This window comes from Polypterus senegalus, chromosome 2 (genome assembly GCF_016835505.1).
Source record: "Polypterus senegalus isolate Bchr_013 chromosome 2, ASM1683550v1, whole genome shotgun sequence".
Taxonomy (NCBI): domain Eukaryota; kingdom Metazoa; phylum Chordata; class Cladistia; order Polypteriformes; family Polypteridae; genus Polypterus; species Polypterus senegalus.
This window is the reverse complement of record NC_053155.1, coordinates 291,396,393-291,468,481: the sequence shown is the minus strand read 5'-3', so window position 1 is coordinate 291,468,481 and position 72,089 is coordinate 291,396,393. Positions and strand designations below refer to the sequence as shown.

At 41.0% G+C, this 72,089-nt stretch overlaps 1 long non-coding RNA gene across 2 annotated transcripts; it reads right to left on the bottom strand.

Annotated features, from left to right (window-relative positions):
• Window positions 1–29,279: 29,279 nt before the first annotated feature.
• Window positions 29,280–66,970, bottom strand: LOC120524696. Of its 2 annotated transcripts, none has more exons than XR_005632825.1 (4): window positions 66,932–66,970; window positions 43,204–43,320; window positions 40,350–40,414; window positions 29,280–29,931 (listed from the first exon to the last, which is right to left on the bottom strand). It is a non-coding gene; the product is annotated as an uncharacterized LOC120524696 (long non-coding RNA). The 2 variants fall into 2 exon arrangements; XR_005632826.1 differs by lacking the exon at window positions 66,932–66,970 and adding an exon at window positions 44,320–44,503.
• Window positions 66,971–72,089: the final 5,119 nt, after the last annotated feature.

Here is a 72,089-nt window from a genome sequence, read left to right as displayed (position 1 = left end):
CGTCACACAAAACTTCCCGATGTGATTTCATGAACAGTAAAATCTATGACTTAGCGTCACTCCTGTCTTCAAGGGAAACTTTCCCCATTTGATGAGCTTTGTGACCTCTTTATGTGGAGTTCCTTTAGCTCCTACCCGATGCCCGTCAGCATGAAACTGCATCCCGATTTAGCATTTCAATTATTTGCTTACTCACAGATGAAATTCAGTTGTTATATTTCTTGAATATGCCCTGCGTGCAAAAGCCTGTTACCTCAAAGTGGGACCCTACTGCAGGGATGGACAGCTGACTCTTAGTAGTACACCATGATATTGATCAGGAAATGCTGTGGTTGAAATTGTTGGGTGCGATTGAGATTACTGATCAAGAGTTTAAAATGCTGACAGTCACCAAATCCTGCAGAGTTTCTATTGTTTGGAGAACTGAGCTGCTCAGGGAAGTTCTAGCCTGTAGATAAAACTGGTCAACTGTATGGAGTAAAAGCTAGAGTCTGCACATGCTTGATTCATATGACAGGCTAAATACGTGCCTATCACCAAAAAATGGAATGGAATGATTGGGAGAATCATGCTGGGTTTGTTAGGAACCATAAGTTGTGTAAAAGAAGCACAAGACAAACAAAAAGAGGTTTGGGGGATCCACTCTTTATATTGTAAACTTCCATCCATCCATTATCCAACCCGCCACATCCCTACAGGGTCACGGGGGTCTGCTGGAGCCAATCCCAGCCAACACAGGGCGCAAGGCAGGAAATAAACCCTGGGCAGGGTGCACACTAACACACACCCACACACAAAGCACAATTTAGAATCGCCAATGCACCTAACCTGCATGTCTTTGGTACCGGGAGGAAACCCATGCAGACACGGGGAGAACATGCAAACTCCACGCAGGGAGGACCCGGGGAGCAAACCCGGGTATCCTAAATGCGAGGCAGCAGCACTACCCACTGCGCCACCACGCCTCCCATATTGAAAGCTTGCTATTGCAAAGTAGTGGGTTTGCCACTGAGTAGAAGACTGAGTCCAAAACGGGACTAGGTCTGTGAAGCGAGGTGGTTGGTTTTTATAGGTAGTGGAAAGGAAGAAGAGGGTCCAAGAAATAGGCAGAAATAAGGTCAGTAAGTGGGCGTGATCTGGAAGTGGAACCTGGCTGGCTTCTGCTGGTTTTCCCATCAGATGATCTGCAGAAGGGGGGAAGAAAAGATGTTAGTGCACTTTGTCAACCCCTCATGCAGCTTTCCATCCCTAGTTAAGCCCCTTGACTTCCTCTCACTCACACGTGTGTGAGAGATGTCAGCAGGATTCAAAACTATAATTTGTAAAGCACATTGTAGAATAGCTTTGTAAAGAATATGGCACAGAATTTTTGCTTTTATATGTTGGCTGGAGTCACAAGGTAAGTAAGAGTAAAAAATGAGTGTGTGATGGAGCGCTCAGCAGAAACTGTAGCTACAGGACACTTGAGTTGGGTTATAGGGAGCACTGCTAATGGTCACTGCTGTGGGGGAAACAGAAAAATTAGAAAACTAAGCTATGGAAAGAGTTGTGAAGTTCATTGCACTGGAAACAGTTAACCTGTAGAATGATAATGAGGGATGCTGGGAAGCACAGTAGGAGTCCTCTAGACTAACAGTTGGCCAAAGGGAGAAGCATTCTATTTTAGATGGCTTCCCGGTGCCAGTTATAATGGACAAGTGACTCTTTAGAAACTGGGGTACATCTGGGGTCACTATAGAGAAATCTAAGAGGATGGCACCAAGAGTTCTAAAGACTATCCCCGATCTCGAAACTGATCCCTGCTCTAATTTGGGGTCTAAAGTCTACTTCCAGCAACAACAAAAACATTTATTTGTGTAGCACATTTTCATATAAAAGATGTAGCTCAAAGTGCTTTACAGGATGAAGGAAGAGGAAAAAAGAGAAAAAATCTAAAAGTAAAATTAGGCAATACCAATTAACATAGAATAAAAGTAAGGTCCGATGGCCAAGGAAGGCAGAAAAAAACAAAAAGCACTCTAGACGGTTAGATCCAAGGCCACGACACTACCCAGACCCCTCTAGGCATTCTACCTAACATAATTGATCTGAATGAGTCCTCATGGTTTTCAGGCTTCACATGGAAGAACTTGATGATGATAGTTATGTGGCGTCAGGGATGCCAGGGGTGACGACCCGGCCGGGACGCCTGGAGGGACCGGAAGAGGGCGTGTGCCCACCTTAAATCACGTTGGGGCCGCCACCCTGGTTGCTTTGGGGGCCACGGGTGGAGGGCTTGGAAGCCCAGCCCTGTAGGAAGTGCTAGGGGGAAGAGAAGCAGGGACACCTGGAATGTTCTCCGGGAGTACAGCCAGCACTTCCGCCACACGGGGGCGTGTCGGTGGGTGATTGCCGGGGAGCACCTGGAGCATATCCGGGTGAAGATAAAAATGGCCGCCTCCCTGACGAAGCACGAGGAGCGAGAGTGGAGGCGGCCAGAAGAAAGGCAACTTGTGTGAAAGGCCTGGATTTTGGGGACTTGGGGTTTGTGTGCACTGAACTTTATTGTAAATAGTATTGTAAATAAACGTGTGGTGGTGGAAAACAACATGTCTGCCTGTCTGTGCCCAGGTTCCGTTCACAGTGGACCTCTGGCCTTCAATCCATCAATGTAGGGACATCACGGTGCTTTGATTAGGTGGTGGTGGCACAGATTGCCACCACAGAAAACCGGTTCAAAGAACAGTAGAGAAAGTAGGGGTTAGTAAGGATTGCCATCATAGAAATGATAATGATAATTAAATGCATATACAGCAGCGTTTCTCAACCTTTAAGTATTGGCGACCCGAGCTTTCATAACAATTTTAACATTTTTTTGAAATGTAGATGCATATTTCATTATACCTACTTAACTTTTATCGCCATTTATCTAACTCTATATTTATTGTTCTAGAATCAGAATGTATGTAGTTTAAGTTAATTTGTTTTGGTTTCAACAGATCTTTTTTCATATTTTTGATTCTTGTTTTCTTTTTTTCACATCTTCGCGCCCTCATTTTTGTTACTTCGTGCCCTCCTAGGGGGGCCCGCCCCACAGGTTGAGAACTACTGATATACAGAATGTCAGGGTTACACTAAAATGAAGCTATGAGAAAGCCATGTTAAAGTCATGTGTTTTTAGCAGGTTTTTAAAGTGCTCCACTGTATTAGCCTGGCGAATTCCTATTGGCAGGCTATTCCAGAATTTAGGTGCATAACAGCAGAAGGCCGCCTCACCACTTCTTTTAAGTTTAGCAATTGGAATTCTAAGCAGACACTCATTTGAAGATCTAAGGTTACGATTTGGAGTGTAAATTGAAAGGCATTCTGAAATATAGGATAGAGCGAGATTATTTAAGGCTTTGTAAACCATAAGCAGAATTTTAAAGTCAATTCTGAAGGACACAGGTAACCAGTGTAGTGACATCAAAACTGGAGAGATGTGCTCAGATTTTCTTTTACTAGTTAAGATTTTAGCAGCTCCATTCTGCACTCATTGCAACCGATTGATATCTTTATTGATTGATTGATTGATGTCCAGCCACCAGACAGATGAATTTGGAGTTGGGAGTGGAATAGTGGAAACAATTCAACTGACAGAAGGAGGAAAGAGCAACAGAAAGGCAAGAAAAGTGCAAGATTTGAGCAGGAGGAGTCCTACAATAGGTACACAGAGGACCAGCCATTCTAGCATATTGATAGATCACAGGCCCATGTCTATCTATTTAGGACCAGTGTAGCTGTAAATTTTATTGTTTATGTTTTCCAACATTTCAAATCTTCTGCACACATCTGTATTTACTCTCTTTTTTTATAATCAATCCTTTCTTTTTATATACTTTTGGCCTCCTTGGCATCATATGGACAGGGACTGCTCGTGCACCTCCAATCACCCACAACTGTCACATATTATCACTGCAGGAAATTCACAAAACACCATTAGAGAAATGTGTAGCAGTACCTGCTAATATTTAAAAAAAAAAAAAGACATCAGGGACATTTTAAAGTTGTCAGAGGGTCTTTAAAATTTAAAAGACAGCTATTGCCTGTACGTGGAACATAGCGAAGCAGCACTTTCTATCATGGTAGTTCAATTAAATCTGATTTAGATGCAGGGTTCCTATTCATATTTGTTGCATAAGTGACACTAAAGACCAATGAAATTATTAGTGAATATAGCCCTACTCAGATGGAATTTAATTAATTATTACCTGTGTACTTTCAGTCCCATTCTGAATCGCTCATGTCAGAAACTATTAACAGGCTGTGTGTTCACATCTCAGTAAAGATTACAGAGCCCTTTACCTTCTATGAAATGTTGGTTAAAAGTAACCCCAGGTTGAACTAGTCCTGTGTGAATAGACATGTCATTTCAGTGATTCAGGCAAGTATAAAGATACAGAGGTCCTCCAGTAATAATTATTTTAAACAGTGGAAAAATAGAAATCCCAGTACTCCATCCTTTCTGTGCAGAATAACAGAGTAATGGAGGTCTGAAAGCATCCTGATAGGCACGATTTGTATCAAAATGTTTGGGGGGGGTGTCCCTTTGTAGGTGTGACATAAACATTAACTACCAACGCTCCCCCCCACCCCCCGCTCTCCCAATCCGTCTACTGACTTCACAGGAAGAGTCAGAGACGTGAATGTCACTGCCATAGTAAGTAAACCTCTCAACAAGGTCAACACTCTCTCCGCAAACAGACACACTGCTGATGGCTGTGCCCAAGAGGTCATTAAAGGCCTGGATTGTGGTTTTTATCCAGGACACTCGCAAGCCCAGATACTCAGACTCCTCACTCAGTCTCTCAAGCACCCTGATCACAGCATCATCAGCAAAGTCAAGATCAATGAATCTTTCTTCACCAACAGATGTCCCACAGCCACTGGACCCCACGACCTTGCCCAACCCCCAGTTCATACCAGCATTAAACAGAGTAAGAGCAAGAACACACCCCTGACGAACCCCAGAATCAACTGGGAAAAATGCAGAGGTCCTGCCTCCACACCGCACAGTACTCACAGTACCAGTATAAACGGGCTGGCCATGATATCCAGCAACCTCGAGGGGATCCCACGAACCCTCAGGATGTCCCACAGGGCAGCTCAGTTGAACGCTTTGCGAAAATCGACAAAGCCTGCAAAGAACTTTGCTGATATTCGCATTTGTGCACCATGAGAACCGTCAGTGCCAGGATGCGGTCGATAGTAGACTTCTTAGGTGTAAAACCAGACTGTTCCAGTTGCTAGTAGGTGAGCAAGTGATCACAAATCCTATTGAGGACAACCTTAAAAAGTCCTTTTCCTTAAAATGTTTGCTTTACTTTAAATTTTTTAAGTCTAAATATTCTTGATTGTAATAGAAATGTGGCAGTTTTCACCCACTGATAGAGGTCCATAGAGGGTTGGACTCAGGATCGAGAATCAAAAATAACATATTGATAATCACTGATCTTCAAATAGCCTAAAATGATACGTCATATGCTTATGTTTGTCATTTTTTTATGGGAGTGGCTCTTAAAAGGCTATGACAACCTATAAAGAAAATAAAAATATCAGAAAAGATTCATGATCAGCAAACCTGCAACAGCAATAAACAACAGTGCATATGTCTACAGTATATTACTGATCCGCATTTATTCAAAGTTTAATGAAAAGAAGTAACTTTGACCACTTGTATTAGGGAGTGAACCCCCAGTGTCAGTTGCTGTTGTATGCACTGCTTCAATTCATTCTGATACTTTTTGCTGAAGACTCCTATTGGTCTACACTTTATCATAAGTGTGTACTTTCATGTGCAAAATATGGCCTAAAAATGGCCTAAAATTAGGGTTTGTTTGGGTTTAGATAGGCAGAAATGGCGGGAAGGCCCCATAAAGGTTGAGGTCTTGCATAACTGGACACAAAGACGTGTTGAATGGTATATCAAATGTTTTCTTATACCTGTGAATTAGGAGGCACCAGTCAAAAAAAAAAAACGGACGTAGTTTCAAAGCGTTCATAAGTAATCCCACACAGTCACTCAGTGGCAGAGGATGCTCTAATGATAGATAGATAGATAGATAGATAGATAGATAGATAGATAGATAGATAGATAGATAGATAGATAGATAGATAGATAGATAGATAGATGGGGTCTGTTGCAGTTTTCCAAGGAAGCTGGGCCGTATTCCCCATTTAATACTAAGGAACTATGTTGTCTTTTTTATATGTAGACTCCAAGGAACTTCATTCCGCTAATTTTCCATAAATATGCAGCAGGAGATACGTCGTCTGTTTTCTTAGTTCTTCTGAGGTCTATGATGATCTCCTTTGTTTTTGTGGTGGTTAGGACCAGTTTGTTGCCCTTATACTACACAGCCAGGTGTTCCAACTCGTTCCTGTAGGTCACTTCCTCTCGGACTGATATTAGTCCAAATAATGATGTGTTATCAGTGAATGTATTTATGGTTTTGGAAAGGTGAATGGGAGTGCACTCATAGGTAAAGAGATTGAAAAGAATTGGGTCCACACGAAGCTCTGCTGGTTTTCTGTGTTCAGTATGAGAGCAGAAGAAATAGTGTTGCCAGTTTTGATGCACTGTAATCTATCAATGAGGAAACCCTTCACCCAGGAACAGAGAGGGGTGTCCAGACCCAGGTTGTTTAATTTTTTTGACACATTTTTGGTAGATTATGGTATTAAATTAGGAGCTAAAGTCCACAAATAGTATCCTAACTTAGGTATTTGGCTGTTCTAAGTGTGCCAAAAGTGCACAGAGTGCAATTGAGACTTTGTCTTCTGCAAAGTGATGCAAAGGTTATTGATTAAATTTACTAAACACCGATGGTGCAGACCCTTTTCAGTTCCCAGCTGGCATGCCTTCTATTATAAAGAAATATTGATTGCATAATTTATAGTACTGGTTTAGTAACCCCATCCCTTCATTCAGTGTAATCCCACAACAATTCTTCTGTCACAATGCTGAGTTGTTCTTGTCTCTCTAGACCAGTGGTCTCAAACTCTGGTCCTGGAGAGCTGCAGTGGCTGCAGGTTTTCATCTGAACCCTTTTCTTAACTAGTGACCTGTTTTTGTTCCTATTGAATTTCTTTTGAATTCATTTGAATTGACTTGCTCTGGAAGACTCAGACCCCTTAATTGTTTGCTTTTCCTTAATTAGCTGCCAAACAATAATGAGATACAAAATGAGCCAAAACAACTGGTGTCTATCATACAATATCTGAAAATAACGAAAGATGAAGGTCTCAGGAATGTCGATCTGCTCAGGTCCCCAAAACATTTGAACAGTGCTGTTAGAAAAGAGAAAAGCGACAATTTCGGAAATGTCTGCTATTGCACAATGAGAGCAACAACAAGCCATGGAATTAAAGAACGGGTTTAATAGATAATAAGAATCAGCACCTGTTTAAGCAATCGGTGGGAGTGAAATTGGTTGGAGTTTGAAGCCCTGACTTAGATGATCTCTTGTTGGCTTGCTCACTTCACATTTCATTTCTATTTGGGTGCTATTTAATGAAACGAATGAAGCAATTTAGAGGAACTAATCTTAATAAACAAGTTGATTAAAATGAAAGGAAAAGGAGTTAACTAGCAGCTAAAACTGGTGAAAAAGAATTAGAATGAAAACCTGCTGCCACGGAGGCCCTCCAGGACCGCAATTTGAGACCACTGGTCTAGACTAAACTAAATAAAAGACATATAAATATGAATATGCTTTAAAGAGAGAAGAAAGAGTTAATGTGGGACATAACTCACACAATATAAATATAAGCAACCATGAAACATCAAGAAATGCAGAAAAATTGTAATTAAAGCTGCTAGACACAGATCAACTTCAATCACTCGATACTGTAGCAGTAATAAATAGCAGAAGAAGTCATTAATCTTGCTTGATCAGACAAAAGTAAATGAATTAAATTTAAAATCATAATGAGCTTCTCTTCAAAGCTTTTGCTTGTCAAAATCCCCTTCCTTAGGGTACGGTTTAACAACGTTTAAACAGTAAATCTTAGTTTATTAAGAAAGTGAGAATTCTCAGTAGAGTGAGGTCACTTTGGATGTTTTGCAGATCAAGTCCTCATTTTACTGTCACGTTCTAATGGTTCTGACAGTTGGCAGCAATTTTTCCAAAATGAATACCAGACACCTTCAGGTAAGCAGCTAGACCACCCGTGACTGTCTCAATCAGGGCTCGGGATTAGTGAAAGGGATAAATTACCAGCTGAAGCAACGTCACTCTTGAGCACTAACGTTACGCCTCCTGTTTTCAGGGCCATGTTCTAAGTATGAGGACACAGTTCAGAAATGGCTGATCTCTGATGTTAGGATTAAATCAAATCAGGAGAAACAAGTCAAGACTAAAACTTAATTACAAAGAGCAATGTTTTAGAGTACAAAGTTGAACATTTTAAGCATACCTAGAAGAGGTTAAAGCACAAACCTAATGGATTATACATATCTTTCATAGATGACAATAAGCAATTTTTCTGTAAATCCATTACATGTTTTCCTAATGAATGTGTTTTTTAGTAGACTTGAAGCCATAACTCAGCACCATTGCAAAGGCAAAGGCAGGAACAAACCTTAGACAGGGTGATCATCCAGCAGGGAACACTTGTTCACACAGGAGTGACTGAGACTTGTCATTTTGTAAATTCATGTCATTGGTGAATGAATGGGAAAAGTAAAGTCTGGGGTGAGTAGCTTGTCTTTGAAAACTGATAAATCGTTGAGAACAAAATGATATAAAAATGGTCACTGGAAGCCAAAATCGCCCACCCATTGAGAGCTGACTTCAATATTACACCAAAAATCAAAATCAAAAATTGAATCACAACTATTGTGAATTTCATCACAACTCATAATTTGATTCAGTAGTGTGTATGGCCCCTTTGTGTCTGTAAGCACTCCCGACAATGTGTAGGCATGCTCCTGATGAGCTGGAGAATGATGTCCCAGGGGACCTGCCCACACTCTCAGGCCACGTGGTTGGGTTGGCATTATCCTGCACCAGGAGGAACCCAGGGCCCACTGCACCAGCGTAAGGTCTGACAATAACTCTGGGGATTTCATCACAGTACCTTACAACAGTCAGGGTATTGTTGCCTAGCATTTGGAGGTCTTGCGACCCTCCAGGGATATGCCTCCCCAGACCATCACTGTCCCACTGCCAAACCGGTCATGCTGAATGATGTTGCAGGTTATGTCCTGTTCACCATAGCATCTCCAGACTTTTTTACGTCTGTCACATGTGCTCAGTGTGAACCTGCACTCATCAGTGGTGGAGCTGCCAATTGAGGTATTCTCTGGCAAGTGCCAAATGTGCTACATGGTGATGAACTGTGAGCAAAGTTCCACAAGAGGACGCAGGGTCCTCATGCCACACTCATGGAGTCTGTTTTTGACAGTTTGGCCAGAAACATTGAGGTCATTTTGTAGGGCTCTAGAAATATTCCTCCTGTTTCTCCTCGCACAACGAAGATACCAGTCCTGCTGCTGGGTTGATGCCCCTCTAAGGTCCTGTCCAGCTCTCCTTGTGTAACGTGTAATGTCACTTCCCACGTTAAGGAGGTATATTCTCCTAAGAAAAAAGAGCATACTCTGCTCTTTCTTATGTAGTTCCTTTGTGTTCCAAGAGCAGTCCAACCTGTCATTAATGTGGACCCTCAAGTACTTGCAGGTGTAGACCACCTCTACATTCACTCCTTAAATAGTGACTAGACATAGAGGCTCTTTAGTGCAGTGAAAGCTAATAGCCAGTTTCTTGGTTTTGTGGATGTTAAGATGTAGATGATCCTGTTTGCACCAAGAAACAAACTTCTCTACCTGACTCGTCTTCTCTGTCATATCCCCGTTACCAATACACTCATAAGTGCAGAATCAAATATGAATTTCTGAAAGTGACATGACCAAGCACTTTGAGCTACATTATTTGTATGAAAATGTGCTACATAAATAAATGTTGTTCTTGTTGTTGTTATAGTTATAGTTTGAGATGTATAGACTGAAGAGAAAAGGAGACAAGACAGTTCTTGTAGTGCTCCAGTGTTGCTATCATTCGTATCAGAAATACGATCCTTGAGTCTCACAAACTGTGGTCTGCCTGATAGATAGTCCATTATCCAGGACACTGTAGACTCATCCACTTGCATATCTCTGAGGTTACCCTTTAACAGGGATGGCTGGATGGTATTAACAGCAATGGAGAAATCAAAAACATAATCCTTACAGTGCTGCCATCTTTGTCCAGTTGAGAATAAGCCTTGTGGAGCAGAAGGATAACTGCATCTTTAAGTCCTATCTTTGTCGATAAGTAAACTATAATGGGTCCAGGTGGTCCACCACAAGAGGACTGCTATAGTCCAGGACCAGCATCTGAAAGGTCTTCAGGATGTGGGATGTAAGGATCACTGGGCTCTGGTCATTAGGCGAAAAGGCGCCTGCCTTCTTTGGAACAGGAACAATGCAGGATGTTTTCCACAGAAGCGGCACTTTCTGGAGCCTTAGGGTCAGACTGAATACGTGACCATTCCTTGGCTAACCTGATTCCAAAAGAGTACAGAGCTCCAAGAGATGTGAACAGAAAAGCCTTGGAAGAAAGGCAGCACTAGATGAGTAACAACTGCAATTGCTTTTCATTGTTTGGACTTTTTATTTATATATGCTTTGCCTGTTGTTTTCTTATTATTACGCTACATATGTACGTATATATCTCCATATATATAAAATCCAATATCTGTCTCTCTGCTTAACGGATTTAGATCAGGTTTATTTCTATAATTTGCTTTGTGACTTCTCTCATCGCGCTAAGTATCTTAGTTCTCTTGCAGGAGCGATTTATTCGCGGTAATCCAAAATAGAAGTTGCAGGCCGAGGAGAGGGGGAAGTCTGATGTCAGGAGTGGGGAGCTGGGCAGGTCCCTCCTCATTTACGTGCCAGCCTCCGTTTGAATCGGTCTAACTCTGGCCACGTTTTGGAACAGACCTTGCCTCTGCTTAGCTGGCAATACCTGTTTGTTTATTGATTTTTAAGGTCTGTCCTCTTACTACTACGCGAGCGGAGCCACAGAGGATGGCTCATACAGTATATACAGTATATATATATATATATACCGGGCTATTCAAAATGAAATAGCAGATTTCAAAAATTTATTTCAAACAAACTGTGTAAGATAGAAACACATTCCCGGTGCTTCCAGGTACCCTTGCACACACCAGGAAATGCTGCAGGAAAATCGTCAGAGTGCACCAGGGGGCAATATAAAAGGGGCTGCCTCACTCCATTCGGGGAGCTGGAGTTGAGAGGCAGAGGACAGAGCTTGCGGGAGAGGAGTGGAGGCAGTGAAAGAATAGAGAAGAAGAAAGAAAGGAAAAGAAAAGGACTGCGCTGTATTGTGGCTGTTGGTGTACTGTGCTGTATGAAGAAAAAGCAAATTAAACATGCGTGTATTTGGGACTTGTGAGTCTGCATGTCTGTTTGTGGCCAGGCATCTTACACAATTTATATTTTTGTATATATATGTATTGTCACACATGTGCGCATGGGAGGCAGCTAAAGGGCTTGAGTAAGGACACTTCCGAGACATACCGGGATGTGCACTGATTCTTTTTCTCCTTTGCCTGCAGACCATTCACTAGAGATTCCACCTGGTCCTCTTGACGTCACTTCCGGGACCGAGCCAATGGAAGGAGACCTTGCCGGCTCCGCCCCCTGTGATGTCACATCCGGGCTCGCACCAATGACAGAAGACCTCCATGAGCCTGACCCCTTTGACTTCACTTCCTGTCTTCCCCTTTAAAAGCCTCCACCTTTTCCCTATCCCCTCAGTTCTGTATTGGACTCGGTTTTGAGCACAGCAGTGCTATCATTTAAAAGACGATTTGCGGCCAGGATACCAAATTATACGGGTGGCTGCCCCAAACCTTGCTATGTCTCATTGTGAGTTTTGTGACAATATATACCAGTAACGGCGTACTGCACAATAACATGCAGTGAATACACTTGACTTGATCATTCCTAGTTTTCCTGCTCTTTCTCTGTACATTTACCATTCATTTGCTGAGAGGATGATGCACTTGTTGCTTCCTGAGCAGCCTGTCTTTTTCTATTATGTTTCCCCCAGCTAGTACCCATGAGACAATCCCCAGGCTCATGTTTATCACACGATATTTATCATATACTAGGGGACTTCACTCGAGCAAGGGGGTGCTCCGCGCCAGCCACTTTGTGTCTCTGCTGCTCGCGTTGTGAAGAGGGGACTGAACGCACCCCAAGGAGACACGGTCGCTCCTCTGAAACCCTCTCTTAAACGATGATACAATGGGAAACAAATAGTTTGGTTTTTTTACCTCCTCTGCTGCTGCTGCTGCTGCTTGTGCTGTGCTGCCTGATCTGTTTGTCACACAGCACTTCGAACATTTAAAAGGCTGTACAGCAGCTATCCTCCTTGTCTTGCGGGATGTCTCCGAGAAAATCATGTCTCTACCCATGATTATTTTTATATAATAGAGAGATGTAAAAGAAAGTTTTCGCCATGCAACAAGAACCTAACAAGGGCCTTACTTGATTTACAAAGCACCAATAAAGTGGTTATTGATCTGCTCTTGAGAATATTTGCTTCAAAAGAGAACTTGGAAAAAAGTGCCAACTCCTCACATACATAGATGAGAATCCAAGAACACTGAGGCTACCCTTGAGTATTTCATTTCTGTCACATAAAGGCTTAAAATTCATTTTCTGTGGCCTCTAGGACACAATACATTAATGCTCTTAAAATATTCATTGGCCATACAGTTTCTGAACTTACTTTTCCACACATGTTTAAGGTGAGTCAGAGTCTGTCCCTGAAAACAACAGGCTTACTGTAAGTAAAGGGCGGCTTGTGGACAGGATGCCAGTCACGTTGGGTGAGATCAGCATCAGCAGGTCTGTGGGCTGGAAAAGGAACGAGCAACTTCAGTGGAAGTGCAACTGGGGAGAACATTTGAACTCCACAATGACCAGGCCTTCAAGAACTACGATACAATGACACCTGCTATTGCTTCACTCTGTCACACATATGCTTAATTTGTTTATTTTTATTTTACACCTCTTTAAATTCTCTCTCGTTCATTTACATTCAGTTGCTTGGGCCACATAGTTTTATGTGAATTAAATGAATGCTAGTAAGTAACATATAAAGTGTAATTAAAAAATGATCAAACCTACTCAATCCAATTCAGGGTTACAAGGGTGCTGAGCTTATCCTGGCAGCCTTGGGCAACGGTAGGGGCCAACCCTGTACTGGGTGCCACTCCATTCTAGGGGACATGAAATGGGGTCAATTTACAAGTTGCCAGGTCACCTCATACATATTTTATGGGAAGTGAAAGGAAGACCAACAGAGACACATCCAGACAACACATGGGCCAGACCCCCAAGCCTCTGAATCTATGAGGAGTGAGCACCACCCACTCTTCCACCATGATACCCATCTGTAGTGATGTGAATCAAATAAAAATGCCTCTTAATGATACCATGCATTTGTTTTAGTATCTACAGAATAATAAGACTTTTAAAATTGGTGTCAGAGATCTACTACAATGGTTATCTGTTGAGTACATCATTCACAAATTGTTTTAGCTAATAAATGTATTTTGCTTCTTGTTATCAATTTGTTGTCGTTCATCATAAAACTATAAATGTGAAATTCCAATGGTAGCTCGCGTTTCATTTTCCATTCAAAAAAATGAATTCTGTGAAAGGCTGCTAATCTTTTGCTGCTTTTAAAGGAGTGCTTATTTACAAAGTATTTACTCTATTATGTAGGCTGTCATCACTGGTGATGGAATTAAGTAAATTGTCTGATTTCAGCGTACTGTGCAAAAACTGACACTTAGAAGTCTCTGCCTGGTTTTGATGAATTGTTGAGAAGCTGAAGTGGTTCAAGAAAGAATTGAGGAGGAATGCAGAACATGATGGTACCTGCCTCTGTCTACTATTTATAAACTAAATACATATATAAATGTGTGTGTGTGTGTGTGTGTTGGTGATTATGGAGGTGCAGTATTTACCCCTGCAGCCTCATGGCTCCAGACTGTTGGGTTTTAATCTTGATCACTCTCTGTGTGGAGTCCTCCTTGTGTTTATGTGGACAGCCCCATAGATAAATTGTATGGAAGTGTGTGTGTGTGTGAGTGTGTGATGAGGTGGACTGGCATCCCTTCCTGAATTGAATCCCTCCTTCCACTCTGTGGTTGGATTGGCACCTGCTGCTGCGATCCTAAACTGGATAAGGTGGGTGTCTTCATTTAATTCAGACATTTGGTATTCCTGAGCCCACCAGCAGTACTATCTGCAAGGCAGTTTCCTGGTCATTGTAGGCCCCATTCATGCACACATGCAAACTTGCAGTTACAAAAAGTCAATATATGTTGTGACTGCTAGGGGGCGTTACAGAACCCCAAACCCCAGACACAACTAAACAGACACGAGTCCTGTGTCTTAATAAAAGGTTTATTACAACAAGATGGTGCAGAGTGGTGGCTCTGAGACTAGGGATCTGCACTGACAATCGGAAGGCTGCTGGTTCGAATCCCGTAAACGCCAAAAGTGACTCTACTTCGTTGGGCCCTTAAGCAAGACTCTTAATCTGCAATTGCCCCGTCCTGTCAATCTTCATCCAGCCGTGCAAGCAGGTTCTCCAACCTCACAAACCTCACATTGTTTCATTCCATCTGAACTAGTGTGGTGCTGAGGTGTCACTTTGGGTCCTAATCTGGCATCCTGAGTTTGTTTGTCATGCACTGGGTGCAGCAATGTGTTGTATCAGCTTGTGCTCCTAACCTCTCCTCTCCACAACAAGATACCTTTAGAAGGCTTCTTCTCTTAGTAGCACAAACAAAATACAACTCTCGGTTCTCTTTCTCTCTTCCACCACTCCTCCCAGACGAGCTTTGCCTGTCCTCCACTGCCACCTCCAACTCTCCTGGGTAAGGCAAAGGTGTTCCCTTAATGCAGGACCTGGGAGTGTTTCATTGATAGGGCATAACTTGTAGGAAGCACTTGCAGGTCAAACAAAAATCCCTAAAAGTAGGGATTGCAATCTCTGGCAGCTCCCCATAGTGGCACCATGGAACTCAACAGGGCTGCCCCAGAATGCCCTATGACTGTTCAAATAGGTACACTGCCATCTAGCATATTGAGGAGAAAGTACTCTTGATATATCATCTCCCCTGGACTCTCCATTATTTAGGCCTCCGGGTCCTTGCCTTATCCCTGCCAGGACACCAGCATATCCACATTGGCATCTCCCGGTTAAAGGAATACTCCAACAAGCACAGTGGTAGCGCTGCTGCCTTGCAGTTAGGAGACCTGGGTTCGCTTCCCAGGTCCTCCCTACATGGAGTTTGCATGTTCTCCCCGTGTCTGTGTGGGTTTCCCCCCACAATCCAAAGACATGCAGGTTGGGTGGATTGGCGATTCTAAATTAGCCCAAGTGTGTGCTGGGTGTGTTTGTGTGTGTCCTGTGGTGGATTGGCACCCTGCCCAGGATTGGTTCCTGCCTTGTGCCCTGTGTTGGCTGGGATTGGCTCCAGCAGACCCCCATGACCCTGTGTTCAGATTCAGTGGGTTAGAAAATGGATGGATGGATGGTTAAATAGCACATGTGCTTTATATTGACGGCTGAGAAAAAAACTTTCAGGTAAGAAAGTTTAGGATTCCATTGTCACAGTAGGGAGCCAATGCAGTACAACAGCAAACAATCAATCAATCAAAACGTCTATGAAAGAAACCTCACAATACTCATGTCACATAATTCATATGCAAAGTCACCCAGTTGCTTACTCACAATGTCCAAACCATATATTTTAACAAAAATATTTTTAAGTAAACCACTTCTGGAAAGTACTCTCATGAGTGACCTCAAGACCCTCCTACCGCCCTCTTTCATAGATAAAGAGTATAACACAGTAAAAGCCGATTCATTGGCTAACATTGTGCTTTACATGATATTAACATTGCACGGTGAGTACTGTGAGACATTTGATGACTTTTACTTGGACAGAAAAAGGAGCAGAAAACTCAGATGTAAAACTGCGTAAGACGATAAAAACATCAGAATGTGTAGTTTGAGAAACAAACACCTTCCTTAAACTGTACATGTCAAATACCATCTGCACCAATGAAAAAGATAACTCTGCCCTTAGAAGTACAATTTCAAGTAAAAGCATAATAAGAAACGATAAAAGAGGCAAAAGTTTGGAGTCACCCAGAAATCCACCATCCAATTTATACATATTGTCACAAAAATCGACAAAACACCACAGAAAGATTTGGGGCAGTCTCCCGTATATTATTTCCTGGCTGCAAATGGAGTAAATAATAACAGTTGAAGTCTATAGATCAAAGACCAGAACAGAACTGACTTGCTGGCATCAAAATGGCGGTTTTAAGGTAGAGCGAAGGAAGTGACGTCATCTATGGGGCCAGAACCAGAAGTAATGTCATTGTTCCCGTGACTGGAAGTGATGTCATCTCTGGGGGCTGGAACAGGCAGTGGAGTCATTGAGGCCAGAACCAGAAGTGACGTCATGTGGAATTTCCCGTAACTGGTCTGCAGAGGAGTGAAAGAGTTAGTGCACTCCGCCACCCCCTGGTTTGGCATAGAATTACTCTCATTCAGTCCTTTTAGCTGCCTTACATATGCACGTGTGTGACAGTATATATACAGTGAATTCAGATAGATAGATAGATAGATAGATAGATAGATAGATAGATAGATAGATAGATAGATAGATAGATAGATAGATAGATAGATAGATTTATTAATCCCAAGGGAAATTCACATAATCCAGCAGCAGTATACTGATACAAAAAACAATATTAAATTAAATAGTAATAAAAATACATGTAAAAGCAGACAATACCTTTGAGTAATGTTAGCATTTACTCCCCCGGATGGAGTTGAAGAGTCGCATAGTGTGGGGGAGGAACGATCTCCTCAGTCTGTCAGTGGAGCAGGACAGTGACAAAAGTCTGTCACTGAAGCTACTCCTCTGCCTGGAGATGACACTGTTCAGTGGATGCAGTGGATTATTCATGATTGACAGGAGTTTGCTTAATGCCCGTCACTCTGCCACAGATGTTAAACTGTCCAACTTTACTGCTACAATAGAAACCTGCCTTCTTAACAGGTTTTTTCCAGGCGTGAGGCGTCTTTAATCTTTACACTGCCTCCCCAGCACACCACCACGTAGAAGAGGGCACTCGCCACAACCGTCTGGTAGAACATCTGCAGCATCTTATTGCAGATGTTGAAGGATGCCAACCTTCTAAGAAAGTATAGTCGGCTCTGACCTTTCTTACATAGAGCATCAGTATTGGCAGTCCAGTCCAATTTGTCATCTAGCTGCACTCCCAGATATTTATAGATCTGCACCCTCTGCACACAGTCACCTCTGATGATCACGGGGTCCATGAGGGGCCTGGGTCTCCTAAAATCTACCACCAGCTCCTTGGTCTTGCTGGTGTTAAGGTGTAAATGGTTTGAGTCGCACCATTTAACAAAGTCCTTGATTAGCTTCCCGTACTCCTCCTCCTGCCCACTCCTGATGCAGCCCACAATAGCAGTGTCATCAGCGAACTTTTGCACATGGCAGGACTCCGAGTCATACTGGAAGTCTGATGTATATAGATTGAACAGGACCGGAGAAAGTACAGTCCCCTGCGGCGCCCCTGTATTGCTGACCGCAATGTCAGACCTGCAGTTCCCAAGACGCACATATTGAGGTCTGTCTGTAAGATAGTCCACGATCCATGCCACCAGGTGTGAGTCTACTCCCATCTCAGTCATCTTGTCTCTAAGGACCAGAGGTTGGATGGTGTTGAAGGAACTAGAGAAGTCCAGAAACATAATTCTTACAGCACCACTGCCTCTGTCCAAGTGGGAGAGGGATCGGTGTAGCATATAGATGATGGCATCCTCCGCTCCCACCTTCTCCTGGTATGCGAACTGCAGAGGGTCGAGGGCGTGGCGGACCTGTGACCTCAGGTGGTGAAGAAGCAGCCGCTCCATGGTCTTCATCAGATGTGACGTCAGAGCAACAGGCCGGAAGTCATTCAGCTCACTAGGACTTGATAACCTTTGGGACAGGGGTGATACAAGATTTGTTTTCCAAAGCCTTGGGACTTCTCCCTGTTCCAGGCTCAGGATGAAGATGCGCTGTAGAGGACTCCCCAGTTCCAGGCTCAGGATGAAGATGCGCTGTAGAGGACTCCCCAGTTCCAACGCACAGGCCTTCAGCAGTCGTGGCGATACACCATCTGGACCCGCTGCTTTGCTGGCACGAAGTCTTTTCAGCTCTCTGCTTAATTGGGCTGCTGTAATTGTGGGTGGGGATGTCTCACCTATGCTGGTATCAGCAGAAGGATGGTTGGAGGGTGCAGTACTCCGAGGTGAGAATGGGTTAGGGTGATCAAACCTATTAAAGAAGTTGTTCATTTGGTTTGCTCTCTCCACATCTGTCTCGATGGTGGCACTCCGCTTCGAGCTGCAGCCAGTGACAATCTTTATCCCATCCCACACTTCCTTCATGCTGTTGTTCTGCAACTTCTGCTCCAACTTTCTCCTGTACTGCTCTTTCGCTGCCCTGAGCTGGACTCAGAGTTCCTTCTGCACGCGCTTGAGCTCATGCTTATATGTTGATTGATTGATTGATTGACCTTTAAAAGCTTTTTTCTTCTGGTTCAAAAAGCCTTTGATGTCACTTGTAATCCATGGCTTGTTGTTAGCATAACAGCATACTGTTCTTACTGGAACTACAATGTCCATACAGAAGTTGATGTAATCAGTTGTGCATTCAACAGTGTCTTCAATGTTCTCGCTATATGACCCCAGCAGGATATCCCAGTCCGTTGTTCCAAAGCAGTCTCTCAGAGATTGCTCTGCCTCAGGGGACCACTTCCTGAATGAGAATTCAGAAAGTTTTCAGACCCTGTCACCTTCTGCACACTTTATTGTGTTGTCGATTTCATTTTAAATGAATATGTTTGTCATTTTTTGCCCTCAACGTATACTCGATAACTCATAATACCAAAGTTAAAACATATTTTCGGAAGGGCTTGCAAATTTATTAAAAATCCAAAACTGACTCTCTCATTCATATAAGTATTCGCACCATTTGCTACGGCACTCCAAATTGCGTTTAAGAAACGACATGTGTAGAAAATGATATGAGAAATGAATAAGCAAATTCATCCTCTATCATGACAACACTCTGTGTCACAAACTGCGTCTTGTATGGCAATTTCTGTCAAATAAAAACATTTATGGTGTGTCCTTATCCATCCTATTCACCAGATCTGGCACTGTAGGACTTCTGGCTCTTCCCCAAAGTCAAAATGACCGTGAAATGTAAATGTTTTGAATCGATTCATGACATCGAGGCAGCCATGACAAAGACACTCATGAGAGAGAACTTCTAGAACTGCTTCGGGAAGTGGTAAGAACGATGGGATAAGTCTGTTTGAAGCGAGGGGGAGTGTTTTGAGGGCGATTAATGGCAATGTGTCTTTAACTGTAACAATTTTTTATTTAATTTAAACATTCACTATATTTTTTGCTCACCCCAGTCACATATGCATGACATGAGTCTAATGTGACACTTATTAAAGAACTTAACCTTTTGATTTCCTCATCCTTGTATTGATTTAGCGGTGGGTCATGTGTGGTGCATTGCTTAGCACTGATGCCTTGACATCATAAGAGCAGTTTCATCATGGACTTGCCATTCAATCAAATCCAGCTTTTCATACCCTTTCCACTTACATCTTGGAGAATATCGAGTTGAGAACTGAAGGTCCCTAAGGTATTATTCTTTTCCACAATGATCGACATCTTATCCCGAAAGGCATCTGAATCCAGCAGCACGAAATTGGGCCTGATGCTGTAGCGCAAAAAAGGCCTATTTTTTCTCGCCATTGGTGCATGTGCATTCGACACTCACCGTACATGTGCAGTCAGACCGACCAAGGAGCCTTAGCTTGCGACACAACCAGCCAGCCTATATTGAAAATGAATAATAATAACGACGTAGTATCGTGACAACTTGAGATTAACATCAAACTATGTAACATCAACATTCAATACCAATTGTCTGAAAAGTGCACTTAATGCAGAAAACCTAACAATGAAATAAAAAAAATTTCACAATTCTTTTACGAAACAGAGTAAGAAAAAATGAATTTACAGAGACATTGGGTCAAAGTGACTCAGTTCAGGCTCTTGAGGGTAAAAATTTGGCCATGATTTACATTTCATAATAGACCAGAATCCTGTAGAGGATTAAAAAATTCTAAACATCCATGCGAGGCCTACAGGCCGGCTTTTAGTTTTATCTTTACAGATAACCATTTAAATAGCCATCGATTTTTACTGTACAACTAACTTTCAAGGTGAAAAATTTACTACGTGGCGCTTACCGAACAATAATAAAGTGGCAAGAATCCCCAAGATATTGCAAAAAACGCAGCCAAATTACTAAGTAAACTGTTTAACGCAAAATTGATAGCATTAACTTGAAATCTTCGGTTAACAATAAACAAAACGACGTTATAGTTACGTCACAGCGCAAAGAACAATAATAACTGTATAATAAGTATTATTACTTAGTCGGACTCCAAATTTCATTCTAAGAATTATTTTGATGTTAATATAGCAACGGAAAACTGTTCAGCTTCCAGAAAATTCTCGTCTGTTTTCATCTGGGCCTATTTCAGGATTGGACCTAATGCTGCAGCATCAATAGCACCCACCTTAATCTGGCCCTGTCCAGCAGGAGGTGGTAGCTCCCAGGTTGGAATAAGTTCTTTTGGAATTGCGGCATGTTGCATAACCCAAAACCATATAGATATAATATTAAAAGGTGATATCCCTCCCTTAGTGATATGGCGGTAAGAAATCACATAGGAGAAATAACTTAGCTTTCTTTAATGACAGTTTATGTGGCATAACAGACGAGGAAGCCATGACAAGACTCTTACTGAAGTGGGAGCTCGATGTATGCAGTCTGCCATTTTCATCACTGCAGTGGAAGGATTTTCCGGTTCGGATGACGTTATCTCCCATCCGTCTGTCGGCTTCAAAGGTGTGCCGGTTAATGTTCCAAGGTTTTATACTCTTTCTCCATGTTCAGGCCCCCACTTTGGTAAATCATGGTAAAAGAAGATCCAATGTCATGCTGACTGTAACACACAGAAATAGTGCGTGTTGTCCATTTCGCAGTTGTCCTTAACTTGTCTTGTCTTAAGTGGCTTGTAGCAGTTCTAAATGCTGGGCCCCTGTACTAAATCTGGCTTTGTGTTAGATGTACATGTGAGAAGAAAAGAAAAGCATATTTAAAATATTTGCACAGAGCACAGTGTCATATTAAACTTATATTCTGATTACAGCATCATGATAAGGAATCGGAATCCAACCATACATTTAAGATGTCTCACTTAAAGGTTTTCCAATGTTGTATCTGTCCTGGTGTCTATATAAACACAGGGAACTTCAGTTTCTGTATTACATCTTGCCTGAAGAAGGGGCCTGAGTTGCCTCGAAATCTTGCATATTGTAATATTTTTAGTTAGCCAATAAAAGGTGTCATTTTACGTGACTTCTCATTACATTCATAATGGCTAACACGGTACAACATCGTAGTACCACAATGATTAGTAACTTATTCTTTGTATCTATGGCGGACGGCCGTTAACCCCAAAAAATGGAAGGTCCAGGTTGAGAGAGTCTATCCAGAACATTAGCTCCCCCGGAATGCTAGAGGGCAGCACCCCCTGGCATGAAACAGTGCCACGGGTTTGGAACATGGAAGCTCAATGCTGTTGGGGCACTTGGCCACCACCTGAGGGCACCAGGAGAGTTTCTGAGCCCTTAATTGCAGCACTTCCGGGTGTGCTGTCAGAACTGGGTCAACAAGCACCTGGAGCACTTCCAGGTGCCTTATAAAAGGTGGCAGCAGCCACTACTCAGGGAGCCAGAGTCGGGAGGAGGTAGACGAAGCTTGCCCAGAGGAGTGGGGGAAAGAAAAAGAGAGAAAGAGGAAATTTGTATTGTGCTGTGGATTGTGCTGTACCAGTGGGAAAATGGGGGAAGGCATTTCCCAAGAGTGAAAAAGAATAAAATAAAAACGTGTTCCTTAAACTTGTGTCCAATGTCTGACTGTGTCAGGTTAGGGTGGTGGTGTGCCCCTGGTGGTCCACAGTCTGTATTTTTCAACGTGAAGAGATACTTTCTAACATTTGTGCAAAAATGTACCCTTAATAAACTGCCCTCCTTGCTCCCGTGTTCTAGTTAAACTGGCCCAGCATGACTGATGGTTAAAGCGTTAGTGACGCTACATTCAGGGTTGGATGGCATGTATGAAGCTGCCATGATAGGTTTTGACAGGAGTAATGAGTCTGTAAATGGATGCATGGTTTAGTAATTCTGCAGGTGAAATATGATTTTTCATAAATTGCCTTTAACATTTAGCGTCACTGTGGCTCTGGGGACCTGATTTGGATTCCCAGTCTCTGAGTTTGCATGTTCTTTCATCACACGTTCCTTTCTTTCCAAGTCCCATGATTGTATAGATGTAGTCATTCCAAAGTGACGTGCTAGTAAAAACAGATCATGGATTAATTTAAAGAAAGCTGTGCATGCATTATGCCGTATTTAGATACCATCGGGTCTCTTGAAACATTTTAATGTGTAGGGCTTAAATTTCTTCAATCTGTTTAGTTGAGGAAAGACACAGTAGCTGAAGGGAGCCAGCATCCTTGTGAGGGAATTGAGAAGAACAAAAGAAAGACATTTACCCAACCCGCTGCTATAACAGAGCCAGTAACGTTGTGAAAGACCATTCCCACACATTACAAGGATTCTCTTCTACAGTCTGGCAAGTGATATCGAAGTTTCCGCTCTGTTTCTGCAAGACTGAGTAACAGATTCATACCGCAGGCCATCAGAATTCTGAATGCACAAAAATGTCTAGTTCCTGTTTAACCCGTGTCATTACTAACTCACTTTATGTTTTATATACTTATCATATTACACTTTGGACTTTTTCAACAGCACCTGCACTTCATCTTGTGTTTACTATTACAACAGGCACACTTATGTCCTGCTATGTGCTTTGATAACCTTATACTTCTTATCACTAACTTATCACTAACTCAATGTGGTTCAATGTTGTAAACTGCCTCTGTACAATATCTTACTTATAATGTGAAAGCACTTTATTCTGTAAGGTTTAAATCCTTTTCAGTCTATACTGTTACAGTGGGGGAAATAAGTATTGGATCCCCTGCTGAATTTGTAAGTGTGCTCACTTACAAAGAAATGAGCCGTATCTGAATGTTCACTGGCAAACTTCAAGTGGGCCTGTACATGTGCCTTCTTGAGCAGGGGGACCTTGCTGGCGATGCAAGATTTCAATCCATTACAGCGTAGTGCACGGGTGTCAAACTCCAGTCCTGGAGGGCCGCAGTGGCTGCAGGTTTTCCTTCTAACGTTCTTCTTCATTAGTGACCTGTTTTTGCTGCTAATTAACTTCTTTTGCTTTAGTTTTAATTAACTCGACTCAGGTCCCTTAGTCGTCTCTTTTTCGTTAATTAGTAGCCACACAATAATGACAAGCCGCCACAAGATCAGCTCACCTGTGCCCATCACGTGGTATCTGAAAATAAAGAAAGGTGAAGGTCTCAGTAAGGCTGATCTCTCAGGTGACCAAAACACTGTGACGGTGTTCTTAGAAAAAACAGAAGAATCAACAGTTTTGGAAATGTCTGCTGTGGAAGAATGAGAACAGAAACAGGCCGTGGAATTAAATAATGGGTTTAATTAACAGCAAGATTCATCTCCTCATTAAGAGACTGGTTGGAGTGAAATTGGTTGAAGGTTGAACTCACAGTTTAACTGGTCATCTGTTGGCTTGTTTCACATCTCATTTCTATTTGGCTGTCATTTAGTTAAGAAATGAATACATTCAGAAGACTGAATCCTTAAAAACAAGGCTATTAAAATGAAGGGAAAAGAAGTTAATTACCAGTGAAAACTGGTCACTGATTAGGAAAAGGGTTAGAACCTGCAGCCACTGGGGCCTCATGTATAAACGGTGCGTACGCACAGAAATGTTGCGTAAGAACTTTTCCACGTTCAAATCGCGATGTATAAAACCTACACTTGGCGTAAAGCCACACACCTTTCCATGGTACCTCATACCTTGTCGTACGCAAGTTCTCCGCTCGGTTTTGCAGACTGGCGGCACCCAGCGTCAAAGCAATGCTACTGTTCCTGTGTGGTTACACCTTATTTTCCTGACGCGGCTTTATAAATAAACCGAAACTAACCGCATATTGTTTATTAGTGTAATGCATCTGATTGTAATTAACTTGTAACAATATAATGGTCCAGGGAATAGCCATAGTATTCCAAATACCATAACTGCTTTAGCGTTGTTACTCTAACTGCACCTTCTTCTTTTAGCTGCTCTTGTTAGGAGTTGCCACAGCGGATCATCTTTTTCCATATTTCTCTCACTGCACCACTCGGAGTATTTATATCAGTGTATCTGAGTGTGAATCACAGCAGCAGCTGATCGGAAAGGGGATTATCGGTATACAGCTTCAAGGACACGCTGTCTCAGCCACTGCAAAACGTTTTAAAGCCTTTCCTGTACGGACCTCGCAGTTCAGAAACAATTTAATCCCAAGAACTTTAAATGCGCTCAATCAATTGCACCTTGTAGAACTATCTGTACTTATAAGTACAATTACCTCACTGTAAACTTGCACTACAGTTATAATATCGCACAACCTGAGCCACTTTATAAAGTGCTTATTTACATATGATGACGATATCATTTTTAAGGTGAAATACAGCAAAATATGTTCATTAAATTATACAGATAAAACTTTAACTTCATTTAAATAATATATATTCTTCACTGGGAGTGTCGTTAAGGATAGAATAATTAAACATGTACTACGAAGATATTTCAATGTTCTTTAAACGTTTTCAAGAATCGGCACTAAGCTTACAGATGGCTTAATTTCTGTTACAAAGCTAATTGTGTGGCGATCGGTTACTTGGGTAAAGAAAAGCACTGACTGCAGTGATGGCTACGCCAATATGTATTAAATATAAAACAGAAAGAGAAAATAAAAACACAGCTAAAAACGCAGCGACAAATTTCGGCAAAAGTTAAATGCTTGTGTCATGAGCACGAGGCGGCTATGCAGTGTCTGCAACGGACGTGGCCATCCACTGTGCATAAGCTACCTTACTGATGGGCGGGCGAAGGAGCCACCGATTCTTCCTCTGCCCAGTGCCACCACAAGCCTAGAGCCCCTGAGTACTGCTGCAATAAATTATTTCATCGAAGTGAAACACATGTTTAATAACGTGCTTTAACTCCTATCATCATGAAAATGACATCACGTATACATCTCAGTATTTTAGTTATTCAGAGAGCTGTAATATCACGAATGTAATGGACTCTGTGCCCAGTTGGAGGAAGAGGTCTGGTTTAAGAAGCAAGTAGTGATTCACACACATAGAGCACATAGAAGATCAAATACAAAACAAAGTATTTAACGTGCTACTTTAATTATGTGATTTGAGAAACTGGTTAATTAAACGATTTTAAGATGAAGTTTATGATGTTCTACTTTAATGACAAAATAAACTACGTGATTAAAGTGGAAATGTCGAAATTGAAGTTGACATTTCGTGCTTTTTCCCCACTGTGTGCATTTTTTGTCTGTACCCTAATAAGCTTTCATATGACACTCAGACAGTGGGCTTACAACTCGGCTTTTCACGGCGACTTTGATATGTGACTTCTTTTTTATTTCCGGCACTGTGCGATTTTGTGAACGTGAGCATTTAAGTTTCTCCAACACGCTATGTCACTCGATCAACTTCCTTTTGTTGATTATATCACGGTTTATTTGAACAAATAGTATGTTTTTACTTTGCCTCCACTTGGTATTAGCTGAAATTCTTATATTTTCCCCGTGCTTTTCCCATTGTCATTTCACAGAAGGCTGCGCTTAAGGGCGATTTATATTGATTTGCATATTCAAAGAGGCGTAATTCTGGGAGGAGTTGGGGCGTTACATAAAGCGCGTGCACGAGCGTTAGTTTTCCCGCTGATCGGGATTTATGTAGCAGAAGAACGTGGAAGTTGGAGTACGCACAGATTCCTGCATCTGGATTTTTCTGTGCGTAAGCACATTTCGGCTTTTGTGCTTACGCCATGTTATAGTGCAAGTTCTACGCACTGCGTTATACATGAGGCCCCTGGAGTTTGACACCCCTGGCATAGTATGTTACTAATGGTGTTCTTGGTGACTGTAGTCCCAAGTGCCTTCAGATTATTAACAAGCTCCTCCCATGTAGTTTTGGGCTGATCCCTCACCTTTCTCATGATCTTCCTCACCCCATGATGCAAGATCTTGCATGGAGCTCCAGACCGAGGGAGATTGATGGTCATTTTATGTTTCTTCCATTTCCGAAAAATCGCACCAACATTTGTCACCTTCACACCAAGCTTCTCGGTATTTGTAACTGAAATTGATTGATCAAACCATCTATTGATTGTAATCGCCAATCTGTGGGAGCCAGAATTCTAGCTGTATTGTAGGGGATCAAATACTTATTTCTCTCAATGATATGCAAATTAATTTATAACTTTTATGTAATGTGTTTTTCCTGGATTTTTGGTTGATAATTGTCTCTCTCTCTCCATTATAATGAAAATAACCTTAAAAATTAGAGACCGTTAATTTCTTTGTAAGTGAGCAAACTTACAAACTCAGCAGGGGATCCAAAACTTATTTCCCCCACTGTATATGGTTGTATTGTCTATTTATGTTTTGTTTCTGTCGCACCTTGTTGTACGTTGCTATATGTTTCATCATAGCTCATGAAGATGCATTGTCTCATCTCACTATGCACGTGTACACAGTTGCTGATGACAACAAAGTAACGTTGACCTTGAGTAGACTTAGGGGGTGAGCTGGTTGCAATATGATGTCACACACATGTGAGTAGGAGACAGCTAAAGGGCCTGAAATATGGTAATTCCACATCTGACCAGGGGGTGGCGGGGTGCACTAACTGACATTCTCAATCCCTTGCAGACCATTCTTGGAAAATCCCACAGGGTTCCGATGCCTCTGATGACACCACTTCTGGTTTTCTGAAGTCTTTGATGATGTCACTTCTGGTTCCAGTGTTTCAGATGACATCACTTCCGGTCTTTCTGGTGCCTCCAATGGCGTCACTTCTGGTGCTAGCATATGAAGACGCCATCTTTACTGTCAAGAATCAGTTCAGTTATGGACGCAGTTATGGATCTGTGCTAAACCTTAACCTTTTGCAGCCAGGACATAATATACGGATGGCTGCCCCAAACCTGTGTGCTCTTTGTGACAATGAGAAGTCGTGAAATTGAAGCAGCAGAATGGTATTCTCTGGCTCTGACCTTCTGACAAAATGGTGAACTAAAAGTATGAGAATAAATGTAAATTAAAGATTTTAAACGTTTTAATGAGCATCGCATCTTGCATGCTTTAGATTCTCTCTACAAATGTAACCCTAATCTATTACTGTCTTTTACTGTTGTGCACAGCTCACAATTTTGAAAACATTCGTCCAGAATGCATTAGAATTGTTTTGTCTCTGTTGGGCATCAGCTGCTTAAGTGTCAGTTTTAGGGTATGAGAATCACTCAACAAATCAGAAAGTGCTGGAGGCCATACACCGTTTCCTAGAAGACATTAATAACTATTAACTGATGTGACATAAATATGAGAAAGGGTGCACACACGGATCACTTCACAGAGTGCGCTTGAAGTCCATAATTTATTTTTTCTTTCTACCTGTCATGAAGCGTTCCGATACAAACATCGACGTGAGGGCATTTCAGAGACATGTGATTTTTTCTTTTTTTAAAAACAAACCGGCTTTGGAGGGGAATTTGTAAAACTTGTCTGATGACAGATTTATCTCCCTTACCTGCAAGTGTAGTCTTTGGATGCATTAGCTGGACCGGTTTGCTATCACCAGGGCACTTTCTTCTTGTCCTCTGTCCTTCTCTCTGTTAGTCACTATTGTGCCTTTCATTCTGATCTCTTACCATTCTTTTTTCCAAATGACCAACTTTCAGTTCTTTACTGCTGTTTTCCTATAAACTTCCATGCCACTTTCATTATCCTATATGCCAGCCTTGACAAGAACTCTTTGAAACCTTTGCTCCCTGTGATCAGTTATTGGTGATCCTAGAGATACCCTACTAATGTTATTGGACAAGGTGTTGAATTGTGGGCGGTGTGGTGGAGTAGCAGTTAGTTCAGATGCCTCTCTCCTTTAGGGAGCTGCTTTCAGATACTGACTCCAGGCTTTGCCTGTGTAGAAGTTGCACATTTTTCCTTAACCCACTTTTTCCAGATGTCAAGTCGTGGTCAAAAAGTGAGAATGTTGACTCATTATTGGAGGAACAGGCAACAGTCCAAAATACAAGGTTTGTGATTCTGCTTTCTGCTTTACTTGAATACACACATTTTTGTGATCACAGGATTATGAATATTTTAAAATCACTTCAGTTGTTCTAGTTCTGACTCAATGATACAACAAAACTCCCACATATGATATACCATTTGACTCGTCTTGACGTTTAGTTATGCAAAACGTCAAGCTTTGTGGGCTTCACTCCTATTGTTTGGCCCAATAGGGCCGAAAAACCCTGATTTTAAGACCATTTTGGACCATATTTTGTGCAGGAAATTACTCCCTTAATTAGATTAAACTAATAGTTGTCTTCAGCAAGAATAGTCAACAGGACTTGAAGTTGTGTATGTCAGATTAACTGGCCCCAGGGGTACTCCCCCTAATGGGATACAAGGGGAGAAAGTTGCCCCTTTTCACCAAATTTTGAAAAATCGGGGATGGGTAATATAGGCATGGGGAGTGTCACTTAATGATATTTGCAGGCTGCTGATCATGAATATGATTTTTTTATATTTGATTCTTTACAAGCGGTCCTAGCCCTCTAAGTAGTACGTCCAAAAGATTAAAAATTTCAAACATAAGCATGTGGGGTATAGTTTTAGACTATAACAAGGTCACTGATTACAAATGTTTTGATTTTTGATACTTTACTTGGGATCTAAGTTTCTATGGACTTCTATTAGTGGATGAAAAATGACAAAATTTGGTAACACTTTAGTTTAGGCACTGTAAAAATTGCATTTATTACTCTTGTACTCTTATCTAGCAAGACCTTACTAAATGCTTCTTTTGATGCAAATGACACTTACAAAGCATCAGTAAAATGTTTATTCATCTGTGCAATGTGGCCTACTAAAATAATTTCACTTTGGAGTGGTCGGAAATGACTTCAGTGACACACATGTGTCTTGATATTGCATACTTTACTATAAGACCTGTGAATCCTTCATATTAACAAGTCAATATGATGCACTGCACAGAAATGAATAACCGATCTGCTGATGTGTTTTAAGTGTTATGAAGACCAAAAGTAGCCTTTGTTAAGGTCTTTCTACATAACAGTCATAATGTCTAGTGGACCTGATGAAAAGTAATGGAGAATTGGATCAAAAAAACAAAGCATTTAACAAAATACAGCTCTGAAATGGAGATATTTATACAAAATGGCGACAGGACGTGATGTGGCAGGAAATGACGTCAAAACTGTAGGACGGAAGTGACGTCATCATGACGGAGACAGGAGTGCCTTCATCAGTGTGGGTCCGGAAAGTGACGTTGTCTTCTGGAGCAGGAAATGGAAATGAGGTTGAATGGCCTTTTTGAGATCCCGGAAATTCTGGAGTTAAGTGAATGAGATTGTTCTTTTTCTTCTTTGGGTCTGGTGAAAGAGAGAGAGCGGTGTTAGTACCTGAAGTCAACCCTTCAGCTTGTGATAGATCACTCACCTTAGGGCTTGTTGACTGCCTCCTAAGTGCACATGTGTGACACAGTAAATGAGTAATAGACACATTTTTGCAGAGCTTAAACTAGTTACCTATATTTCTATTATGACTGAGAATATTTAGACTTTAAATATTTCAATTAAATCACAGTTTTTAATATTTCAAATATATGATAAAACAATTTTTGTTTGTTTTATACATCAACCTCATGATGTAAATCATTACATTTTTATTAACATTGATAATAATTAAATAATCTTCTTATATAATACGCTACTGTGGCTGTCCGTTTCTCTGTCCAGGATTTTAAATCACCTGTTGCTCGCAAACCATTTGAACTATCGACCTGAAATTTAGTACACATATACTACGTGACGTATACTATCTGCACTCGACGTGATGATTGACGTCCAAGGTTATTCTTCTTTTTATTTTTATTTGATTTTATTGTAGAACTAGCAAAATACCCATGCTTTGCAGTGGTGAAGTACTGCCTTAAAATTTTTTATTAAGAAGGAAATTAAACCTTTTTAAACTGAGGGAAAATATACCAATAATTATTTGTTAAGCATCTCTTTGTATACCACATTGTCATTTCGGCCCTCCGGTTGTAATATGACCAAGCTATGCGCTGAGCTAACTCTTGAGCATGCAACGTACAGTTGGCCATGTGAACAGTAATCTTGTTTCAAATCTCACAGCTTGGATAGCTGCTGTCGGTTTGAGTTTCACGATTTGTTTCAATTACGACAGTATTTACAGGACTTGTGTTGAAGTGACATTCGGCATCTGTCAAGCGTTGTAAGCATACAACCGGTTTCATCGATAACTTCACCTCCAGCTTTTGAGAATTTAAACTTTCATAAACATCAAAGTGTCCACTACTGAAATCGTCACCTGTGAATCTAAGATGTTTAAGAGGCATTGGCGGTTGTCCAAAGGTGTAAAATATTTGGCTATTTTGGTACACTTGAAAGCGACAACCGAACAATTGAACAATTTAGCGGCAGCCATCAACTCACATAGGTGAAGGGCTTAAGCATTTCACTCTTATAGTGCTCCTGTGTAGTATAATTATCATTATACCATCATTATACCATCAATTATACCATCAGTAGTCCACACCTTCAACCTGTCCCAGTCATTCAATACATAAGACACAATGTTCCTCCGGATATCAAGAGTGAGCCTGATATGGCCGTGCAATACGTAACAAAGAGAATGGAAAAGGCAGGTGCCATCTCCAGGTGCCATCTCCGGGCATGGAAACCACTCGGTAAGTGACAGTTCTTTGATCTCAATAGACATGGTAATGGGGGTTGGAACGATAAAGGAAATGGGTACCTGAATAATGTAAAGGAAGTCTAAAATACCTACACAATAACTATAATCATAATAAACGAACAATAAAACAGCGGAGAAGCCGTGGATTAAATAAAAAGGCTGTAGTTATCAGCAGGGAGACGTGAATCCCGTGGCGAAGCAAGGAAGGGAATGTAGACACCGGAGCGACAGACAGCCTTATATAGGCAGGCAGCCAACAACGTAGGAGACGTTGGGATGGGGGACCCAACGCCGCCTCACACGGTGACCGAGCTGCAGGCTATGGACGTATATATGTACGTAAGTAGGATTCAGTTAGCGTTGGGAACCCACATACCAAATTTCTTGAAGATGGGCCCATAAGTAACAAAGACCATTAAAAAGTTCAATATGGCGGCCGATAGTGGTGTCATACCACCGAAATAAGTACGTACATTGGTTTCGGTTAGCGCAGGGAAGCCGCCTACCAAATTTCGTGAAGATGGGGCCATAAATAAGAAAGTTCAACATGGCGGACGTTGTCGAGCGTTATGACCGTTACGCGTAGAATTTCAAAATGAAACCTGCTTAACTTTTGTAAGTACGCTATAGGGAATGAGCCTGCCAAATTTCAGCCTTCTACCTACACGGGAAGTTGGAGAATTAATGATGAGTGAGTCAGTCAGTCAGTGAGGGCTTTGCCTTTTATTAGTATAGATCACCTCTCAGCAGCGTTCTCATTGCCTCCTACCTTCGCTGTCACTTCCCCTACCGCTTTATATCTTACATCATTCTTGAGGCAGACTGAGGACTTAAGTGCCAGCTTAAGTGAAAAATGATGGAAAAAATAATTGCAACTCAAACACTGACTTAATCGGCTTTAACGTGAAAATATGCCAATGAAAGAAGAGAAGAAGCGGGCCGCTAGGGTGCAGAAAAGAAGAGCTGCTCAGGAAGCAGCAAGCGCATCAACCTCTGGGCAAACGAATGCTAAACATACAGAGAAAGAGGATGAAAACTGTGAATGCTCAAGTCAAGCGTATTCACTGTACATTATTGTGCAGTCCACCATTACTGGTATTTAATAATTATTAATTTTTTTTCAACATACACTAATTTAGTCTTTTTTCTGTAAGTTCTCCCTCCTAATACAGGTTCTAAATTACATAGAATTTTTTTCTTTGAAATATATTTTATGTTATTAAGACAATTTTGTAATGTTTCCCATGGGCATTGCTATATTTGAGCTTTTGTTGTGTTACTGGGATAGCACACTAGTGCTGTGCAGCATGTGAGGTCAACATAAAGGTTCAGCACTTACAGTGGTGTGAAAAACTATTTGCCTCCTTCCTGATTTCTTATTCTTTTGCATGTTTGTCACACAAAATGTTTCTGATCATCAAACACATTTAACCATTAGTCAAATATAACACAAGTAAACACAAAATGCAGTTTTTAAATGATGGTTTTATTATTTAGGGAGAAAAAATCCAAACCTACATGGCCCTATGTGAAAAAGTAATTGCCCCCTGAACCTAATAACTGGTTGGGCCACCCTTAGCAGCAATAACTGCAATCAAGCGTTTGCGATAACTTGCAATGAGTCTTTTACAGCGCTCTGGAGGAATTTTGGCCCACTCATCTTTGCAGAATTGTTGTAATTCAGCTTTATTTAAGGGTTTTCTAGCATGAACCGCCTTTTTAAGGTCATGCCATAGCATCTCAATTGGTTTCAGGTCAGGACTTTGACTAGGCCACTCCAAAGTCTTCATTTTGTTTTTCTTCAGCCATTCAGAGGTGGATTTGTTGGTGTGTTTTGGGTCATTGTCCTGTTGCAGCACCCAAGATCGCTTCAGCTTGAGTTGACGAATAGATGGCCGGACATTTTCCTTCAGGATTTTTTGGTAGACAGTAGAATTCATGGTTCCATCTATCACAGCAAGCCTTCCAGGTCCTGAAGCAGCAAAACAACCCCAGACTATCACACTACCACCACCATATTTTACTGTTGGTATGATGTTCTTTTCCTGAAATGCTGTGTTCCTTTTACACCAGATGTAACGGACATTTGCCTTCCAAAAGTTCAACTTTTGTCTCATCAGTCCACAAGGTATTTTCTCAAAAGTCTTGGCAATCATTGAGATGTTTCTTAGCAAAATTGAGACGAGCCCTAATGTTCTTTTTGCTTAACAGTGGTTTGCGTCTTGGAAATCTGCCATGCAGGCCGTTTTTGCCCAGTCTCTTTCTTATGGTGGAGTCGTGAACACTGACCTTATTTGAGGCAAGTGAGACCTGCAGTTCTTTAGACGTTGTCCTGGGGTCTTTTGTGACCTCTCGGATGAGTCGTCTCTGCGCTCTTGGGGTAATTTTGGTTGGCCAGCCACTCCTGGGAAGGTTCACCACTGTTCCATGTTTTTGCCATTTGTGGATAATGGCTCTCACTGTGGTTCGCTGGAGTCCCAAAGCTTTAGAAATGGCTTTATAACCTTTACCAGACTGATAGATCTCAATTACTTCTGTTCTCATTTGTTCCTGAATTTCTTTGGATCTTGGCATGATGTCTAGATTTTGAGGTGCTTTTGGTCTACTTCTCTGTGTCAGGCAGCTCCTATTTAAGTGATTTCTTGATTGAAACAGGTGTGGCAGTAATCAGGCCTGGGGGTGGCTACGGAAATTGAACTCAGGTGTGATAGACCACAGTTAGGTTATTTTTGAACAAGGGGCAATTACTTTTTCACACAGGGCCATGTAGGTTTGGATTTTTTCTCCCTAAATAATAAAAACCATCATTTAAAAACTGCATTTTGTGTTTACTTGTGTTATATTTGACTAATGGTTAAATGTGTTTGATGATCAGAAACATTTTGTGTGACAAACATGCAAAAGAATAAGAAATCAGGAAGGGGGCAAATAGTTTTTCACACCACTGTATATTCCATCTGTTATGCATTGGTATTTACTTTCATTTTGGGGGTTTCTGAGACCATAGATTACACTTCTGACATGCATTTGTGACTGTTTATTTTGAGTTTTATGTATTTATTATTTTGAAGTGTTTTGGTTACTATTTTGTTTTTTAGAGATCATTGCCTTTTTGGGTCTCCAGTGATTAGGGCTGCTGCCCACATTGTTCGGGAGGTCTAATAATAATACGACAGGTTAAAGGGTTCTCCAAGAGATCATTTCCTTATCCGAGCTGTGGATAACAAATCTATTTATCAAAGCACTTGCTGCGATCACTGTGATATACTCTGGTGTTGATTTTTGCTTATGTTATTTTTCGTCTCCTGATTTTGACCCTTTTCTGTCTTGATGTCTGTCTTTCCTTTGCCTTTCAAATCCTTGTCAGTTCACTGACATTACATTGTCTCTATCCAAGACTGCAGATAATCTCTTAAACACTTTGTGTTTATTTCTTGATATTGTTCTCTCTGGTAAAAGACTCTTGATTATGTAGTTTTTGCCTCTGATTTTATGTATAGTTTCGAGCTTAGTGAAAGATCGGTCTAAGTTTGTGGTTAATGAGCCTTACACTCTATTCGTGATCACTTTTCATTTTGTAGTCTGTCTCATTAAAAATACTGTATCCTTTCTGAGTCAGCAGAATAAGAACAGACAAAATTCAACTCAAAAATCAAAGCTAGAAGAGTTGTAGCAAGAAAAGTAAACGCCAAACTAGTTGAATATCTAGAGTTAACCAAAAAGACTTAGCACTGCATGTTGATTTTAGTGTTTCAAGGGGTTATCACGACACCATCTTATATAGGTGGGCTGTGATGACAGAACAAAATACATATCACATGACCTGACCTACAACAGCATTAATAATAGCAAACATGCATGAAAAACAAGTGCAAAATAATGGCATCTAAGGAAAAGAATCCAAGAGGTTAAAATGGTGTAATGTTATTGATAAAAATAATTCATAATTAGTTACAGTGTAATTATACAAATCAACATGCAGGAATGAGTTCCAAGAAATCAAAACCAAAAATCAAAGCAGGAAGAATCTATGGGGTAGTCATTACCAAGAAATCGAATGAACTGGTGTTAAACTAATCCAAACACAGCGAATCAAACGTTAAATGAACAAAGCAGGAGACCTTATGTGACTAGTGATCATTTTTCTAACTATACTAGAATCGATCAAAAATTAATTATAGACATTTTTATTTCATATAATCACATGGAGGTCAAGTGTCATGGTGTCAAATGTTGTACAACATCCTGTCACAAGATAGCAATCATAAAACAAAATGCTAGTAGCCTTCAAAAAAATTGCACGTAATGTTGATGTTCATAAAAATAATGTGAAAGAAAATGGTTTTCCAGCTTTAGAACGCTAGCTGTGGTACCCATCTATCTTCTTAAAAGACTTTCCTGTGGGTGCTGGACGACAATGAGCAATGCTGACGCATTTAAACAGGCTGTGTAATGCCTGGGTACGGATGGATCTCAGCCGGTTTACCACGTTATGCCAGACACAAAAGGACGCTGGACATTTTTCATTTTAGATCTACAGAGATTAGAACATTACAAAAATTGTGACAGGAACAGAACATTCAGCCTAATTAGTCTTGTCCATCCTATTCACCTGAATTGTCTCAAATAACAGCAAGAGAGTCGAGATTTGAAGGTCTCTGAAGTCCTGCTCTCCACCATACTATCTGGTAATTTATTCAATGTCTCTATGGTTCTTTGCTTGAAGAAAAACTTTCTAGCAATTTGTTTTACAACAACCTCTACAATACAACATTAATTATTAATAATCGCCTTCAATGCTGCCTCTTCTATGTCATTCCAGGTGCTCTCGTCTGATTTACCTTCTGATGTAACAGCTGAATGATCGTAGATAGATAGAAACATGAACTGTTAGAGAAATTACATTCTTTGAAGGTACAGAAACATACAGCTTTCTGACTGTTGTCGGGCACGCATGCTTAGGGACCCCCTTCAATGGATAAGGTAACAGTGGCAGAACTTAAGGTTATGCTGGCACAGTTGTTGACTCTTTCTTCATTTTTGGTCCAATGACTGGAGGAAGAATAATGGGAGAAGCTCTGGTGAAACTTCTGTTAACTGTTACGAATGGCTTCTTTTCTTTAGTTTTTCTCCAGCTTTCAGTAGAGTTTTTCGGGCAGCATATACATTGTTTCTAATTTTTTTACCCCAAAGAGTGCAAACTAAGATGCATAAAGTTTCTTAAAATTAATGTTTGAAAGTTGTATATTTTTTCACGTTGTTTCATGATGCTATGTTGGCTTTGGTATGGTCGTTGCCTTCTTGAGGGAATAGCATTCCAATTATTATGAAAATGTTCCCGTCATCCACCAGGAGTTCATGATTGCTGGTGTCATCCGCGTGGCAGTGCTTAGACCACCACATGAAATCCCTCTGCATCTGACATATGCATTCAGAGTGTTTACGTGAAATTATTTTGTACTTAATCTCTTCTTGGTTCAACATAGTTGATTAGCGTTTACTGCAGTGGGCTGGTGCCCTGCCTGGGGTCTGTTTCCTGCCTTGTAAACCTGTGTTGGCTGGGATTGGCTCCAGCAGACCCATGTGACCCTGTAGTTAGGATATAGCAGGTTGGATAATGGATGGATGGATTAGCCTTTAGGATTAGTGAAAGATTGGCTTGATTTTCTAGTTTTCAACCCTGGCTTGTATTTTTGACCTCATTTCATTCTGCCAGTCCTTTTCAACAAAATCTTCTGTTTCTTGTGGAGAATAAAACAGTTAACAGCAGGAACTGCTGCCCCTTCTGCATTGCCGGGTATTTAAACAGACGTCAGACCGGAAGTCAGCATTCAGTGTTGAACCCATGACTACAGAGGACGGGGCTCCTTTCACAAAGACGTGCACCTCGATTTTTTGCTATTTTTGATTTTCTTTCATCTTGAACAGGGTTACCAAGGTGGTCCCCAACTCTTCACCTTGATTCATTACTTTATTACACCTTATTATGTGCGCATTGATGGATGTTGTGCAGACATAAAAACCCATATGGTAACTTAATTCAGAATCAGAATAACTTTTATTTGCCAGTACTTAATGTGTAGATTTGGTAGAGTTTGAACTGCTTATACTATATATATATGTTTACTAAGCAAACTCCTGTCAATATATATATATATATATATATATATATATATATATATATATATATATATATATATATATATATAAACTTATACTAAGCAAACTCCTGTCAATCATGAATAATCCACTGCATCCACTGAACAGTGTCGTCTCCAGGCAGAGGAGTAGCTTCAGTGACAGACTTTTGTCACCGTCCTGCTCCACTGACAGACTGAGGAGATCGTTCCTCCCCCACACTATGCGACTCTTCAATTCCACCCGGGGGAGTAAATGCTAACATTAATTTTATTTTAATTCTTTTCATTTTTATTATTATTTAATTTAATATTGTTTCTTTGTATCAGTATACTGCTGCTGGATTATGTGAATTTCCCCTTGGGATTAATAAAGTATCTATCTATCTATCTATCTATCTATCTATCTATCTATCTATCTATCTATCTATCTATCTATCTATCTATAATGAAACATAACATCACATAAAAGTAACATAAATAGCTTTAGTTACAAAGAAAAACTTCAAACACAGTGGCAGAAAATTACAATAATAAAGGAGATGTGCAAGTAAAAGTGTGAGTGTGTAGTGTGTATGTATACATAGAACTGTACACAGGCACACCTTCATACAGTAGCTGACTGAACACTTGAATATAAACAGAAAGACGGGCTATGTTACTGGTCTTAGAGGGCTATGGCTCTAAGGAAAGAAACTAGTGAGGTGTCTGTTAGTTTTAGTTTTAATTCACCTGAAGCGTTTACCAGAGGGGAGATTTTGGAATAACTGATGATGGGTGAGATGAGTCTGTGGTGATCTTTAGGACATGATTAGTGACACAAGATGTGTGCAGGTCTGCCACAGATGGAAGGGCACAGCCAAATATTTCTCAGCAGATCGCACAACACGCTGTAATTTAAATTTGGAGTGTGCTGCTGCTGAACCAAACCAGACAACAATGAAGAATGTGATTACACTTTCAATTATGGCTTATGAAATGCAACTAAGATACGTAACCCTGAAACGAAGCATCATAAGGAAGAGATTATTTCTTTATGCGTATTATCAACTTTTCTCTTCATTTTTCTGTGAACTGGTTTGGCTGTGAATTTCACTTAACCTTTCAAAATGAAGACACTGCGACTATGAATATTTTTGCATACACATCATACTTATTGCTCAAACCTTTCCAGTAGCTGTAGAATTCTGGAAACCCTTAAGAAACACACCTATAAACGACAAGTCATATGTTTATTGTAATTGGAGTACAATTATTTGCATACGTGAATTAAGAATTTATCAGTAACCTAATGGTGTTAAAAGCAGAACCTTGGCTATTAGGCTTTTTTGAAGTTTCAGAGAGAAGTCAAGCAAAATCCATCCATCCATCCATATCCTAACTGCAGGGTCACGGGGGTCTGCTGGAGCCATTCCCAGCCAACACAGGGCAGGAAACATGTCCCGGGCAGGGCGCCAGCCCAACGCAGGACAATTTAGAATCGCCAATGCACCTAACCTGCATGTCTTTAGACTGTGGGAGGAAATCCACGCAGACACGGGGAGAACATGCAAACTCCACGTAGGGCTACCCACTGCGCCACTGTGCCACCCATTTCTGTAGCATTTGTTCCTTAATTTGGAACCAAAACTGACAATTAGTGTGAGCAGCGCAGACATGGGGGCAAATGACACTGAATGTTAAGGCAGAGATGCTTCTTCAATGTTACATTCATTAGTGTGCCAATTCCTAATAAAAGGCTTAAGTAACTGGTCCTCACATTCAGTCCTGTGGACCACCTTGATAGCAGGTGTTCAACCACTGCCTGCTTTTCACTGGATTCCTGCCATTATTAAACAAACTGTTTATATCCAGTTTCTTACTTTTTTGTGTCAATACAGAAATAAATGGGTTTGTTATATTTTAGGGAAAGGTAGCAAAAATTTACCCACTGCGCCACCGTGCCACCATCAAGCAAAATGTCACCTTTTATTGGATAACTAAACAGATTACAATATGCAAGCTTTCAAGGCAATTCAGGCCCCTTCTTCATGCAAGATGTAAGCTTGCATATTGTAATCTTTTTAGTTAGCCAATAAAAGGTGTCATTTTGCTTGACTTCTCACTATATTCATAATGGCTGACACGGTACAACACCCTAGTACTGAAGTTTCAGACTAACAGACACACAAATAGACTTTCAGTTCCACATGTTACAGATTTTAATTGATTTGGTATTTATGCCTTCATGTCGGATTCAAAGTCTGCTTAATATTCCAGCTGTTCCTTATTCCACGCCAGCACTTTTTGTGAAACTGATTTAGAATCTGCTTAGCACTCAGTAGCTGGTTAATTAATTTTCACTTCTGAGAGGCATCACAAAGCTGTTGATGACAGGAAGAACTCAAGCTTGACTTACGATTACGCAACGCATGTTCAGAATCCTTGATCCAGTATCTTTTTGGCAGTCACGCCAGGCTTTCATTTCGTTTGATACAGACTTAAAAACAACTACTTTATCGGTGAATGCTTGTTTAAACAGTCCAGGATTGAGAACGTCTACTTGAGGCAGGATGCCTTTAATGAGGGGCAGCTTTATTGTGAAGACATCAATCTTAAAATGTCGACCAGTGTGAACATAACTTCCAGCACGCTGCAAAAATGACAACCTAATGCGTTTTACATGTAGTAAGCCAGCCGTTTATTGTCTGACTTTGCCCCAGGATGTGCAATAAAAGACACGGCCGAGCCTGAATTCAGTGAACTGAAGAGACAAGATTGTCACATAATAACAAAAATGATAAAGAGCTGAAAGTGTATGTTTTTGACCCACATATTTTCTCTATCTGCCGCATGTGTTATTTTGGTTGCAAAAACATCTGTCTAATTTATTCTAAGAAGCGCCTATATTCCGCAGCATAAATTAGGAGACTGACGGACCCTTCTACTTTTACCTTGTTTTCTTTATCCTTCCGCTTCTTTCAACTGTAATTCTGTCAAAACAGAACAGCATTCAGGTCTGAAATGTGGCAAAAAATAAAACTTGAGTTAACCTGTCAATCATATAACTTTTTTTTATTAAAATTCCTCTTTGTCACATTTAATACCAGCATAGGCATTTTGCGAATACACTTTTATCATTCGAGAAAATGACAAAACAACACACCCAGGTAAAGAGAAAGTAGATTAACAATATGACATGTCAATACAGTACACGGAGGATCTGTGCTGTTAGAATGGACGAATCTATTAGTAAAAGTGTGAGTGTGGCAGATTTAAACACTGGATAGAAGAGTTAATTTGTGTATAATCTGAACGAAATGGAACTTCGGGAACAGACCTGATGAAGGAGTTCCTGCAATGAGCATCTTGAACGAATGAACGAAATGTGAGAAGATCAGCGTCAGAGGATCTCAGTTGTCTGACTGGTTAGTGCGAGGCATTTAATGATGACAGACCTGGTTTGTTTCACATACAGTTTTTTTAAAATTCATGGTAAAATTCATTTTGTAGTTGCAAAACTGTAGTGAAGTGCAGTGCAGTGAAGGAATGTATTGTTCCTGTCTTCGGTGCAACTTTAGAACTGCAGTGATTAACGTTATTAAAATGACACAAAAATCCAAAAATGAAAAAAAAAAAATCACTATAAAAGGGTTGATCACAAGGGGGCACCAATGAGCCCCAAACCCCAGTCACAATGGCACCAAGACAGTCCCTGGTTCAAAAGTAATTGATTTTTATGAACAATAGAGTTCCTTTAAAGGTTTGTGCTTCCAGCACACAATATAAAATAATACGATTCTTTCTTTCACTCCTTCACACACCCCTGTTGTGAGTGTTGTCCACCTCCTCCGACTCGGATTTCTCAACTGAGGTGAGATGGCTTCTTTTTTTTTTGGACCAGGAGAACATCTGGTGCCATGGCAGTAAACAGTGAAATCACTTCTGGGTCATGTGGAAGCTCATCAAAACTGTTTTTTTTATTATTATTATTAATTACATTCATATAGTGCTTTTCTTGCTGCTCAAAGCACTTTTCACAGACAGAGGGAAACCACTTCAACCACCACCAGTATGTAGCACCCACCTGGATGATGCAGTGGCAGCCATTCTTTCGCCAGTACGCTCACAACACATTAGGTGTTAGGCGGTATAGGGGGTCAGAGAGAGGTAGGGGATGATTAAGGGGCTGGAATGAATGTAGCCATACAGTGCAATTTAGACTGAACATTTGGATACGCTCTACTGTTTTCAAAACATGCCCAGAAATCTTTAATGAAAACAGAAACCATTTGATAAGGTGCCACATGAGAGGTTGGGCATCAAATTAAAAGAAGTGGGAGTTCAGGGTGATGTTTTTAGATGGGTGCAAAATTGGCTCAGACACAGGAAGCAGAGGGTGATGGAGTGAGGAACCTCATCAGAACTGGCTGATGTTAAGAGTGGTGTTCCACAGGGGTCAGTGCTAGGGCCGCTGCTATTTTTAATATATATAAATGATTTAGATAGGAATATAAGTAACAAGCTGGTTAAGTTTGCAGATGATACCAAGATAAGTGGATTAGCAGATAATTTGGAATCCGTTATATCATTACAGAAGGACTTGGATATCATACAGGCTTGGGCAGATTTGTGGCAGATGAAATTTAATGTCAGTAAATGTAAAGTATTACACATAGGAAGTAAAAATATTAGGTTTGAATACACAATGGGCGGTCAGAAAATCGAGAGTACACCTTATGAGAAGGATTTAGGAGTCATAGTGGACTCCAAGCTATCAACTTCCTAACAGTGTTCAGAAGCCATTAAGAAGAAAAACAGAATGTCAGGTTATATAGCACGATCTGTGGAGTACAAGTCCAAGGAGGTTCTGCTCAACCTTTATAATGCACTGGTGAGGCCTCATCTGGAGTACTGGGTGCAGTTTTGGTCTCCAGACTACAAAAAGGACATAGCAGCACTAGAAAAGGTCCAGAGAAGAGCGACTAGGCTGATTCCAGGACTACAGGAGTTGAATTATGAGGAAGGATTAAAAGAGCTGAGCCTTTACAGTTTAAGCAGAAGAAGATTAAGAGGTGACATGATTGAAGTGTTCAAAATTATGAAGGGAATTAGTAAAGTGGATTGAGACTTGTATTTTAAAATGAGTCCATCAAGAACAGTTGGAAACTTGTTAAGGGTAAATTTTGCACTAACATTAGAAAGTTTTTCTTTACACAAAGCATGATATACGCTATCAAGTAGTGTGGTAGAAACGTCTTACTGACGTTAGGGACTTTCAAAACTCGACTTGATGCTTTTTTTGGAAGAAATAAGTGGATAGGACGGGCGAGCTTTGTTGAGCTGAATGGCCTGTTCTCATCCAGAGTGTTGTAATGTTCAGAGAGTCAGGACCTCGATTTTACATCTAATCTGAAGGACAGTGCCATTCTTACAGCCCCAAGTCCTTATCACTATACACTGTCCATTGTGATCCACACAGACCACAGGATGAGTGTCCCCTGCAGGTCCCACTTCCACCTCTTTCAGCAACAACTCAAGTTTTTCCTAGTCTCCCATCCAAGTACTGGTCAGGCCCGAACATGTCTGGCTTCAGGTGGATGACCTGTTCTCAAGCCAATATGTTTGTTATTACTGGCAAAGGTAAAGAGGGGCATGATGGGAAAGGTACATTCTAATGGCTGGGTGAAAAAAGCAGCACTTGTTAACACACTATTCAATGGCTAAAGATGCATCTGGATAATGTGTAATGAAAAGCATGAGCAACGTTAGTTATAATTGCCTGTTTATTTGCCTTCATCATCTTACCTGCTATTATTTTGCATGAGTCCAGGTGAATCCAGTAAAGCTGCTGGTCTCCCTTATCAGTTTATTCGTCCATCTGGTATCTGCTGAGCTGGTGCTACTCCTCCAACTCAGGTACACCTAAAAAATAGATGGTGTAGATGTGAAGACAAAATGGAACAGAATGGTTTACTGAAGTGCTACTGTGTTGTTGACCATCATCTGGGGGCTTACAAAACTATGGCATGTCTGGATATTGTGGGAGATATTACCTACATCTCCTTCCTAACCAGAGAAGCATGGGCTCCGAAAACAAAAGGAAGAGAGGGCAACATTTTTGAGAAAATGTACAGAAGGTGAGTGAAAGCAATGATATCAATGCTCTGCAATGAAGAGATGCTGATTGCTGCTCAGCTTCATTTATAGTCGTCCATTTCAAGTTTTTACATTTTATTGTTATGCAACATTGAATCACAGTGGATTGAATTGGGCCTTTATGACACTGATCTACCAAAAAAGACTCTTTCATATGAAAGCAAATACCTGCAAAGTGGTCTAAATAAATTACAAATTGTGAGGGATGGCTGGAATCCTTACTTGGCCAGGACACCCATGAAGTGGAAGGATAGGGGAAGGCAGCTTCTGTAAGGCAGTGCCTGCCCCGGATTGCTATGTGGCAGCCCCCCAGGGTTGCAGCGATGCTCCAGATCCCCACAGGGCATCATGGGACTGGGAGTTTGCCGACTCAGCCCTGTTGGGTTCCGTGAGTGCTGCGGGAACAGGGGAACCCTTTTTTGTCGGGTTCCCACGACACCAGAAGTACTCCCAGGTGCTACATAGAAGAGCTGCCTCACCTCCAAGAGCCAGACTTGCGAGGAAGGAGGATGAAACATGCTGGGAGGAGTGGAGGCAGTGACCAGGACAGAGAGAGGAAGAAGAAGACAATATTGTGCATTATTGCTGGTGCTTTGTACTGTGACTGCACTGTGAGAAACGCTTCCTGGAGAAGAGCCTCCTGAAATAAATCCTTTTGTTAATTTTATACTTGTGTCTGAGTCTTGTTATCGTGTGTTTGGGGAGCTGGAGCAAATCCACAAAATATAAAACAAAAAATAATTGATCACACAAGTATTCACTTACTTCAAGTTAGTGTTTATTAGATGCACCTTTGGCAGCCAATCTCTCTCTATCAGCTTTTCACATCTGGACACCTCAGTTTTTCCCTCATTCTTCTTTCTAAAACTGCTCAAGCCCTTCCAGGTTGCATAGGTTTCATGACTGAACAGCCTTGGTCAAATCCAATCACAAGTTCTCAACTGGACTGTGATCTGGACTCCACTCCAGAACAACAACAACAGCAACATTTAGCACATTTTCATACAAACAATGTAGCTCACGTGCTTTACATGATGAAGAAAGAGAAAAAAGACAGAATAAATAATTAAATTTAGGGAACACTAATTAACACAGAATAAAAGTAAGCTCCGATGGCCAGGGAGAACAGAAAAAAAACAAACAAAAAAAAAACCTCCAGAAGCCTGCAGAAAGAACATTAACGTTGTTGTTTTTAAGCAAGTCTTCTTTAGGTTATGACTTTATGCTTGGGGTTGTTGTCTTGCAGGAGAATAAATCCTCTTCTAATGCAAAGGATTCTTGCAGACAACATCAGGTTTTCCTCCAGGACTTCCCTGTAATTTTCTGCATTCATTTTAGTCTCACAAGTCTTCCAGCACCTGCTGTTGAGAAGCATCCCCGACAGCATGATGCTGCCACCTCAAAGCTTCACATTATGCCACACATCTTTGCTTTGATAATGTGTAGTGTTTAGCTTAAGTCAAACATACTGTTCAGCCTGATAACCATAAAAAGCTCAAGCCTGGTCTCATCAGACCATATAACCTTCTTCCAGCTGAGTTCAGAGTCGCCCAAGTGCCTTCTGGCAACCTCTAGCTAAGATGTCATGTGTGTTTTATTACTTTCTTGTATACAAAGTATAGAGAAAGTATTGGAATCGTCCAAAAATTTGATTTCGAGATTTTGATGAATTTCGACGTTTTAGACCTCCTGTCTGAAAATACCATTTTTGGAATTATGTGTGTGTGTATGTGTGTTTATGTAAACACGATAACTTCAGTATGCTTTCACTTAGGTCAACCAAATATTGCATACAAGTATTAGGTACAAAACGTAGATTTTTATCAACTTTTGAGCTATTTCCACTAATCGGAAGTGATACTTTACCTGAAATATTTCCCCAAAAATATTAAAAATTTGATAATTTCACATATTATGGTAAAGCATCAAATTATAAGCATTTTTGTCGCTTTGCATTTTTTTGAAAAATGACCAGTTTTCAAGATAATCACAGTTTTCCATTTGACTTTCAAATAGTTATACATACATATTTGAGAACTTTTTGCTTTACATAAATGAACTTTTGTATACAAGTATTACATTACACACATTACTAAGGTCTCTTGCAACTTTTAACCCACATCCGCTTACTCAAAGTGATATTTTGCCAGAATTGTTCACCAAAATAAAAGTGTCATGGTAAATTTTCAATATAGTTATTATGGTAAAGCACATCATTTTGGACATTTTTTATCTTGTTACATTTTCTCCGAAAGCATACAGCTTTCTAGAAAATTTCAGTTTTTGATATTAAAACGTGTGCATACAAGCATTGAAACATGTTGTGTCATTCTGTTAAAAAATTCTATGTTTGCATAAACACCAGGGCCTCATGCATAACGATGTGCGTAGAATTCACACTAAAACATGGCATAAGGACAAAAGCGGAAATGTTCGCATACACAAAAAAATCCAGAACTTTATCTTAAAATCATTTAATTTACTAGTTTCTCAAATACCATCGTAACTAAAGTAGCACGTTAAATGCTTTGTTTTGTATTTGATCTTCTATGTGCTCTACGTGTATGAATCACTATGTGCTTCTTAAATGGGCTTTCTCTTCCTCCGACAGGACATACAGTACATTACATTTGTGATATTACAGCTCTCTGAATAATTAAAATACTGAGATGTATACATGATATAACTTTCATGATGGCAGGAGTTAAAGCATGTTATTAAATATTGCAACACGGTGGCGCAGTGATTGTTCATGCCTCACGCAAGATGCTTACTCCGCCGTGCGTGACCTTCGATGAAATAATTTATTGCAGCAGTACTGTCTCTTTCAAACATACTAACTCCCAATTCCTGTCCTAACTTTTCTTTCTCCAAATGCCCAATCACCACACAATCAGCTCTGTAATAGACGTTAAGCCATCTGTAAGCTTAGAACGCCGGTTCTTCAAAACTTTTAAGGAACATTGGAATATCTTCGTAGTACGTGTTTAATTATTCCATTCATCTATCCTTCCAGTGTCGCGCCAGCACCAGCAAGAATAGAGCGCGAGGCAGGAACAATCCGTGAACGGAGTGCCAGCACCTTGGTAGCGCTGCGACACCGTGTCCTCACATGTTTAATTATTAACAATATAGATTATTTAAATGAAGTTAAAGTTTTATCTGTATAATATAATAAACATATTTTGCTGCATTACACCTTAAAAATGATATCGTCATCATATGTAAATCTGCGCTTTATAAAGTGGCACAGGTTGTGCAATATTATAGCTGTATTGCAAGTTTACAGTGAGGTAATTGTACTTATAAGTACAAAGCGTTCTACAAGGAGCACTTGATGGACTGATTGAGTGCGTTTATAGTTCTTGGGATGAAACTGTTTCTGTACCGCAAGGAAAGACTCTGAAGCATTTGCCGTATGAGAGCAGTTCAAATAGACTGGCTGAGGCAGCGTGTGTTTGATGCTGTATACCGATAATTCTCTGTCCAATCAGGTGCTGTAGAGCTGTGATTCCCCACCCAGATACAGTGATATAAATACTCCGAGTGGTGCAGTGAGAGTAAGATGGAAAAAGATGATCCGCTGTGGCATCCCCTAACGGGAGCAGCTGAAAGAAGATGAAGAAGGTGCAGTGAGAGTAACAATGCTAAAGCAGCTATGGTTTTTGGAATAGTTTGACCATTCTGTGGACAGGTTAATTATAATCAGATACCTTAACCTAATAAACAATATGTGGTTAATTTCAGTGTATTTATAAAGCCACATCAGGGATGTGGATCTAAAAGAGAAAGGGTAACCACACAGGAACAGTAGCACTGCTTTAACGCTGGGTGCCGCCAGTTTGCAAAACCGAGTGCAGAACTTGCGTATGAGCTATCGTGAAAATGTGCGTGGCTTTACGCCAAGTTTAGGTTTTATACATCGCGATTTGAGCGTGGAAACGGGAGGATGCAACATTTTTGTGTGTATGCACCGTTTATACACGAGGCCCCAGGTGTTTACTGTAGTAGGTCCTACTACAGTGCATAGGTACAGCAAATTGACGCCTTAGAGATCTCTGTAATATGTATTCATCACTGATAAAAACATTTTATTTAAATTATGTCATTTTATTATTTTACTGGAAATACCTACCTATTTTCTTGCACACTTTGAAAACAGGATTTAAATTACTAGTGACTAATGAGATAAATTGTTATTAATCTATTGGTAACACATACAAAAGAAATCTATAAAATCTTATAACAGTGGGACCCTCTGTTGGCAAACCAGCTGAGCCGATTGCAGTGTGCTGTTGTTGATGCACAGTCATTTCCGTGTAGTTAATTATTCCTTCTTTTACTCAACTGTGTACTCAAAAGCTTTTTAAGTAGCTATATTCTCTATTATTGGTCATTTTGTTATTTCACACTTGTGAGACGACAATATGTTATTCTTTTGCAAAGAAGGCTTTATTACACCACTATTTTGCTTTTGGATTGTGATGTTTTACCTTTTATAGGTGAACAGGATTTAACTACATGGTAAGTACTTTTCAATTTATTTATCCATCCATCCATCCATTTTCCAACCCGCTGAATCCAAACACTGGGTCACAGGGGTCTGCAGGAGCCAATCCCAGCCAACACAGGGCACAAGTCAGGAACTAATCCTGAGCAGGACACACACAAACACACCGACACAACTAGCAAACGCCAATCCACCTAACCTGCATGTCTTTGGAAGGAAACCGGAGTGCCCGGAGGAAACCCACGCAGGAAGGACCCGGGAAGCGAACCCGGGTCTACTAACTGTGAGGCAGCAGCGCTACCACTGCGCCACCGTGCTGCCCTCAATTTATTTATAATACAACTAACTATTATTCAAATAGCTGCAGAGTCCGATTTATTCACCTTTACTTTTTTAATAATTGTTCAATATATTATTAATTTGATTTGATTTGTTGTTGATGGTTCTTTAATGTACATTATATAAAAATATAATCACTGTCTTGCGGTTCACTCCTTAAATATCAATCCATATCTGAGTATATGAGAAAGTCTAGGGGAGAGCTCTCCCGATTTTTTAACAGTGACTTTCTTTTTGCCACTCTTCCATAAAGCTGTGACTGATGAATCACCCAGGCAGTAGTTGTTATCTGCAACTTGAATCTCCTTTGGAATTCTCATAGGTCATTTGGTGGCCTTCCTCACATGTCTTTTTCTTTCACGATCACTCACTTTTTGTGGACAGCCTGCTCTCGGCAGATTTACAGCTGTGCCGTACTCTTTCCATTTCTTAATGACTGATTTAACTGAACTCCAAGGAATATTCTGTGTCTCTTGGGTGTTTGCTTGTATTCATCCCCTGACTTGTGCATTTCAATCACTTTTTCATGAAGTTGCTTCCATTCTTCTTTTGTTTTTTTGTTTATGTTAGGCCACCATACCGACTCACCGCAAGTTGGACCTTCCACATACAGATACCACTAAACCCCAGACAGGTGGTCTCCATTGAACAAATTCTGTAACTGCTCCCGGTGGGTCATATTAAAGGAGGTGAATATTTGTGGAATTAATTGCTTTGTGTTTTATATTTGTGACGATGCGTGTGTGGGTTACTTTCACTTGCTCGCTTGCTCCCACACTGGCTCTTTTAATCCTCCTGCCTCCTTCTTTCTTTAAACTCCGTACTCCCTTTCTGCTTCTGCTTCTCTTTCTGTTTCATTTCTTCTTCTCCCATCTCACACTCGCGCTTCTCCTTTTTAAATGGGAACATGGCACCGGTTGTGGCCAGGGGTGGTCCTAGCCTGCTTGGTGCCCTTGGCGAACACCCCCCCCAGGTGCCCCCCCCCCAGCATTCTTATAAACTCTGAACAAAATCAGTGCAATAAAACAAACTATTGGAAATGTAATGTCTAACAGAGGCAAAATCAAATTTTACATTTATACAGCACCAAAATATTTTGTTATTGTGTAAAGAATTTTCACTTTAGTACCATCTCCAGTCATCAGTTCACCAGGTCACTAACAACTACATAAACCTTTTCTCTCAGAGCTGCAGTTAGTTTATTATTTCGGGTTAACTTTCCCCGCCTACCACTCTCCTCTCATTTGCATTAGTAAGTTAGCACGCAAACATATACATCCATACCAAAAAACTCTTACTAACTCAATTCATTTTATCAACATGTTCAAAGTGTCATTGACAATATTTTACCATTTTAAAGCCTGTAATGTGCACTCCAATTATGGCGAATTTACTAACCTGTGATAAAGAATAGAGAGAGCACACACATTGAGCTGACATCAGCTTCACAGAGGAGAATCCCCCGCCGCCTCGCCCCTCTCCTCCCTCTGTGGCAAGCAGCAAGCAGCAGGCGCATCTCGCAAATGGAGGGCGCCCTTACTCCCCGCAAATGAGCAATAGAAAACTGATCCATGCCTATGCAATCCCAAAAATGCACTGGCATAATGTCGGGGCAGCATGGGTGTGCACAAAAAAAAAAAAAATTTTTTTGCCGATGCCCAAGATGCCGCCTTGGGCAATGGCCTATGTCACCCATTACAAAAACCGCCACTGGGTGTGGCGATTAGCAGCTCCCAGCATCAATTACGGCCATAGACGATTCCGCACCTGTACACTTAAATGTGGGACCGCGTGTATTGCGACCAGGAACTGCTCCTGCCACGCTACCAAACCCCCTCCTTAAAGCCGCAAGTGTGGTGATCATTTATTTAAAATGGTGTCGATCAGCTGCGGACCTCACTTTACCACAATATTTGTGATTAATTTCGAACATTTTGTGAGATCTGTTTTCACTTTTACTTTAAAGAGGTTTTTTTCTGTTGATCAAAAAAGCCAAATTAAATCAACTGGGATTTAATGCTGTATGACAAAAAAAGAATGTGGAAACCTCCAAGGGAGTGAAAACTTTTGATCAGCACTGTAAAACATTACAAGTGTACTTTAACTTATAAACTAGGTAGAGTAAACTTGATTACAAATGAACTGCAATTAAATTAATACACAAATTTAAACTGAAGAGAAACTCAATGCTGAACCCCAAAACTGGAGGCAGAAGGTGCTCTCAGGTTGGCCTCTCATCTGCAATGAATGCCCAGGAGGCAAAAGGCTGAAACGAAACTAGGTTGTTAACAAAATGTGGGCAAAAAAAAGAGGATAAACTAAAAATGTAAAGAAGTATAACATTTAAAAAAACAAAAAATTCTGATTGCCCACTGAGGTTAACTAATAACAGACTTGCACTCTAACCTACTTACTGGGGTTCCTTGGACCTCAATAAATCAATAAAACCAGACCCTTCACTGGTGACCTCACTCCACATGGAGCTTTCTCTTCTTGTCTGCACTTTTAGTCTCCAGCCAGTTAACCAACTCCAGTTTTTAGGTTACCTCTGATGCCAACAACTTTTAGTTTCAGAATCAATTCTCAGTGCAAAAGCTTTGTGAAAGTCTAAGGACATTGTGTTGCATATTTTGTTTTGGTCAGGTACAGCAAAGGTGGGAGAGATAGTTAAGAAAATACTGGAAAGTAGGTTAAAGTAGTACAGACATATGATGAGGAAAGATCATTAGTATGTGGGCAAAAGAGTGATGGGAATGGAAGTACAGGGGAAGAGAAAGCAAGAGAGGCCAAAGTGGAGGTGGATGGATAAAGTGAACGGAGATCTGAAGGAATAGGACTTGACTGGAAAGGAGGTGCAGGACCGAACTGTTTGGAGAAGGTTGATCAACCCCATCTACACTATTTACTTTATATTACATGTATTGTTCATGTTCAACGTTTGAAAATAACTCGATCATGTTTAATTTATTCAGATGTACAATACAGTCAACCCTCGTTTATCGTGGTTAATCCATTCCAGACTCTGCCGCGATAAATGAATTTCCGCGAAGTAGGATTCTTTATTTAAAAATCAAATATTTTCGCAGTTAGAGCATAGAAAACCTGTTTACGACCTTCTAAATACATTTTCTAACATTATTAGAGCCCTCTAGACATAAAATAACACCCTTTAGTTAAAAGTTTAAACTGTGCACCATGACAAGACAGAGATGATAGTTCCGTCTCACAATTAAAAGAATGCAAACATATCTTCCTCTTCAAAGATATGCGTCAGGTGCAGAGAATGTCAGAGAGAGAGAAAGAGAGAGAGAGAGAGCGAGAAAAGCAAACAATAAAAAATCAATAGGGCTGTTCGGGCTCTTAAGTATGCAAAGCACCGCCGGACAAAGCAGCTGCAAGGAAGGGAGCAATGTGAAGGTAGTCTTTCAGCATTTTTTAGAGGAGCATCCGTATCCTCTAGGCCAGTGTGCGAACAGCCCCTCTGCTCACACCCCCTCCATCAGGAGCAGAGAATGTCAGAGAGAGTGAGAGAGACAGAGAAAAGCAAACAATCAAAAATCAATACGTGCTGTTCGGGCTTTTAAGTGTGCAAAGCACCGCACGGGAAGCATGTCGTATATCATTGAGAAGTTTTATTTAATATGTAATACGTGCTCTGATTGGGTAGCTTCTTAGCCATCTTGTAATAGCGTCCCTTGTATGAAATCAACTGGGCAAAACAACTGAGGAAGCATGCACCAGAAATTAAAATACCCATTGTCCGCAGAAATCCGCGAACCAGCAAAAAATCCGTGATATATATTTAGATATGCTTACATTTAAAATCTGCGATAGAGTAAAGCCATGAAAGTAGAAGCGCGATATAGCGAGGGATCACTGTATACTATTTTCAGTCATTTAGGCAGAAGTCAAAATAGTTATATTTAGTCCAAGCGGATTTATCATCAGCAGAGGTTGGATAACTTGGCAGTAAAGTCATGTGACTTTCAAAGAAGCAACAGGTTGTCGGTTTGAGTTATTGTTGCCAGTTAAGAGCAAAAAGTTAGTGAAATAATAGTTAAAAAAAGAAAAAAACACATACACACGAGAAATATTCAGATATTCATTTAATAAAATACTTAATCACACCGACTAACATTACTCCGTTTTGCAATTTTCCTTGTATTCTCTTTATATGTTTTATCAAACTGTGCTCACTAACTACCATGAGAAGTCAGTAAATGTACTATTAAGTTGTCTAGATTTACTTGCTTAGTATGGCTACATTTATGTACTTAAAAAAAAAAAATTCTGATGTTTGTTAAGGGTATTTCAGCATTTCTGTTCATTAGTATTATCATAACATTGATCAACCAGATAAATACTATTAATACAGACACATAAATAATACACCCAAATATAATACAATGCAGTCGTCAAATTTGCTTGTTTGAAAATAAAAAAAAATGTAAAAATTATTTTGTGAAAGAAGGTGCCAAGCAGGGCGGCATGGTGGTCCTCCCTGCGTGGAGTCTTCATGTTCTCCCCGTGTCTGCGTGGGTTTCCTCCGGGTACTCCAGTTTCCTCCCACAGTCCAAAGACAACCAGGTTAGGTGCATTGGCGTTTCTAAATGCGCGCTGTGTTGGCTGGGATTGGCTCCGGCAGACCCCCGTGACCCTGTAGTTAGGATATAGCAGGTTGGATAATGGATGGATGGAAGTGCCAAGCAGCAATTTTTGCAATTTATAGTTTACTAACATTTAACATTTATTCTATAATATATACAGTTACATAAATATAAATAAATGTATTTTATAATATAACACTCTATCCAAGGTGCAGTTTGTGTTCATATTTAGTTACACATTGGTCATGGCATTCTGGCTCACCAGAAGAAGCAGTGCTCTTGTACAACTGTTGTACATTTCAGCTTTTGAATACTAATCTTTTGTATTTTTGTTGGTTTGCATTGTTTTTACCAAAAAAAAAATAGTTTTGGTGTAAGCAAACCTGTTTATTTCTTATTAATAACTTTGAACATGAACTATCAAATGATACTGGAACAACTATAATTGACAATCTAAAGAGGTTATAGCTAAGTAACTCAGCAAAGTGCACTTTTTGAAAAGTTTATTAAACAATTGTTTAAATAGTATGCTTTCTTGACATGTTCATTTAACATAATATAATTAATTTAACAGCGAATGAAAAAGTTTCATTCATTTTATATAAAAAATTCATGTTGTTTCAGGATATGCGAGGTGAGACACAAAAATAACTGGATTGGTAAAAAAAAACATTTTTATTGATGACTTACAGCATTCTAAACATTGTCACCTTCTATATACTCCGATCTCTACACCGCTCCAGACGTATTGAAACAGAGCTGGAAGTCTTCTTACTTGTGGCTCTTCAACAGGCTTGCCTTTTCTGTCTTTACTTTATCCATTGAAGAAAAATGTGTTCCCTTCAGGTCACTTTTGATTTTTGGGAACAAGTAAAAATCACAGGGAGCTAAGTCGGGCGAATCGGGAGGATGATCGAGGACAGTAATGTTTTTGTCAGTCAAAAACTGCTTTACATAAAAAACTGTACGATCATTCCGAACAATCTGATTCACTTTTTTTTTCCGTTCGAGACAAGCGTGGGTGACCTGGACGTTGAACGACTTCCATGTTTTTTCGTCCTTCCTCGAAACGTTTGTGCCACTCAAAAACTTGTGTACGAGACAAACTGTTAACACTGTACACTGTTTTTATCATTTCATTAGTTTCTGTGGCCATTTTGTTCAATTTCATGAGAAATTAGATATTTATTCGCTGTTCTACTTTTTTCATCTGACATTAAATCATGTAGCGATTGTTGTGCAAATACTGACTGGGCTATTCACAGGATACACCTAGCCAGTCTGCGGTTTGAGAGGGCATGTAGGAAAGGATATATCTCTGTGATTCATGTCCGGCCGACCTCCAGATGGTTTTCCAGGAAAGTCTCGAGTCCAGTCCCTTTATTTTTGTGTCTCACCTCATATTAATTTAGTGCATTAAGCATAATTAAATTCTTTTTGATAAAAACAATTTTATTGTGTGTAACCGATGTACATATTTTTAATTTTATTCTGACATGCCATTTTTTTCAGTGTAGAAGTGGCAAAAGATGAAGAGGAGGAAGAAGAAGAAGAAAGATTCCTGCTCCAAAAAAGTCTAATACATTGGTCAGGCGGGATCTTCCTCTTATAAACCTAATGTGGCATTGATCTACATATAGATTTACGTATAAATAGTTATCTATGTATCATATATACCTACACATGCTGATATACATATTAAAATAATTAATAATTGTGACAAAATTGAGAGGTTTACTTACCTCGGCAGTGACATTTATGTCTCTGGTGACTCTTGCTGTGAAGTTAGTAGATGGATTGGGAGAGTATGGGGGGTCATGAGGTCGCTGGAAAGGGGTGTGTGGCGCTCCCGATATCTATGCAAAAGGACGAAGGTCCAAGTCTTTAGAATCCTGGTGCCTTCTATCTTGCTATATGGTTGCGAGACATGGATGCTATTCAGTGACCTGAGACGAAGACTGGACTCCTTTGGTACTGTGTCTCTCTGGAAAATCCTTGGGTACCGTTGGTTTGACTTTGTGTCGAATGAGCGGTTGCTCATGGAGTCCTGAAAGAGGCCCATTACCTGCATTGTGAGGGAGTGTCAGTTACGTTACTACGGCCATGTGGTACATTTCCCTGAGGGTGATCCAGCTCATAAGATCCTTGTTGGGGACCCGAGTGGCTGGACCAGACCAAGGGGTCGCCCACGTATCACCTGACTGCGGCAGATAGATGGTCATTTCTGGAATGTGGGACTGGACTGCGTGTCTGCCTGTAGAGTTGCCAACTGGGATCCCGAGTTGCTATGTCGTTTAGTGGGTGCGTCAATGCACTATACCAGTGCATGCTCCCCAACCTGACTTGACTTGACTAAAATGTGTGACCTATTGATCACTTACAAGTGATCTGTGCTTTCAATTTATTTAATTGCCTTGTCTGACCAGTATCTTTAGTGCAATATAAGAGAATTTGAAATGCTCTCAATATTAAGCCTAGCATTTTTATGTTGGAGACGAGAATACAACAAAAATGTATAATGTTTGCAGCTTTAATAAAAACCTTTTGAAATAAAAAGTGACCTCAAGTACTTTCTCACACTAAGGCAGCAAAGGGAAGGAAGGGATGTTCACAGGAAAAGTCGTAATAAATAAATAAACACAAGTGGGCATTGTGAGTCTTCATTAAGACTTCCTTAATGCTTTCAAGGAGCCAGGTCTCTTTACCAGGATTGCCATCCAATTAAAAGTTTGGCTTGGCGTGTTTCCCAGCTCTTTGCCTGTGCTAAGACACCGGTATCAAAATAATTTCAGTCTTTTTCCTTAACGTTGAGGAAATGTGTGCAGTACTGGGCAGCTCAGATGGTGTGTCCTGTGGCATCAATAGCACTTCCGGGCTCAAAAATAAATAAATAAATAAAAAGATACACACGCAGCTTTGGGAATAAACACAACAGCCTAAATGGAAGAAAATCATTACATCTTGTTGCTGTGGTTCCAAAGGAGTGAGGCCAATTTATAAAATGGATGTTTACTGTAAAATGCTGGGGGATATGCATTAAGTCAAAAAAAGGAAAGATTAAGAAGACAAATATATATTTGTTTGCAAATAAAATACAGTATTGTGAAGCATTGTGCCGACTGTAGTTTTTTTTTTTTCATTTAAAACAGAGAGACATAAAAAAAGAAATTGTGATAAGTTGTGTCACCCATAATGGCTTACTTTTGGAGAGCAGACATGGATAGTATCAGCCAGAATAGAAGCTTTACAGAGAACATGTTTTTCTGATCTATACGTTTAGTGAACTGTACAGATGTCAAGGTTGAATAATTTGGGGGCTCAACTAAAAAGATGAAGCTGCCCACTCCAAACATGAAACTAAACGTCCAACTATTTTTGTGAAGCTGCTTATTCCAGTTCAGGCCAAAGGGAGGCTGGACAGCTTTAGGCATTTGGCAGTTACCAGCTCTTAATGGGGCAGCACTCAGGATCATGGAGTCATCCACAAGAAGCCGATTCCAACCACCGTCAACGTAATGTGAATTTTTTTAAGAAGAAATGGAAAACTGGAAGGCTGTGCCCAATATGAACTTGTGAAAATATAGTTTTGGGGGATCAGCACCAACTTTTACCCAAATGAAACCATGACCAGACAAACAATACAGTACATAAAAAATGGATTATTGTAACAGTATACCCTAATTCAGGTACTTTTCTCACAACCCAATTTTGCCTTTTTTTTGTGTCTTCGTGACCCAAACTCGCTGTCATTATTTAATTGTGGGAGGTGCGGCCTATTGGGGTTTCCCCCTAAGAGATTCGCCACCAACAGTCATCCCAGGAGGGGTTTGTGTCCCCCTTGCAGAATCACAGACACAGGTGGTAGCAGAGAAATGGCGTTTGCCTAAATGGTCTGTTTTCAAACTATCGCAAGATACTCCGCAAACCATATGTGACACTTTCAAATTGAATACTATTGTGAATCTGATCAAAATTCAGATAAGATTATGCCGTAATTTATCATTTGCTGACCCACTTATCTAATTCAGGACTGTGTATAGCCTGTGCCTATCCAAGCTTCACTAGGCTAAAGGCGGGAATTAGCCCTGGATATGCATCAGTCAGTATTATTGTATTAACTGACTCTAATCCGATTAACATTTGGAACCTTTCATTGGTGCATTGGGTTGAAAGTGAGAATGATGTCTGAATGGCATTCCTCTTCATCACAAAGGGCATTCTGTCACATCAGTGCTGCCTTTAGTGTTGTCTCCCCTTATGGTTTGTTGACTTTCCCAAAGCAGAGGTAACATCTACACCAGGAGTCTTCAACATTTTTTCCCCTGAGAGCTACTTTTACAAAATGAAAATGGCCGAGAGCTACTCATGTTTTCCAACGTTTATTCTCATAGCTTATTTCAACCCAAACAAACTGAATACGCTTGTTTTTCCTGAATATTTACAAAATGTTGGTGTCCACAACTCACATTTTGCATTAAAACATCACAAAAAATATTTAGTTCACCTGCAAGTGCATTTTGTATGTCTGTATGCATTTTCTAATGTATCTCACACTATTGAATTAAAACGTGAATGCTGTCAAAACAAAACAGTGCAATTTACAATACACAGATCTGACTTATTCATTTGTCATTTTGTTACATGTCACTGTTTCACTTCACAAGAGTATTCACAGGTCCAGTTGCATGTGTGATGTGTTTTTTAGGTAGTTAGTGAGGTGACTGGCACTGCATGGAGTCAACAAGAGAGGCAGGTGTATGGTGGAGTGGAGTGGAGCCACTTATGTTCACTCCTATGGAGTCATCTAAATGTTCATCTGTCAGTCTTGTTCTGAACTTTGACTTCATGACATTCATGTCAGACTCACAGAGGTATGGAGACCCAAACAAAGCAGACATTTTCAGAGCTGCTTAGTGAATATTCTTATAGTTATCTGGCTCTACTAAACTCTGGAAATGCTGAGAGTGCTGTTGAGACTTTATTTACACATTATCTTGAAGGTTTACTAATATATAATATATAAAGTCCAATGTCTGTATGTCTGTCCGCTTTTCACGAGAGAACTACTTAACGGATTTAGATCTGTTTGTTTTTTTTTTTATAATTTGCTTGAACATTCCAGTTGATTTTGCGACTTCTCTCATTTTGCTATGTATTATTGTTCGCTTGCAGTACCGATTTATTTGCGCGAATCCAAGAAACAAGCATCGGGCTGAGGGGAGGGGACTTCCTCACTCACTCACCAGATTCGGGGCGTGTTCCTTAACTCCACTTAACTAGCGAACGATTGAATTCAACTTTGTTTGATATTTAAAATAAAGTGTTACTTAGGTCTTGATGAGTTTGACTCCGAATATTCTCTTAAGTGTCTGCCACACTGAAAAGACAGTTTGCAATTCAGATTGTGGATCGTGATTTTGTGTTAAAAGGATCGTGATATGATGTTTTGGAAAGATTACCCACCCCTAATTTGACTAATCAAGTTTTCAAAGTTATGTAGGATTCAGTCACCCTTTGGCGAGCTACCGGTAGCTCGCAAGTGACGTGTTGGAGACCTCTGATCTACACCTTTAAGCAAGGAGTTGTACTGTGGACTGGTGAATTTTAAGAGAAGGAGAGATTTTTAATTTCAGTGGACCTTAGCAATTACGGGGAGAGAGAAGCATTTTTGGCCAAAGGAAACACAGCCTAACAGGTTTAGGGCTTCTCCTGCACCATCCAGAAGAGGATCATTTTCTTGTTGCAATGAGACATGTTAGTGTTATCCTGGAGGAATGGGTTTGTTTGCAGGCCATGAAAGAGTCGGCAGAAATAAACTCTGTTTTTTATCTGGGAGTCATATCACGGTTAACTGAGCCTCATTTGATTATGGGTTGATCTTGCTCATAATCTGGAGTAATATTTTTTGGGCTGGAAACTGTCATTTGTGTTGTCTACATTGTCTCCTGCTCATCTTGTGTTGATGAGTTGTGCACATGTGTCAATCTTGTCATTTTCTGTCTTGGTTTGGTTTCATTGCAATCACATCTAATTGCTCTCACACACACACCTACAGGGCTCAATGAATACTGGTAATTGCACCACGAGTCAAAGGGTTCCTTTCCTTTCCCCTTCTCTTGTCCTCAGTCTACAAGATCAATGGTAAGAGGATCTCTGACATCACTTCCTCTTCTCACCCTTCCTCTGGGGACAGCATACACAGACACCACCACTGTAGAAGACAACATTTTGCAGTACTGGCTGTCATTCATTTTGTCGTTTTTTTCTTTGGCCAAAAATCTGCCAATTATACGGGGTTTTCCTTACACTGCTTATTATTAGTGTGGTGTCTTGTTATTACCGGGGAAAAGAAACCAGTGTAGCAATTAGTCAGGAATTATTTATCATAAGAAACAGAAGTAAGCAGATGCAGATCTGACCTGAACAACATTACAGCTGTAGATGCCACAGGAGCTGGACGGGCAGCCCGGCCAAAAGAGGGGATGGTTCCTTACCCGGATGGCAAACAGACATCCCAGCCAGGAAGGAGAAAGGGATCAGACCCCGGAAGAGAGGACCAGATAGGATGGATGGATAGCCCACCGGAACAGGAAGATGTCAGATGGTAGATGGTACGTTAGATGGTAGCAGCCCTGGATAACAGTGTCCAGTATGGAACCAGTAGGACATGCTGGGATGTGTAGTCCAGCAACACAGCCTTGCTGGAGCCCCTGGGTTCCACAAGAAGAGTCAAAAGAAGAGTCACGAGAGACATGAATGTCACTGCCGAGGTAAGTAAGCCTCTCAACAAGGTCGACACTCTCTCCGCAGACAGAAACACTGCTGATGGCTGTGCCCAAGAGGTCTATTCTTTAATTAATTAATTAATTAATGTCCATTAATTAATTGTTGAACTATTCTGGGTTATCCCAATGTTATGTCCAGAACTTCATGCTACTGCCTGACTATGTTCAATCTGTAAGATCATTAAATACATATTTTCAACCACTTTTATATATGAAAGCCTTAATACATAGGTCACATGTACTGTAAATGTTTGAAAATACAAGCAGCCCACACAAGCCCATGAGATGTTAATTGAACAGTACAGAGTCTTCCTGGACCTTTTATTCAGATTTTCTTGTTATTGAATTGTTCATGACTTTAGTTGATAGATAGATAGATAGATAGATAGATAGATAGATAGATAGATAGATAGATAGATAGATAGATAGATAGATAGATAGATAGATAGATAGATAGATAGATAGATAGATAGATGTCTCCAGGGGGTCCAGAGAGTATCTCATAACTGAGCCTATCCTTTTTATTAGCTTGTTTATTCAGTGGGACTCTCTTGACATGTTGTTACCAGCCCAGCACACCACAGTGTAGACAACTGCAGTGGCCATCAGGGAGTTTTAGAAGATGTAAAGGATGTCACTTCCCACATTAAAGGAATGAAGTCTCCTAAGGAAGAAGAGCCTGCTCTGCCCTTTATTATATAGTTCCTCTGTGTTACAAGACCAGACGTTTGTGAGGAATGACGAATTGTGTATCAAGTAGTTACTCTTGCAATACACTAAAGGGATGTCCGCTTTCATTAAACATCATTTACAGTATCTCCCACCAATAAAAGTCGTATGATTTTAAAACAAACCAGCATGTATCATATCTATCAGAAGAGCCCAACATCAGTCTGGTTGGTTACATTATCTTCGGCCATTTATAGATTCTGTGCAATATGCATACCACTTACTTCTAACTTGTGAATATGACAAATGGGGAACTTTTTAAATTTGCTCTCCTCTGTACAATGGGCTACCACTCTGGCCCAGTGATACCTGGATAAACCAAGCTGTTGCTACAGCTCTCTGCAAACGTTTGGAAATCCTTGTTCGCTGTGCATGTTTTGTAGATTTTCCACTGCCTCTGTAAAGAATGGTCTTGCATGCGAAGTATCGGTTGCAATGCATGTGAGATTTTAATGCCCAATTGCTATTCATTTGCTGAATTTAACAGATTGGGCAAAAATCATAAAACATGACTTTGTGCAAAGACTTTGGTTTCCTATAAGTAAGATCCTTTCCACTGAAATCACAGCGTACAGTTGTTACTTGAAGCCAGCTAGCAGTTTTTTCATTCTTGTTTTAGGAATTTGTCCCGCTGAATAGGAAACAGGGGAATCAAAAATGATGCAAAGATTCCTTGCAGAAGATGAAAGAAGCACCATCACCTCTTGTTTATCATGGCACTGGAGAGTGGAGATGTGTTGCATGTTGAGCAGATACACAAGTCATAATGTCCCTGTACTCTGTACACTTGACAATACTAATATTACCACAACTCTCTGCTTCTAGGTGGATGATAGCTGAGAAAAGGATTAAGGTATCACCATAGACCTTACCTTACGGGGAGTGTTTCAGTGTGTTTTGCCATAAACAGGGAAAGACAAAGAGTCATGGAGGTCACAAGGAGACAAAAAAGTCAAAACTAATCAAAAATTCCACAACTGGGAGTCAGTCTTATCCTTTGTCAATCACTAAACTGTAACACAAAATCATAGTTTTTAAATAAAACATTTTATATTCAAATTGGGGCATCTAAAGAGTACTAACTGAACACACATAGACAGACACAAAATTATTTTTGTTCGTCTGCAAACTAAGATGACAAATGTGTTTTAGAAAAGATCAAATTTTTTGCTTTCCAGGGTTGCAATCCCCTACAACGAAAGTTGTGCCATGCCAACAATACAATCCTAATTCCAAAAATCTTGAGACGCTGTGTAAAATGTAAATAACAGAATAACAGAAATCTGCAAATCTCATAAACGCATATTTTATTCATAATGTAACATAGAAAATATGTCAAATGTTCCACTTTTTTGGACTTCACATAATCCAGCAGCAATATACTGATACAAAAAACAATATTAAATTAAAGAGTAATAAAAATGCATGTAAAAGCAGACAATAACTTTGAATAATGTTAGCATTTACTCCCCCGGGTGGAATTGAAGAGTCGCATAGTGCGGGGGAGGAGCGATCTTCTCAGTCTGTCATTGGAGCAGGACGGTGACAGAAGTCTGTCACTGAAGCTACTCCTCTGTCTGGAGATGACACTGATCAGTGGATGCAGTGGATTCTTCATGATTGACAGGAGTTTGCTTAGTGCCCGTCGCTCTGCCACAGATGTTAAACTGTCCAACTTTACTCCTACAATAGAGCCTGCCTTCCTCACCAGTTTGTCCAGGTGTGAGTTGTTCTTCTTTACGCTGCCTCCCCAGCACACCACCACATAGAAAAGGGCACTCGCCACAACCGTCTGATAGAACATCTGCAGCATCTTATTGCAGATGTTGAAGGAAGTCAGCCTACTAAGAAAGTATAGTCGGCTCTGTCCTCTGACACAGAGCATCAGTATTGGCAGTCCAGTCCAATTTGTCATCCATCTGCACTCCCAGGTATTTATAGGTCTGCACCCTCTGCACACAGTCACCTCTGATGATCACGGGGTCCATGAGGGGCCTGGGCCTCCTAAAATCCACCACCAGTTCCTTGGTCTTGCTAATGTTCAGGTGTAAGTGGTTTGAGTCGCACCATTTAACATTTAATAACAATAATAATAATAATAATTACATTTATATGCTGCTTTTCTCACAACTCAAACCACTTTATATAGACAGAGGGGAGCCACTTCAGCCACCACCAATATGTACAATCCACCTGGGTGATGTCAGGTGGGCAGCCATTTTTGCACAGATACGCTCACGACACATGAGCTATTAGGTGGTGAAGGGGTGAGAGAGACAGTTAGCCAACCAGAGACCAAGCCATAGTGGGCAATGTAGCCAGGACATTTTCTCCATATATATTAAATCCAACATCTGTCTGTCTGTCCGCTTTTCATGAGAGAACTACTTAACAGATTTAGATCGGATTTTTTTCTATAATTTGCTTGAACATTCCGGTTGATTTTGCGACCTCTCTCATTACGCTAAGTATCATATTTCGTTTGCAGTACCAATTTATTTGCGCGAATCAGAGAGAGATGCAGCGGGCCGAGGGGAAGGGAACGGGGCCCTCCGATAGCTAGTGAACGAGAGAACTATTTAACGTATTTAAATCTGGCTTTTTTCTAGAATTTGCTTGAACATTCCAGTTGATTTTGCGATTTCTGTCATCGCACTAAGTATCATAATTCACGCTAATTTGAGACAGAGGCTGCAGGCTGAAGGGAGGGGGAAGCGTGACATCAGGAGTGGACAGCCGGGAAGGGCCCTCCTCACTCATGCGCCCGCCTTGGGACGTACCTTATCTGCACTTAGCTAGCGAACAAGAGAACTACTTAATGGATTTAAATCTGGCTTTTTTCTAGAATTTGCTTGAACATCTATCCATCCATTTTTCAACCCGCTATATCCTAACTACAGGGTCACGGGGGTCTGCTGGAGCCAATCCCAGCCAGCACAGGGCGCAAGGCAGGAAACAAACCCCGGGGAGGGCACCAGCCCATCATAGGGCGCGCACACACACACACACACACCAAGCACACACCAGGGACAATTTAGGATCGCCAATGCACCTAGCCTGCATGTCTTTGGACTGTGGGAGTAAGCAGGAGAACCCAGAGGAAACCAACACAGACACAGGGAGAACATGCAAACTTTACGCAGGGAGGACCCGGGAAGTGAACCTGAGCCTCCTAACTGTGAGGCAGCTTGCTTGAACATTCCGGTTGATTTTGCGACTTCTGTCATCACGCTAAGAATCATAGATTGCTTGCAGGAGCAATTTATTCACACTAATCCAAGACAGAGGCTGCAGGACGTCAGGAATGGAGAGCCGGGCAGGGCCCCCCTCATTCCTGCATCAGCTTCTGTTTGAGGTGGTCTACTTCTGTGTATTGGAGTGTTCCCATCACTGCACTGAGCTGCTGAAAGAGGTGATTTGGGCCTGGCCAGTACCTGAATGAGATACCATCTAGGAAAAGCTTGGCTTGCTGCTGGAAGTAGTGTTGGTGAGGCCAGCAGGGGGCACTTATCCTGTGGTCTGAATGTGAATCCCAATGCCACAGTGTAGTGATGGGAACACTGTGCTGTGAAAATGGCGCCTTTGGATGAAATGTAAAACTGAGGTCCTGACTCTCTGGGCATCCTTCATAAAGAGTAGGGCGTATCCCAATGTCCAGACTAAATTCATTCTGGGCTCCTAATCATCTCTTGTCTCTAATTGGCTATCTCTCTAACCACTTCACCCCCTAATGGCTAATGTGCCGTGAGCACACTGGTGTAAAAATGGCTGTATCACTTCATCCAAGTGGATGCTACCTACACATTAGTGGTGATTAAAGTGCCTCCCCACTCTCTATGTAAAGCACTCTGAGCAGTTGGAAAAGAACTATATAAATGTAAATAATAATAATAATTATTAATAGCCAACCCGCGGCGTACCATACGCCGCATAATCAGGCCGGTTTTTTAATGATTTTTAAGCACAGGAGAAAATTAACATTTGAAAAATCGGTAATATAATAAATCAGCAAGAAAAGCAACATTGTAACAATGCACGGAACGAACCAACACACAATCGTCCGTGACTGAAAACTGGTGGACTGCCATCGCGACCTGCCTGCTCATGTGTCCATCTCCAATTCGTCACTTGAGTCGTTGTCGTCTTTACACAGTCCAGATGCACCTGTGACTCACGTTGACGTTTCTTTGCTCTGTGCGGTTTTGGCTGCTTTTCTATATATAATCCACCAAGACACCCGACCACGGTATTAGCGAGGTGGGAGGGGGGTGTGCACAAAGGGTAGGGACGTAACCAGTGGGAGCGTATGAGTTGCACTTAGTGGAAATTCCACGGTTTGCAGCCCGAATGGGGTTCAACGGCTTACCCACGCCTCTCTGCGCCGGGTAGACACACGCTCAATCTCATGCATAATTATTTATTGAATGCTAAGCACTTCTGGAAAGACATGGTTGTCTAAAACAGGTTGGTGTGAGAATACAACAGTAAGTGAATGAAAAAATGGAACTCTGGAGAGAGCAAAATACAACACAATAGTGAACCCGCGGCATAACAAACGCCGCATAATTATTTATTGATGGTTGAACACTTCTGGAAAGACACAGTTGTCTAAAAAGGGAGGGTTTGAGGATACAACAGTAAGTTAATGAAAAGATGGAACTCTGGAGAGAGCAACATATAATTGTTCGTGAGTGAAGAAGACGCATGTTTGTCGCGGATGTGAATTGCTGTATGTAGGGTGTAAAACAGTTTGCTATGGTGCACGCAGTTGTGGTCGTAACCGAAAACTCGGTTTTTAAAGACTGCTTACTTTATTGTGTTTTAACCTCAGTTGTAAAGGATTGTTTTAAGGATCCCATGGGATACCCCTCGCAAACCGTTTCACACACTGCATATGGCGACTCACCTCCGCGAGAAACATGCCTCTATGAACAGTCAAGGTGGCTCAGAGGTACATAAGGCCTCTACGACTGACGAATATAAATCACGCCGTTCTTTCTGTGTCGTCGCGCCCAAGTTGGTGGGCGTGGCTCTGCGAGTTGTCGTCTTTTCCAATGGTCTTGGAGTTGATGGGCGTGGCTCCTCCATGCGTGCACCGTAGGTGTCTTACTTGTCGATGGCTTAGTGAATCCACGCTCCTTCCGGCGTGCTTTCCATGAGTGTCTTGGCTTAGTGAATTATATATATAGATTATTCTTAAAATTAACAAACAAGACCAAGAGACTAATGTGTGTAATTCTTCGATACTTAGCCAGTTGCCCTGAATCTTTGAATGCCCCCTTAAAGTCTACGCATAGACTAAGCATAACAAAATTGTTTTTATGTCCAGGATGTAGAGGGGATGGCCTTAATGAGACAGAGTAAGAAGGAGAGAGAAAGGAGATATAAAAAAGGAGAGGGAACTCAGAAGAATTTGCCTGTCTCAGTCACCCTGCTGACCCACACAAGTCTATCGTTTTTTGATTAGTTTGCAAGTGAAAGCAAATATGCCTTGCGCCCTGTGCTGGCTGGGATTGGCTCCAGCAGACCTCCGTGACCCCATGTTAAGATATAGCAGGTTGGAAAATGACTGACTGACTGACTGACTGAATGCAAATAGTTTTTTCCAATGAGCTTTAGATTCCTCAATATCTTGAAAGCTACCAAGCTGAATAGTTGGTGTTATTTGTCTCTGATCCTCACTTGTTAATTCCCAATTAGAGACACTAACTTGTAACCCCAAATTGGCCAGACAAGAATGAATGTGAGTGGGTTCATGCTCTATGATGGCCCAAACAGTATTGTTTCCTGCATTGCACCTGAAAATATATGAATTCCTGCCACCTCAAACTGAAAATAGAAATAGATGGGTATGTTAGATATGAACATCAGCTGGGTTGCCTGGATATTCCTCATAAAAAAGATGGAAAAGAACTTCACCAGCTGTATGTGTGCAGTAGGGTAGTAGCACTGGATCAGAGTTTTGTTCTGTCACTTTGACTTTCTGTATCTTTGCCAGATTTAACAGCCTTTGACTGGGAACTGAACTGATTGTGCTTGCTAGCAGCATAATGCTTTGTAAAAGAATTGAATCTCCTGTTGTTAATTAAATAGAGCATTTAATAAGCTGTATCAAATAGCTGGTCTTTGCAAAGTTGGACAATTTAGTTCCAAGTGCTCAAATAAAAAGAGTTTGATTATGTTTACTACCACATGAATGCACTCTTTCATGCGTATACAATAAAATCCTGGTGAGCGGGTTACACATCCGCTGACAGAGTGCAATGCAAGGCAAGGAAAAAAGAAAACTGAACACTTAGACTGACAGGAATACTATGAAGAAGGAGAAATATATTCAAAGCCTTGTCTAATAAAATACAATAACATTACATTGTTGAACCGACACCCCTTCCAAAATTAATTCCTACCTTACGTTCGGTGTTGCTGGGTGAGACTTTAGACTTCAGCTCCCAGTATCTGAAAACTGGATTCAATGGGTTCTGTAAATTGATTGGTGGACGGAACATGCGTGATGAAAGTTTCTGACGCTACATCAACATTCCATAACTGTGATTGCTTGGCCAGATCTAGTGACAGTTTTGACCTTCTAGTCATCGGGCATCTCAGCAGCAGCTCATTAACACCAAAGTCATGCTGGCAAGTGTAACACTTGTTCCAAAACAGTCTGCCAGATGGATGTTTACTCGATTATGTTGCCCTTTTTTATAAGTCACTTTGGATCAAACCGTCTGCTAAGTAAATAAAAGCAAATATTAATACAAAAGGGGATCTGTGCATACGTGTGTGTGTGAGAGAGACAGATTAACACAGACGTAAGAACTCTCTGATCCTCTAATTTAATAGGCAACACACTTTACATGTCACTTTTCTTCACACTTCACTGCTTATACTGATATCATGGGAACCACCTATGGAAATGCAGCCACTCTTTGGTTCTGTGGGCTCCATCTGTTACTATCGTTTGCTGTTTGTTCCTTTTTGTGTTTTTCTCTCTCTTTCTCTCTCTCTCTCTGACTTACCTTATATACTCACGTATAATTGAAACCCGAAAAATTGATCATAAAATCAGACCTCGACTTATACACCCGTTCAAAAATACTACACTTACATTTTTTTTTTACATCTTCTTGCCTCCTCCAATCTCACATCAGTTTCTCAGGCGCATCAAAGTTTGTTGCAGCAGCGCAGTTACCAATTTCTTACACCATTTCAACGACTTGGTATTTAAAACCAGCTTCATATTTTCTTCTAAATTGAATGCTTCATCATAGATAAGGGATGCTCTTACAATAAAGGTTGTGAGATACAAAAAACACCAAACAGTGCAAACGTTGCTTCGGAATAGTTCAGGTATTACCATGTGGTCATGTAGGCACAATAATAAGAGAGAGAGGGTAGGAGCACACGCCGTGTGGACTATGGCCGGCCATTCATCCCGGCCAATACCCCTAGGCCGTCAGAGGGATCCCTCCCTGCGACATGGAGATGCCCCGAATTCCAGCAGGGCATCATGTAGTTTTAGTACACAGCCCTGCTGGATAACGTCGGGGCCACCAGGAGATGCTGCAGGGAGGCCTTGAGATTTTTATTTTCCTTATAGCCCGGAAGTACTTCCATGTCACGAGGACGGAAGAAAAGTGCTTCCGGGCTGACGAAGAAAAGGAGTTTTCACCTGATCCAGAAGTGCTGGGTAATCACATGACCTGAGGGACCAGAAACACTTCCAAGTCCTGGACTATAAAAGACTGTGGGAGATCCCAAACGGGTGAGCTGAGTTGGGAGGAAGGGAACAACACGTCTGGGAGAGGAGGATTGATTATTGATCAAATTATTTGTTATTGTTTATGAGTATTGTGGAGTGTAGGGTGCTTTGTGCAATTAATTATTGGAACAAAAATAATATTTGGACTTTTATCTGGTGTCTGACGTCTGGTTTGAGGGTTTAAGGGGACGACAGCGCCCCCTATCTGTCACAGCTGATACAGCGCATTGCTGCACTAAGTCAAGATGGGGAGCATGCACTGGCACAGTGCATTGCTGCACCCACTACAACAACATGGAATCCCAGTTGGCAACCCCCAGGCACACACGCAGTCCAGTCCTACCCTCCGGAAATGATCCTCTATCTGCCGTAGTCAGGTGTTACGTCGGGTGACCCCTTGGCCTGGTCCAGCTACTCGGGTCCCCAATAATGAGGATTTTACGAGCCATATCACCCTCGGGGAAACACGCCACATGGCCGTAACCGACGCTTCCTCACAATGCAGGTAATGAGCCTCATTCGGGACACCATAAGCAACCACTCATTCGACACAAAGTCAAGCCAACTGTACCCAAGGATTTTCTGGACAGACACAGTACCAAAGGAGTCCAGTCTTCATCTCAGGTCACTGGATAGCGTCCATGTCTCACAACCATATAGTAAGACAGGAAGCTCCAGGACTCTAAAGACTTGGACCTTCGTCCTTTTACATAGATATTGGGAGTGCCACACACCCCTTTCCAGCGGCCTCATAAACCCCCCATGCTCTCCCAATCCGTCTACTGACTTCACAGGAAGAGTCACCAGATACATGAATGTCACTGCCAAGGTAAGTAAACCTCTCGACAAGAGGTCATTAAAGGCCTGGATTGCTGCACCCACATAGAAAATAAAGGCTGTGTGCTCTATGGTTACTCTCTCAGGTGGGTGTTAGCATATCATAATCTCTTGCACCAATAGCGTGAGTTTTCCGCATTTGACTTATATGACCGACATTATAAAATACCAGAAATTATACGTTAAAATCAAATCCCCACTTATCTGTGGGAGAACTTATCCACGTGTATATATGGTGGATTCATTTTGGAAAATTACCTCCCAAGTAATTGAAGAAAGCAATAAAAAGTTTAGGGAAGTGTTACACTAGAGGTGGTGTCAATACTCTAGTACAAGGGTGTCCAACTCCAGTCCTGGTAGGCTGCAGTGGCTGCAGGTTAATTAGTGAGCCATTTTTGCTTCTGATTAACTTGTTTTGCCTTCATTTTAATTGACGTGACTCAGACCCCTTAGTTGTTTCTTTTTCCTTAATGAGCAGCCAAACAATAATGAGACAAAACAAGCCACCATATGACCAGCTCACCTGAAAATAAGGAAAGGTGACAGTCTCGATCATGTTGGTCTACTCAGGTCACCAAAATCTTGACGGTGGTCTTAGAAAAAGCAGAAAATCAGGAGTCTGCTGTGGCAGAATGAGAGCAGCAACAAGTCATGATATTCAATAATGGCCTTAAATAACAGCAAGAATTGGCGTCTCATTAAGAAACTGGTTGGAGTGAAATTGGCTGGAGTTTGACGTTCCAATTTAGCTGGTCATCTGTTGGCTCATTTCACATCTCATTTCTGTTTGGCTGTCATTTAATGAAAAAACTGAATCCTTAAAAACTGGGCTATTAAAATGAAGGGAAGAGGAGTTAATTAGCAGCGAAAACTGCTCGCTGATTAGGAAAAGGGTTAGAATGAAAAACTGCAGCCACTGCGGCCCACCAGGACCGGAGTTGGACACCCCTGCTCTAATGGTGTCTTTAGCGAGGAGTAAACAGACTCAATAGTGCTCTGAATTTAGTCGCCTTATTTACTTTCTTTATTTTTTTTTGCCATTACTAGGGGGCTTCGCTCCCTGCTTGCTTCGCTTGCCAAAACGGCCTGTGCTACACGTCAGCCACTTCACGTCTGTGCTATTGGTGTTGTGAAGAGGGGGACTGAATGCACCCCAAGGAGATGCAGTTGCTCCTCCGAAACCCCCTGTTAAACGGTGATACAATGGGAAACAAATACAGTTTTTTTTACCTCCTCTTTGCTTGATCAGCTGCTGCATGAGCACTTTCATTATCTCTAACCTGCCCTGCATGTGTATCACCCCAATGTTTTTGAATTCTTTACAACAGTCTACTTTGTCATCTACACTTTGTCTTTTATTTCCGGCCCCAGGCATGGTTAAATCTCTTGGCACAAAGTCTCGTCTCGCGGGACTTCATTCCAAAAAGTCTCTTCAAAAGATCACTTCTTGTCACAGGAATCTGGCTGTACTGTCTGAAAAAAGAGACAGATATTTAATGGAGGACCAGGAAACTAGAAATAACTGCCAAATTGTAAAGATTGCAACCAGAAAATCAAAACACTAATTCATCAGTACCCAAACACTAAGCAAAGCTTGTAGCCAAAAGCCCTAGCCAAAAATCCTACCAATCCTATATCTTGGCTTTTCACTTAACAAAGGTTTACTTCCCCTCATACCAGTCCACATTCACTCTGTCACCTCCCTAGTGCTAAAGCCCATTAATTTGGTCATTTTATTCCTTATGCTTTAAAGTCCCGGTTCCAAGTACAAAATCTCCTAGGCTCTGTTCCAATTTGGCATTCAAATACCCCTGTACTCCATAATAAAGTTTTACATTTTAGTGGAACAGCCCATTAATTTTTCTGCATTGGTCTCTGTTAGTGTTATATTTCATCTGGGGATCCTCTCCTGTCTAGGGTTCAAATGTCACATTTTGCTCAAGGTTTAACTGCTCAGAAAAATCAGAGGACCACTTTTTAATCCGAGTATGGCATCAAGTCAAAGCAAATTCTGGGCTATTGATCTGATCAGTTACAGTAAGTAGCAGAGAGGGTTGTTAATCAGTTTCATCTGCTTTGGTGTTAATGAAATTCACAAGAGGTGCACTAGAAAGAGGGGCCACAATGAGATGAACCCCAAAACAGGAATGGTTTAACAGCTGGATGGAGGCCACTGACATTTTTCCCTCCACGTCTTTTCTGACTGTTGTTTCACTAATTTTGCATTTGGCTACAGTCAGAAGTCCAACTTTTCCAGAGTGGCACATCAATACGTTTCCATTGCAAGAAGGTTTGCTGTGTCTCCCAGCAGAGTCTCAAGGGCATGGAGGAGATTCCAGAAGACAGGCAGTTACTCTTGGAGAGCTCGACAGGGCCATGAAAGGTCCTTAACCCATCAGCAGGACAGGTATCTGATCCTTTGAGCAAGGAGGAACAGGATGAGCACTGCCAAAGCCCTACAGAATGACCTCCATCAGGCCACTGGTGTGAATGTCTCTGACCAAACAATCAGAAACACTTTAGGAGGGTGTCCTAAGGGCCCAACGTCATCTAGTGGGTCCTGTGCTCACTGCTCGGCACCGTCAAGCTCGATTGACTTTTGCCATAGAACACCAGAATTGGCAGGTCCACCACTGGTACACTGTGCCTCTCACAGATGAGAGCAGGTTTACTCTGAGCACATGTGGCAGACGTGAGTGGGTCTGGAGAAGCTGTGGAGAATGTTATGCTGCCTTTAACATTGTTCAGCATGACTGGTTTGGTGGTTGGTCAGTGATGGATGTTTTTCGTTGACGAGCAATAAGCCAAACGTATCACTGAAAACCAAAGAAAACAAACACAGCAAAACAAACAATACGAGAAAAGTTCAAAGAAAGAGAAAAAGTTACATCGTTTCTCTTTGGGGATCGTTGTGCACAACTGAGCTGCGGCCACAGAACTAACTGCTCTGCAGATGATTCATTCAG